Consider the following 72,089-nt stretch of genomic DNA (forward strand, 5'->3'; position numbering starts at 1 on the left):
CATGTGGGGCCTTAGCGGGCTGGGCTTGGGGTGGGACGGTGGTCCGGCCTCCTGCTCCCTACTCTCCATCCCAGGGAATAATACTCTCCTCCCAAATGGCTGTATAGGGTCGGATAGGGCTGAAGCCCCTGCACTGTCTACTCCCGTTCCCCAGACGCTGGTTCGCTGGGTTGGGGGGTTGCCCGAGCTCGGCGGTGGGTTGGGTGGTGGGGGGGGGGGGGTGCGGTGGGGGGGGGAGGGGGCGGGGGGGGCGCGGGGGGCGGGGGCGGGGGGTGGTGGTGGGGGGTGGGGGGGGCTGGACTGTGGGGGGGGGCTGGGGGACTGTGGGGGGTGTGTGGGATGGGTGGGGGGTGCTGGGAGGGGGGCGGGTGGTTGGGGGGGGCGTGGTGTTGGGTGCTGGTGGGGCGCCAGGCCGGCCCGCTGTGCCCCGTGCCGCTGCGCTGGCCTAGGTTTCGTCGGCTGTGTCGGTGTAAGTCGCCCCCCGGGCCCTGGACTGGTTCTTCTGCGTGTGGTTCTGGTGGGGCCATGGTGGTCGTTCTTGGGTGGCTGTAGCTGCTTGGGGTGATCTGGGGGCTTATGTCGCCATTGTTGGGTCCGGGATGGCTGCCCCGTTCTTAGGTGGAGGTTTCACGCATGCCAGATCCACCACTCCAGCACCTATTAAAACTCGTTTAGAGAGTCAACCCCGCACACAGATCTCTGAGTTAGTGGAGGTTGCTGGGTCAGTGCTTGTGGCTCTCACTATGCTCTCTCTCTTTTTCCTCAGATCTGAGAACTTGGTGATCCATACTTTCCTCTAGAGACGAATGTGAACCTGGTCTATTGGGACAACTCTTGGTGATGATTGGATGGAAGGGGTAGAATTAAGGGGCACAAATAAATCCATTGCACTTTCTTCTCAGAACACTGTGTATTTGTCACTTTTTGTTTGTTCATGTTGTATGTTCACTGCGGTGTGCACAGCCCTCTACGGTGGTAAACAGGTAATAAAATCAATAAAATAGGAATAGGCTAGGCTGCCAAGAGGGCAGGTGACGGTCACAATCACTATAAGAATAAAAATTGCATAGAACTCCTGCAGTGACTGACGTTATGTCCGTCACTGTGGAGCACGAATGCAGACAAGGTAATAAAAAGAAAAAAAAAAAATAAAAAAAAAAAAAAAAAAAAAAAAAAAATACATAATATTCTGTCGGTCTTGAAATACAGGGGAAACCGCTGGTACTGAGCGATTGGCTGAGCTGACAACGGCTGGTACTGAATGAGTTAAATAAAAAAAAGATACAAGTTTATTTCATCACTTAGTCCTGGTATTTGTTGTAAATATATATATATATATATATTTGCCAAGACTGAGGCTGACAACCTCTAGTATGAGCATCTCCAGGCGGTGGCGCTGGTTGACAGCCATTGGGCTCAGTGCTGACCAACACGCAGTTTGACTTTCTGTTTGTAAAAATGTAATTACCCCAATAACCCAAAAGCAGCTGCGGTAACTCAAGCCTCTCACAAGCCGGTCCAGATGAACATGCGTTGGTATTATTTCTGGTTTATCTGTCTTTATTCCCAACCGTGTTCCGAGCCTGTTGCTTCTGCGCTTTGTCCTCCTGGACAGCAAGACCAATTAGGATTTAATCCGTGGCACGGTCCCCGCTGGGTCCAGTGTTCCCTGTGCTGGAGGAGCTGGAGGAGCGGCCCATCAGAGATATATTCATCCAGTACACATTTGTGTTTAGACTCTGGGATCTGATAAATGCACCCTTCTGCTCCAAGTGGATTTTTTTTTTTATATCCCAGTGTCTCATCCTTTCACAAAGGTTGTGCAAATATATAAAATCTTTGTGTAATGCTGCTAGCAAAGCAAACAAAGAAATAAAAGAACTGCAATAAGATCACACAGCAAGCAATGTTACATGTGCGTAGCACCGCGGGGGGTAAGTACTCCCACAGGAATACTGGGAGGTAAGAGGAACATCTTTTCATGAATGGAAAACAGCAACGCGTTTGACGGGTGAGCATATATTCTGGAAAAGGGTTTAATGTCCTCTTTTGTGGCACCTTTGGGGCAGTCCTCATAAAACATGGCGCTACCGGCTGCAGCGCCATCGTGTGGTCACGGATATATTTCACGAACACGCCACTGCACAAACAGAAGTTCTGATCCAAATCAGCTTTAATTGAACAGTTTATACAAATTCTATAAATTTCAAATATTATAAAATAAACATTCTCTTCAAATTATAACAACAATACTCATTATAGACTGTCTTGCAGTGGAGGTGTGTTTGTGGCCATAAAAACATTTTTGTTCACTGTGTGTGTGTGTGTGTGTGTGTGTCCATTAGTGTTTAGGTTCCTCCTCATCTTTGTCCTTGCAAATGGGAAATTCAAGCGATGTCCTGAACCGGATGGGCACCTGGCACTCTTCAGTGATTGGCTGTTTGGCCACGGGGGCTTGGATTCGCAGCTGTCCGTCATCCATCAGCGAGCAGGAGAGGCCGGACAGGTCGATGTGATCAGGCAGGTCAATTTTCTGTGCGAATCCCATCCGGGATGAGGCCGAGGAGCAGGAGGAGGCGCAGGAGGAGGAGGAGGAGCAGGACTGGGTCTCCTCTGCTCCGGCCTGCTTCACGGCCACCACGGCCAGGCTCCGCCCATCCAGTTTCACTGTGATGTCATTGGGTGCGTAACCGCGAGCATCTAGGGTCACCAGGAGGTCGCCGCTGCTTTCCGCTTCCTGCTGAGCGTCCTTGTGCAGTTGCATGCTGGGAGTCTGTTTCCGCTGCTCTTCAGCATCACACGACCTGGAACAGATCCAGCAGCTGGATCAACATTTGATTCTTCATTTGCATGAAATCCAATTGACAGATTTCTATTAAACTTAAACTGATGGGTTGGATACATTTTTTTTTTGTGTGTGTTCATTTTTAAAAAAAGTTTTTCTATCATTCTTATCAATTCCACATTGACCCGCTTGGCAGATAGACGCCATTTCTTTTTTAAATCACAGAATACATTATTTTATTGTGCATCAATTTTCAAGAATCATTTCACATAATGTCATTTATTCCTTTTATGATCTAAATTAGCATTTTCAATATATTTTAATAAATGTACATTTTGATCCCTGTGTTATCTTAATTCACAGCCTAATCCGATTAGCAACCATCAATGCTGCTTGACAGGTTTCTGCTACACATAAAGTGGCTATCAGCTAGTTAGGATTTAAACTGGTCGTGTTCCCTCCACTGACGATATGGATCTGGATCTGGATCTGGATCCGGATCCGGATCTGTGAATCACAACCATCTAGAGGGCAAACTACAAGTTAGATTTCGTGGATGACAGAATAAAACAACTTGGTTGAACTATTTCTACTTCCACCCGTGCATTTTATGAACTACACGCTCTCGCAAGAATTAATGTGATGGGTTTTGATCCATCTGGAGACAGACATTTATTGATTTGGACACGAGGAACCCCTCAACCAATCAATTCCAATATAAGGATACCATAGAAACTGGACATACCTCGCCAATGGTGGGGCAACAAGGGGCAACCGGTGAAGTTTGAGCAGGCGGGGCCCATCATGGAACTCCCTCAGGAGGCTGTTGACCAGTTTGGACCTCTGGTTGAAGAAGTCTTGCTGCAGGGATCCGAGGGCCTCACGCCGGAGGGGCCAAAGCAGCCGCTCCTGGCTGAAGAAGGGGTCGTCCCCAAACAGGCTGTTAAAGGCTGACCGCTGGGACATCATGTCAGCGTCTGAAGACGGGTCAGAGTTCAACCTGGATTGTGTCGCTGCTCCTTCCTTTCTTGTTTAAACTCTCAGTAAAGATTGAGATGGTTCAGTGTTTCTTCTTCCTGTTCCTCTTCTGTCGGTACGTTTGGGACTTGAAAAATGATTCTCTCCTTTATATACCCCAGCCGTCCTGGTCCGTCCCTCCCTCTGTGCTATTTACACCCCCATGAGGTCACTGCTATTTGTTAGTGTGTAAAAAGGAGGTCAGGAATACCCCGCAGCTCATCCCCAGGCTAAAGACACCGCATGGTCTTATCCTGTTTGTGTTTTTGTCTACGTTGCAGTCCTATTCCTGATTTTCATTTAAATTCCCATTTAAATTTCTATGTGAGCATAAATGACGGCACACCAAGAGTGTTTTAACGCCTCTCTTTTCATACTGACTTGTTGAAACAGTTCGGACAGTTTCATGAAACTTTATTTTTTAACTTTACATTAATATTAAAGTCATTAATTTCATTATTGGTTAAGATAAATTATTATTTTTTACTTATTATTTTCTACTTTTCTTTTTTTCTTCCCAGTAGCAGAATTTCAAAGATCACAACAGTAATTCATCATGTTAACAATAATTCATCTTAGTGTTGTCTTAGAATTCTTCACCAAGAGTATTTTTTATTTTGCCCACTAACATCTTTAACCAGATTTGTATTTAATTTTTCATTTTGGATGTTGGAACAAAGTCCCACCTGAACCATGAACTACGCACACAGACCATGTGTTAATTATTGAGCCTTAGAGATACTCATACGTGGATTTTAGTTACATTTAAACAAAACAGTTCTCGTTTTTTCCTCATTATTTACTAAGCTAACTGGTACTGGCCGCACACTGTGTATAACAGAGAAATAAGTAGCCTTGTCTGACTCCTGCACACATAACTTCTCCCTCACGCTGCATCTCATTAGATCAGTGTGTCAAACTCAAGGCCCGGGGGCCAAATGTTGCCCTCCAAGTCATTTTTTGTGCCCCCCCGGTAGCTGTGTGCAGACATTTGTTTTTGTAAAATGCTGCATCACACATGTTCTTAACAGCCCACATGTGTTGGTTGTTCTGCAGTTCTGCCCCTCTCAACTGTGACAAAAGAGTTTTGAACAAAGTTAATGCCATAACTTGTGTTGGATGATATTTTTCTTTATTTATTATTTAATATTATTTACTTGAATAAGTTTGATTATTGATCGATGGAGTAGTGTGGTTTTCTTAACCTGATCAATTGAAAGGATTGATTTTATAATAACAGCAATAATCTATCCATATATTTTTACAACTATATAATTGAATATGCAATGTTTGTAAATTAAGTAGTGAACTGATCAATAATCTGCTGGAGGTGACTATTGAAAGTTATTTGAACTTTTGTTTTTACAGCATGTGGTGACATGTTGACCCCGGCTACATATGGATCAGGATCAGCACTGGACAGCTCCATATGTAGTCGGCTACATATGGATCAGGATCAGCACTGGACAGCTCCATAGGTAGCCGGCTACATATGGATCAGGATCAGCACTGGACAGCTCCATAGGTAGCCGGCTACATATGGATCAGGATCAGCACTGGACAGCTCCATAGGTAGCCGGCTACATATGGATCAGGATCAGCACTGGACAGCTCCATAGGTAGCCGGCTACATATGGATCAGGATCAGCACTGGACAGATCCATAGGTAGCCGGCTACATATGGATCAGGATCAGCACTGGACAGCTCCATAGGTAGCCGGCTACATATGGATCAGGATCAGCACTGGACAGCTCCATAGGTAGCCGGCTACATATGGATCAGGATCAGCACTGGACAGCTCCATAGGTAGTCGGCTACATATGGATCAGGATCAGCACTGGACAGCTCCATAGGTAGTCGGCTACATATGGATCAGGATCAGCACTGGACAGCTCCATAGGTAGCCGGCTATATATGGAGCTGTCCAGTGCTGATCCTGAAAGTGACGTCTTTTCCGTGGCATTGACTCGGGGAATGTTCTTTATCTTCCCCACTTTGGTTGTTTTTTTGGTTTCTGCATGTCCGTGACAAGACAAGGTGGTGGCTTTTTGGTTTTGCTTTGATTTTGTATCGATTATCTTTGTTCCTGCGTGATGATTGCATTTGAATGGAACTTTTCCACATTATTAGATGTTAATTTATTCCCATCACAAACTTTGGTTCATACTTATCATTTTTCTCATTTACAGTTTGGCTTTATCTCTAACAATGTTTAAGATACAACCTTTTAAAAAAGTGACATCAAAACGGAATATTTTATTGTAATTAGTGGCGGCTAAAGAGTTAAATAAAAAAATAAATAGTTATTTAACAGCATGTTAAGGAGTAGTTGCATTTATTTTACATTAGATTACATTACATTTAGTTACATTTTTTACTGGTTTACGGTTTACATTTGGCCTTTGGAGGGCAAACATAATGAGAAAATTAAAATGAGGTTGACACCCCTGCATGAGATGATCTGAGCAAACTGAGAGAGTCTGGACCAGACGGTGCCGCAGCTTCGTGACTTTCACCCAGGAGACAAAGTCTGTGTCCGTGTGAAGCTAAGAAATGTCAACAAGACTTTTCTAAACCAAACCATGATATTTCCTTTAAATTCCCAAACATAACAAAGGGCCTTTCCCTGTCACAATGTTGGGCAGGTTCTGTGACAGGCAGGCTTTGAGTGTTTGCCACAGAGGTGCAGCTGTGACGGCATTCAATGAGCTGGGATGAGAATAAAAAAAAAGTCAAATGCTTATAGTAGAAAAGGATTCAGGACAAAGAATGGCCTTTATAAGAGGAAACGATTCACTTTAAAATGATGTACTGACCAGGACGTGTCATAAAGGCCTCCATAGTCTATCCCCCAAAAATATAGCAGTCCTTTTAAGTCCTCTAACATGCCATCCTTGGACTGCATAAACCGAAATACTTTGTGTACATCGTAGTGATACTCTGGACCTAGAGCAGCAAAGCAAAGCTGTAAATGTTAATCAGCTTTAATACTTTTGGCTCAACTGAGTCTGAAATGAGAAACGCTTCCTTCCTCCACGACATCGTTATCATTATTCTTACAGCTAATTTTTGTTATTATTCCTTTATTTTATTTTGAAAGGTGCTGCATAAAGAATCTTTGCTAATGTATCCTGATGGCTTAGGCCTACATTCAGCTATTTCTTTTCCTGAACTGATGCGGTTTAATTGCATGGCATGACTCAAACGCCAGCAGCTGTTCAGGAGTTCCCGGCAGAGAGGAGGAAGTGCATCGCATCTCGGATTACCAGGCTTCTTCCAGGGATGAGCTCAGCGCGTTAGCATCTTCGAGAATGTGTCTGCATGTGTGCGTGAAGCCAACGTGCTAGCATTACAAGGAGCCTGGGACTGTGTCACGTCTATTTGTGGTTGGCTGGGTTGTCACGCAGTAAAACCGCCTTCGTATCATTGGCTGTTATTTGTGATTTCACTCCGAGTCTTTTTAACTGTGTGCAGAGACAAAACACAGAAAATAGTCTCGACCTAAACCGCAGATTATTGTTGAGCAATGTATTTCTTCTTTTTTAAACAGTTTTTTTTATTATTATATTGATGAATATAATATATTAACAAGTATTTGATACAAGTCTCACAGAGCTGTTGATAATACTTGTATGGCGTTTTTTTTAAGTTGATTTGGGTGCACATATTTGAATATATATTTAAAAAAAACCGAGTCAGATTTGAGCCACCAGGAAGGCAACTGAAAAAATAAAGTAGTGTGCCAGTGACCCAGAGGACCCAGGGACAGAAATAGACAGGGGGACGTCCTAAAGATGACTTCTGGTTCCTCAGGTCTATTATTATACCAACTAGTCACATCTGGTTATTTCTTATGGTTGAAGATTTTCCCGGTTTAGGTGGTGGTCTAATTTGGATATGTCTCTGTAATGCAAAATTAAAATAAAATAATTTATGTGTTACAGTTTCAGAAAGTTATTAAATTGTACATTTTTCCATGTGTTTGAATCTGATGTATCCAGACAGCTGAGTGAAGGCGCAGAGCATCTCCACAATAATATTTGTCATTTTTTTGCTGAATATTTAGAAGTGTGTCTCGTATTTGAATGCCTTTGTCACGTCACCCAGGCTCGAACCGCTCTAGACCATCAAAGAAGATTTCTGAAGGGTTGCTGCTGACCGAAGTACAAATCAGGCACTGAGCTTTTTGTGTTAATTATAGTATTGTAGGTTCACTAAATGCACTAGACTACATTGATGGTGAACAACATTGCTCCAGACACACACAAGTTATATCGGTCCTTGTGTCCTTGGGCTCAGGGTTAGCTCTTCTTCCTCTGTCAGAGATGGAGGTGGTTTTAGACATACACTCTCTCTCTCTCTCTCTCTCTCCCTCTCGCTATATATATTTTTTGTTGTTGTTGAATATTTACTTAAATATATCAAATACATGAAATCAATTTAGGGTGACTGAAGAGCCTACAGGACGGACACGGACATGTCTTCCTGTTTGAACTCGATTTTATTTCATGTTCAGCTGCTTCAATCGAAATAAAACAAAATAAAATTCAATCAATAATATTCCACTACCTTTTCGGTAAGAATAATACAAGTTCGAGATACATAAAAAATTCTTCGTCACTCACGCAGCATTGTTGTTTTTATACATCCGTTCTCTCCTTCGCTGCTGAAGCCGTGTTTTGAATTAGTTACTCACTGCAGAGTAATCCTCGTGTTGAGGCTGATAACATTGTACCGCAAGGGCTTTTTAGAAATTCTCCTCTTAAACAGGGTGTTTGACTGTACTTGTACTGCGTTTACATTCTATCTAATAGATATATTCTCTCCTCAATCTGAGAAACGTGCTGCAGTAATCAGAGCGGGCACTAGGGGCCGCCGCAGAACCGCTGTAAAATAGCGGATGCGCTGCACGACACTCAAACAGGATGTTTTCAGGAGCAGCAATGACGTCACATCTACTACATATTTTGTAGGATTTTTGGTCCATTATTTTTGGTCCTGGCTCAGAATGTTGTGACGCTGCTGGAGATCAATCAAACACTAAATAAATGTTGGAAGCCATCGTTCCTCATCTTCCAGATGCGTCCATGTACGTAGAAATGTAAAGGCGTTGAGACCTGGAGGGGTGTGATTGGGAGGAATGGCCCCCCTGATCGGAACCCGAGTGGTGTTTTGTTATTGGACTTCTGTGCTCGTCACAGATTGTCCATAACAAACACCATGTTCAAGCATAAGGGTGTCCATATGTGCACTTGGCACCAGGACACCCTAGGCCGCAGTTCGATGATCGACTTTGCAGTCGTCTCACCGGACTTGCGGCCGCATGTCTTGGACACTCGGGTGAAGAGAGGGGCGGAGCTGTCAACTGATCATTACCTGGTGGTGAGTCAACTCCGATGGTGGGGGAGGATGCCGGACAGACCTGGCAGGCCCAAACGTATTGTGAGGGTCTGTTGGGAACGTCTGGCAGAATCTCCTGTCAGAAGGAGTTTTAACTCCCACCTCCGGGAGAACTTCGACCATGTACCGGGGGAGGCAGGGGACATTGAGTCTGAGTGGACTATGTCTCGTGCCTCCATTGTTGAAGCGGCCGAGCGGTACTGTGGCCGTAAGGTGGTCGGTGCCTGTCGTGGCGGCAATCCCAAGACCTCTTGGTGGACACCGGTGGTGAGGGATGCCGTCAAGCTGAAGAAGGAGTCCTATCAGGCCTTTTTGGCCTGTGGGACTCCGGAGGCAGCTGACAGGTACCGACAGACCAAGCGGAGTGCAGCTACTGCGGTTGCTGAGGCAAAAACCCGGGCATGGGAGGAGTTCGGTGAGGCCATGGAAAATGACTTCCGGACGGCTTCGAAGAGGTTCTGGACCACCATCCGGTGTCTCAGGAGGGGGAAGCAGTGCACAGTCAACACTGTGTATGGTGGGGATGGTGCGCTGCTGACGTCGACTCGAGACGTCGTCGATCGGAGGAGGGACTACTTCAAAGACCTCCTCAATCCCACCGACATGCCTTCCAGTGAGGAAGCAGGGCCTGAGGACTCGTGGGTGAGCTCCTCTATCTCTGGGGCCGAGGTTGCTGAGGTAGTTAAAAAGCTCCTCGGTGGCAAGGCCCCGGGGGTGGATGAGATCCGCCCAGAGTCCCTTAAGGCTCTGGGTGTTGTAGGGCTGTCATGGTTGACACGACTCTGCAACATCGCATGGACATCGGGGGCAGTGCCTATGGATTGACAGACCGGGGTGGTGGTCCCTCTTTATAAGAAGGGGGACCGGAGGGTGACTTCCAACTATAGGGATCACACTCCTCAGCCTCCCCGGTAAGGTCTATTCAGGGGTACTAGAGAGGAGGGTCCGCCAGATAGTCGAACTTCGGATTCAGGAGGAGCAATGTGGTTTTCGTCCTGGCCGTGGAACTGTGGACCAGCTCTACACCCTCGGCAGGGTCCTTGAGGGTGCATGGGAGTTTGCCCAACCAGTCCACATGTGTTTTGTGGATTTGGAGAAGGCATTCGACCGTGTCCCTCGGGGAGTCCTGTGGGGTGTGCTCCGGGAGTGCGGCGTGTCGGACCCCCTCATACGGGGTGTCCGCTCCCTATATGACCGGTGCCAGAGCTTGGTCCGCGTTGCTGGCAATAAGTCGGACCTTTTTTTTTTTTTTTTCCTTTTTTTTCTCTTTACCTTGTCTGCATTCGTGCTCCACAGTGACGGACATAACGTCAGTCACTGCCGGAGTTCTATGCAATTTTTATTCTTATAGTGATTGTGACCGTCACCTGCCCTCTTGGCAGCCTAGCCTATTCCTATTTTATTTGTTTTATTACCTGCTTACCGCCGTAGAGGGCTGTGCACACCGCAGTGAACATACAACATGAACAAACAAAAAGTGACAAATACACAGTGTTCTGAGAAGAAAGTGCAATGGATTTATTTGTGCCCCTTAATTCTACCCCTTCCATCCAATCATCACCAAGAGTTGTCCCAATACACCAGGTTCACATTCGTCTCTAGAGGAAAGTATGGATCACCAAGTTCTCAGATCTGAAAAAAGAGAGAGAGCATAGTGAGAGCCACAAGCACTAACCCAGCAACCTCCACTAACTCAGAGATCTGTGTGCGGGGTTGACTCTCTAGACGAGTTTTAATAGGTGCTGGAGTGGTGGATCTGGCATGCGTGAAACCTCCACCTAAGAACGGGGCAGCCATCCCGGACCCAACAATGGCGACATAAGCCCCCAGATCACCCCAAGCAGCCTCAGCAACCCAAGAACGACCACCATGGCCCCACCAGAGCCACACGCAGAAGAACCAGTCCAGGGCCCGGGGGCGACTTACACCAACACAGCCGACGAAACCTAGGCCAGCGCAGCGGCACGGGGCACAGCGGGCCGGCCTGGCGCCCCACCAGCACCCAACAACACGCCCCCCCCAACCACCCGCCCCCCTCCCAGCACCCTCCACCCATCCCACACACCCCCCAGTCCCCCAGCCCCCCCCACGGCCCAGCCCCCCCCCCACCCCCACCCCCCCACCACCGCCCCCCACCCCCACCCCCCGCGCCCCCCCGCCCCCCCCCCCCACCGCCCAACCCACCGCCGAGCTCGGGCAACCCCCCAACCCAGCGAACCAGCGTCTGGGGAACGGGAGTAGACAGTGCAGGGGCTTCAGCCCTATCCGACCCTATACAGCCATTTGGGAGGAGAGTATTATTCCCTGGGATGGAGAGTAGGGAGCAGGAGGCCGGACCACCGTCCCACCCCAAGCCCAGCCCGCTAAGGCCCCACATGCCGCGCCCCACATGCCGCGCCAAGGCCAAAATAAACCCCCCCCCATACCCTGTCTATATGGCTCCCCAGATCCCAGACTGGGGAACCCTCCCAACACCGTGAATGTGTGGACACCCAGGTGCTATATACACATGTATGTAGTGCGTTAAAATTTGGGGCAGGAGGGGCCAGACGGGGGATGCGGAGGAGGGCAACGGCGCACTCCTGCCCTGCGCCCTCCCCCTTATCTCCCCGCCTAGCACCCGCGTAACCCCATGTGGTGCATTAAAATGGGGGGGGGGGGGGTTGCAGAGGGACGTTCGGTGAACGCCCCCCATCACCAGGCCCCCCAGGTGCATGTACCCTATGTGTATATTTACAAATGTGTTGTGCTAAGGTGGTGAGTTAAGAGGCGCAGCACATGAGGCCCCAGCCAACCAGGCGGGGGGAGGAGGGAGCCCGACCATAGTCCCCAGCCTCACCCATCCCACCCACATGTGTCAGAGGGCCCAACCATGCACAGGGCCTGGATCGAGCGCCGCCCCCGACGCATCCCACCCATCCCCCATAATCAAGCCCCCAGGAAGGAGGGAGCCGCGAGGCCCCGGCGGGAGGCAGGATGCCGGAAGAGGAGATGCGGGGAGAGAGGGGAAGGGGGAGACCACGAGGGGAGAGGAAGGGAGGCGAAGGAGAGGGGAGAGGGGCAAGGGGGAGGCAGGACAGGAGACGAGACCAAGGAGAAGAGGGCGAGCAGGGGACGGGGAGGGTGGAGGAGAGAGGTCAGGGAGGAGGGAGGGGAGGTGAGGGGGCCATGGCCACGCCAGGTCACCAGCAGGACCCCGGCCGCTACTACCAGCAGAGGAGTGACAGACTGCGCCAGCTCAGTGCCATCCCAAACGCATAGGCCAGCACCCCCGCATGGCAGCCTAGCGGAACACCGGCGGCCGCCCGAGAAGCATGCGCCACCCAGGAGAGACCCGAGGAGCCGGGTTGCACATATCAAGCCACGGGGACAGCCCCTGAAGAGTTAGCCCAGCATGCCAACAGCCCCGGAGATCAACCATCCTTGTGTGAAGAACATTGAGGTGGAGACTGGAGCTGAAACATAGAAAGTTAGAATGGCTGGGCGGCGATGTATTTCTGAGATCCACTCGGTCCTGGATACAGAAAACAGAAACAAGCAGCATTACCATTTACATCGTTGTGGTGGCTTTCGCTAGCAGGCAGAATCAGGTTGTAATATTTATATTTAATGATTTAATAAAAGGAGACCAACTTTCTGTAAAATATTTCAAATGTTTTTTATTTATTTTTTTGGAAGCAGAGATTTTCTCCATTGATATGTGTTCTATGAGGAGATTCAACCAATGATTGATGTTTAAAGACTGTTTATTTTTCCAGTTAACGAGGATTGTTTTCTTGGCGATGGCGAGGGCTGCGAGTGTGGGGTGCGTATGTTTCTTTGAAATAATGATTTCTGCCAAGTCACCGAGTAGACAAGTGATCGGAGATAAAGGGAACGTACAATCTAAGATGGACGACAGTCTATGTGATACTGCGACCCAGAAATCCTGGACGGGTGAGCACAACCATAGAGCATGGAAATAAGTGTCAGCAGTATTTTGGGAGCATTGAGAGCAGATGTCAGATTCAGAAAAGCCCATTTTCTTCATCATATATTGAGTAATGTGTGTTCTATGAAGGATCTTATACTGGATGAGTTGAAGATTTCTGTGTTTTGTCATTTTAAATACATTTTCACAGATTTGTGTCCAAAAGTCATGATCTAGGGTTAGTGACAGATCCGTCTCCCATTTTGAGATGGGAAGAAGTAACGTATCTGTGCTTGAGAGGAGTTTATAAATCTTAGAAAGGGTCTTTTTAACTGTCGGGGAAATCTTTGTGACTTCCATAACAAATACAGGTGGCTGAGGCGGGCCCCGGAGCGTTGGAATTCTTTTCTTAATTGTATTCATTACCTGAAGATAGTAAAGGAAATTTCCGCTTCCGAGTTCATATTTTTGGAACAATTTTGTAGATGACATAAACGTATTGTCACGAAAGAGATGATGGAGTTGAGAGATTCCCTTCTGTTCCCACATACCTACATGGAAAGGTTGATTGCTAGCCTGAAAGTCAGGGTTATTCCAGATTGGAGAGAACACGCAGGGTTCCAGTTTAGAATTTGTAACTTCTAACGCTTTCCACCAGGCGGACAAGGTGGAAGAAATCATCGGGTTTTTAAAACAGTTATGCCGTTTAATGGTTGTTGTGATGAAGGGGAGATCTGCGAGTCTAATATCCTTGCAGTCCTTCTGTTCCAATTCTAACCAGTAATTAGAGTCTCTATTCGGGTGCATCCATAGTACAAGATATTGTAGCTGGTTAGCCAAGTAATAATTCATAAAATTTGGGGCTTCCAGGCCTCCTTTAGATTTACTCCTCTGAAGGGTAGATAGACTAATTCTTGCTTTTTTATTTTTCCAGTAGAATTTGGTGATGGCTGAATCCAACGACTGGAAGCAGTTGGAAGTTGGTTTAAACGGAATCATTGAAAATAAATAATTTATTTGTGGTAAAATTTTCATTTTGATGGTGGCTATTCTTCCCAAAAGGGATATCGGGAGGTTATTCCAACGCTTCAGATCACTGCTGATTTTATCCAGAAGTGGGGTGAAGTTTAATCGGGTTAACTCAGACAGTTTAGGTGAAATATTAATGCCCAAGTACTTTAAATTGCCCGTAGGAAAGGAGTAGTTTGGGTCCTGGTCTGCAGGGTTCCATGACTTTTCTGTAATGGGAAGTAATGTTGATTTTGTCCAATTGATGGAATAGTCTGAAAGTTGTGAAAATTTAGCTATCAACTTGAATACTTCCTGCAGCGAATCCGAGGGTTCTTGTAAATAAAGCAAGATGTCATCAGCATATAAATTGATTTTGTGTTCTGACACCGCAGTGTTGATTCCCTTAATCCTGGTATTTTGCCGCACTGCTGCTGCTAGGGGTTCAATAAATATTGCAAATAATAAAGGAGAGAGTGGGCAGCCCTGCCTGGTACCTCTCTGCAAGGTGAAGCTCTGTGAGGTAATCCCGTTGGTGGTTACGGTCGCTTTGGGAGAGTTATATAATACTGACACCCAGTGAATAAATGACTCTCCAAACCCAAGCTTGTGTAGGACGGCAAAGAGGAAGGACCAGCTAACTTTATCAAAGGCTTTTTCTGCGTCCAGCGATACAACCACTGCCTTTTTTCCAAGTCGCTGCGACATACTGATCAGATTTAGCAGTCTTCTAATATTGTTGGTGGAATGTCTACCTTTAATGAATCCTGTTTGGTCGCTGTGAATTACAGTCGGGATCACTGTCTCCAGCCTGGATGCGAGTGCCTTTGCTATAATTTTGATGTCGGCGTTGATTAATGATAGAGGTCGGTAGCTTGAAGGGAGGGTGGGGTCTTTGTCCGGCTTCAGTAGAAGTTTAATTGCTGCTGTATTCATGTGGGGTCGTATATGACCATTGTTTTTCATTTCTGTCACTGATCTGAAGAATAACGGCGCTAACATAGTCCAGAAATGCTTCATAAATTCAGCCGGGAAGCCGTCCGGGCCTGGTGCTTTGCCGTTAGGCATACTATCTAGGGCGCTGTGGAGTTCATTTATAGACAGCGGAGCTTCCAGAATGTTCTTATACTCTGTTGATAGTTGAGGCATATTCAGATTACTGAGAAATGCCTCAATATCCTCCGGGTTGGGTTTATTAGCTGCTGAATACAAGTTGTGGTAAAACGTGTAAAATATCTGATTGATTTCTTCTGGTGATTGCGTGCACTCACCATTTAACCCTTTAATTGCTGTTATGAGAGATCTTTCTCTGTTACGTTGGAGTTGATTCGCCAGAAACTTGCCTGATTTGTTATTATATTCAAAGTCGTTGTATCTCAATTGTTGTAATATGAACTCTGTTTTCTTTGATAATATATCATCTAGTTTTAGTTTTGTGTTTTGTAGTTCAGTCCACATTTGATTGCTTGAGTTCACTGCGTAAGCATCGGTTAATAGTTTAATTTTCTCCTCTAATTCCTTTTCCATTTTCTGTTCCTGTTTTTTTTTGTAAGAGGCATATGATATAATTTTACCTCTGATTACAGCTTTCCCTGCTTCCCAGAGTAAAGACGGAGATGAGTTTGGAGAGTCATTTGTTTCCAGATAGTCTGCCCACTCTCTTCTTATGACCCTATCAAATTCTGCATCTTTAAGCAAAGAGGTGTTAAAGCGCCACGTCGACGGGGGTTTAAAGGTCGCTGCGATTTGTAAGGTAAGCGTGACCGGAGCATGATCGCTGATAATTATTGGATTAATTTTAGTAGAAATATTCTCAATCACAGAATTATTTGTGAGAAAATAATCAATTCTTGAAAACGAACGGTGCACAGAAGAAAAGAACGTGTATTCCCTCTTCGTTGGATTTTTTAATCTCCAGCCGTCGCCAAGGCCAAAATCATCCATATATTCCAGTAGTACTTTGGCTGATTGTGAACGCCTCGTGTGTACTGTAGTACTGGAGCGATCTACTGATGGATTTAGAACTGTGTTGAAGTCTCCGCCGATGATGATAGTTGATTCTGCTGTTAGCTCGAGTAGCTGGGAGAACAATGTGTGGAAGAAGGCCGAATCATCACTATTAGGAGCGTACAGATTCACAATTGTGTATAATTTATTGAATACGGTTGCCTGAATAATAATGTATCGGCCCTCTGGATCCGTTACAGTGTTGTTTAACGTGAAGAGTAGTCTCTTGTGTATTAATATAGAGACTCCTCTTTGTCTGCTGTTATAGCAGGCAGAAAAAACTTGACTGAAATTTGTGTCTGTGAGTAATTTCTCTTCTGACTTTTGTAAATGGGTTTCTTGTAGGAGACAAATGTCTGCTTTTAATTTTGAGAGATGGTCTAAGATGTTGATTCTTTTTGCCTGAGAGCGAGCGCCACACACATTCCAAGATACCAAAATTAACTTAGACATACCGATGGTGAGCAGTCAGGTCTAACTGTGTGTATCTCTGTAAGCTGCTTACTATTCTCTACATGTGATAAGTTAAAGTCAAGGTGTTGGATGTTTGGATAGCTGAGAGGGATATAAAGAGTCTTAAATGCGTGCACAGTAGAATCAAGAACACTGATACATAAACAAGTATAACAAACAAGTGATAGACATAGAGGGTGTGTGTGTGGGAAGAGGGGAGGGGTGAGTGAAAGGGAGGGGGAGCAGTGAGGGGGGGGAGTGGATCTGAGGGGAGAGTTGGGACAAGAGGAATACATTAATTCCTAATAGCCCAGTGAGTTTTGGATCATTTGTTTCTCTATTTCACATATATATATATATATATATATACGGACATACACATATATAAATACATATACATACATACATAACCATCTACATATACACCAAAACATAACTACACCTACACATATTGACGAGCATTATGTTAAAGCATAATCCTCATCCACATGAAAATGCCTCTAATTCTTAGCTGAATGGAATAATTACAGGTGTTTCTGACTCAGAATAGCCAGGGGGTGGTGGCAGGGTCTCGGTACAGCTGGTTGTCGATATATAGTTTATCCACAACCAGCGTAGCTCGTTTGCCCTTCTGCCTATTCTGCTTCATGATCGGATACAGTACCTTTCGCCGCTCGTTGATCTCTCTCGGGAACTGGTCATTCATCCCGAAAGAGGTTCCTTTAAGCTCCCGTCCTTTGCTCTTTAGCAGCACTTTATGTTTAAAGTGTTCAAATTTAGCGATAATAGGACGGGGCCTATCGCCTCTACGGGCTCCGAGGCGGTGGACGCGGTGAAAGGAGATTGTACTTACCGTCTCCGGGGGAATTTTCAGTGACGTCGTCATAAAGTTTTTAATTAAGGACTCTGGGTTGTCCGCGGCGCTCTCTGAGATGCCTGAGAATATTAAATTGTCTTGCATACTGCGCGACTGAATGTCCAGGACTGTCTCTTTGAGCGTCTTATTTTCTGTTTTAATCTTCTCCATTTCGACTGACACAGTCGCAACGGAGGAGCGTAGCTCGATGTTCTCGCGCTGAAGCTCAGCCATCATACCATACGCGAGCTCCAAGCTAGCCTTCAAATCTTTAACGTCGGCGTGAAGCACGCCGAGGACGTCCAGTTTTTTATTAATGGAGTCCAGTACGCTAGTCGGAGCATCTTCGTTGCCGAGATCTTCCGTATCAGTAGCCGAGTCGGCCTTTCTTTTCTTGGAGGGATTATCGCCCGACGCGGATTCCTCCATGACGCAGCAGCTGGAATAATACTCGTCGATAAATACCTCGAGGTCCTCCACGCTGAGCGATAATCCAATCCGTCGATTAATGAAAGTAATCGAAAGGGGCGAATTATGCGATGGTGATATCTAATATTATATTAGTAGCAAAAAGCCGTCATATATCTCATCCAAAAATCACACGGGAGGTCTCGCGCGATCACATCCGGTCCGACCGCGTCACATCCGGATCTACTCCTACAGAGTTTTTACATTTTTAAAGCCAACATCTGAATTCTATTCCTGAATGTGATTCTGCGATTGACCTGAAACACGTTCTACAAGCTTATGAAACATAGTTAATGACCTATAAAGCCATTTATAGCTCAATAAAGTTGAGGGGAACTGGTCTTACGATGCTGATACAAGCAGAGCTGCACAATAGGTTTTACATTTGGCTGGTTGTTGCTTCTAAATTCTTCATTTAGATGCACCAACTAATAGGCGTGAACTATTCCCGTTTTATCAGGTCCCACGCACTTGGATGATTATTTAAGATATAATTTAAATGTTTGTAAATAGGTTTAACGGTGCAGAGAAATGTCTTATTTGTTTAGATAAAATAAAGTGGTGCGGTGTTAGAATAAATAACCTAAATTAAACTCGAACAAGCCTGGCATTGTCAGGTCACAGACAGGAGAAGGGAATCCAGAAACACAACTTTAATGTTCCAGCACAGGTGGTCAGTCCAAACCAGCAGAAAAATCAGGATAGGGGCGGGCAAAATGGCAAGTTCCAGGAAATGGGCAGCATTCACAAACCAGGTAATCAGACCAATCAGGCAGACAAATCCAGAGGAGCAGGCATACAGACAAAATTCCAAAAACAAGCAGGGCAGGTACACACGAATTAGAATCAGGATCAGAGCAGAAGACTGAGGAGACTATAAATGCAGTGGTGCTGATGACGAGGTGAGCAGCAGGTGTGCAGAGCAGCACAGGTGATGTGGATGAGCTGATGACGGGTGTGGCAGGCAGTGGAACGAGAGTCGAGCAGGAGGCTCAGGCATGTTCAATAACGTTTAATGAAAGACAGATAATAAGAAAATAGTAATATATGTTGCCCCTGTAATTCTTATTCACTACAACTTTAGTCAATGCATACATAAATGCATTCATGGAAAATATGAAACAGTTTTTGAGTTATGGTCCTAAAAGGAAACATAATTGGCAGACAGATGTATGCTAGTCCTTTATCTCCAACCTTACTTTGCTCTTGATGAGGATAAAAACACAATTATTTGTGGATCTGCTTTGTTTTAATGCAGAACTTGACTATCGCACTAACCCATCCAGAGGCATCAGCATCAGAAGAGCTGGGGAGGTTGAATAAGGTGACAGCTGTACTGCTGTGCATTAGTGATGATTGTGGGCAATTTAGGCTCTATGATGTGATTTAATCTCTTCATCATGAAACAGATCTGACAGCTAGCACTAAATCTGCATTGTAGAAGGTGCTGCAGAGAAATGAGGAGCCGGCACAGACAGATGTCTGTTGATACAACTTCTGATGTCAGCGTCACGCTACACATTTTTTCACTTGTTTGCTCTGGTTCCCCCCCAATTATTCCAGCGTCACCATTACTTGCGTGCAAAGGTGCAGAACGGAATAGTTCCAGAATGTGGAATCCTGAAAAATGATCTCACTCATTGACTGTGAGAAAGACTTTATCATATGAATGAACTGCTCAGGATGCTCAGGGACGAGAGGTGGCTGTTTCGTTTATAGAGAGGTGAGTGAAGGTCAGGGCAGAAGCATGAAGACACACTCAGACAAAGCAGTAAAAGTGCAACGTTGACAGTGTTCAAACCCTGAATGGCTCTTAAATGGTTGCCTCCATTTCATTTGTTGTTGCAATATGTTTTGCTCTGTTTTATTCCAAATGCTGTCCCATGTTTATTGATCCATTTGCTTGTTACCAGTTGTGTGAACCTTTGAAGATCCTGGTGAATAACAGCTACACTTTATTGGAACAACGCTATATTCAAATTCATTGTGTTCACTAGTGTACAGCCAGGAATGTAGCGTGGGAGTGTGTGAAATGACTTTGATCAGTCCAGTGAATCGTTTCTGAAGATAATGAAGCTGACGAGGGATCATATGAGTGAATGTGGAAAAGCTGGCATAAGAGAAGGCTTGGCTTCAAGCAGACAAGGTTACAATATAAAAGTGCTTCAGGATGTTTAACCTTCATCGCAGCGGAATGAAAAGGATGGCGTCTGACAGCAGCCATTACTTTTCCTCCACGAGAGGAGCCTGCTGGTTCAGGGAGCTGGGCCTCGGTTCCACACACCTTACTACTGTACTGTAGGACAGCATGCGGTAAATAGAGCATATATCCGGATGGTTCCTATGAATATTTAATATTTGCAACTGCCTGTTTATCCATAGATTACTCCTAGAATGATAATAAAGCATATTGTATTATTCAAAATTTCTCCCTATTTCCAAACAGCAGCTGCCAAAAAAAATGGGCACCCATCTAAACTCGGATATGTTCTCCTCATCACTGTTCAATTCAAGAGGTTAACATCTTTGAAAGACTATCTGCTGTGCTTAATGCATTTACAAATAGGAGAAGAATCACAGTTGCAGTGATGAAGTAGCTGCAGACATCTTTTGAAATTCAACAAATTGACATACACGACACACAAACACAACAATGATAGCGATGCGCCCAATGTTTAGGTAATAGTTCATTAAAGGGGATACGTTTGAGAAAAACATGGCGGTTTGCAAGATGAAAGTGAAATTCCAAAGAGGAAGATAATTATCTCATCGCCATGGGGAGATCTTAATGAATAAAGTTGTAGCATTGATAACATCTTCAGCTTTACAGGATCATTGACTCTTGGATTTCCAGATTTTATCTAGACACTTGGAGCCGAGATACATAAAACACTTCATTAAATTAACACCACGTATGTATGATGATGCCAGCCTAGAAGTTGCTGTTGAGATGATTTAAATTTTTCATTTTTTTATTATCTTGTTCATTAACTTAATTTCAAATGCAATTCAAGAATGTTTTTTCGATGATTTATTTTAATTTTTGGCATTTTTTTCTTTACACTTAAACATATGCAATCTGAGCACAGGATTAAAAAATATTTTAAATTCAGTACAACCCTAATATAACATAACATAGAAAAAATAGTGAGATTTTCATCACACAATCCAGGAATGGACAGGATATTTGATGGGGTTTTTTTTTTGGTAAACTTTATTGACCTTTTCCAGAAAATGTGTTCACTGCATCGACCCATCCCTGAGGAGCAGCGGGCAGCCTTTATGGGATCTGGGGAGCAGGCTCGGGTTGAGCATGCTGCTCCAGGATACATCAGCATTTAGACTGGGAAAACTGGGGCTTGAATCACCAGCCTTCTGATAAGTTAATAATACACTTAAGAACAGCAGTCGACTCAGTATTAACAGTTAGCTTTCCATCTCACAGCATCTTTGTCTAGTAATAATAAAAAGCCAACCCCCAATCAAGGAGCCTGCTGCAGATGCAGCCCGTCTCCCTGATGAACACCTCAAGCATGAATCAGATCGTAAAGTAAAAATGTCTGCCAAATTTGTTGATAATATTTTGAGTAATCCTGTCACAAAAATGGATATAATAAAATTGTAGAAATTACTCTTCCTGCAAAAAAAACCTACACTTGGGACTTTTACACTGTGCACTGTGTTCTTCATTAGTATTTGCAATGGATCAATAAAATGAGAAGCAGGTGAGCATTAGAGAGACAGAAACACTCCACATGCAACCTCCTCGGGGGGTCAGTTGCATTCAGGGCTAAGTATGGAGGCTAAATAAGAGTCAAGTCTCCTTTGGAGGAAGTACAGTCTTACATTTCCCAACAAGGTCTCTAGGAAAAGCAAAATCTCAAAGGTTCATCTCTACATACGTCATAAATAATTGAATCAAGCATGTTGTGACTTTTCCTAATGAGCTAAAAGACATCAAGACTCTATAAAATCTCCATTACCTTGACAAAATGATTGAAACGAAATTAAGATAGCATCTCAGATGTCGCTGCATAGCTGGAGACTTTTAACACAAGGAACACTTTGAGAGTCGGCTCAACGCCGAAGCTCCGAAATATCTCCATTTCTCTCCCCCTCTCTGTCTCTCCCTCTCTTGACAGCCCCCATACAGGCAAATATGCAAATACACAAACTGTTTCGCAATAATTAGTTCATTCATTTTCATCTATTATGATGACTCGTGTGCTGTAAGACTTCAGGGGAGCCTTACATGCATAATCAGGAAAGGAATCAATGCAGTTTCTCAACTACACTCTTTCACAGATGTCTCAGGACTGAGAGAAACGTTTTTCACATCTCCCAGACAAAACAATCAGCCTGTTAGTGGCCATCATTGAAACGCTTTCCAGTCAAACGCTCCAAGCTAATTCGCACCAGATTTTCATGGTGTTTTAGTCGTTATCTATTCGCCTTCCGGAGGTTGATACGGAATCCTGAAATTGGAAAGCACTATTGTTGCATTAAAATGCTGCACAGAAAATTGGACAGCCATCAATTTCAAGCAGCAGATGAATTCACGTCGGTCTCTGTGAGTGTGTGGGTGTGTGTTAGCTGATGCCTTCACTCAGTTACTCACTTTGGGAGGCCATGCGGCAGCTGTCGCTGTTTGACTACGCATGACCTTCCAGTGGGACAAAACCTCTATCGATCTGCAGCCCACGGGCTCCATTACAGCCACTGCGTGTTTGGAAATGTCTTCAAAGTAAGTGACAAAGCTGATGTGCTGTCATTCCTAGACTTCTCTCCTCCACTCACTCTGCTGCCCTTGTGTAATCCCATAATCCGTGAACCCACTTTGCCTACAAAGGCAGAGAGCAATCATGAGAGAAGCAGTAAATGTTTAAAACTCATTAGATTACGTCTACAGATAAGCACAATGCCATAATGTTCCTGACAGCTGAAAAAGCTGCTTGTATTTCCTTAAGTCAGTGCTAATTACATTTAATGTAATGCAAAAAAAAAGTACTTTAATAAGACTTAAATGCCCAGACAAGATGTAGCTTTAAAACACATTAAAACTAAACAAATACAGATACTTGAGACAAGACTAAGATTAAGGTTAAATTTAGATATCCATCCATCCATCCATTTTCTTGCCGCTTTTCCGCTTTGCATGTCACGGGTGTCGCTGGAGTCTAGCCCAGCTTGATGAAGGTACATGGTGGCAAAAAAGAAGGGGACATGGATGATACGAGCATCGTGAGTTTTCCTTTTGTGTCCGATGATGTGTTTAGAAGGATTTGCAGTTCTTGATATTATGTGTCCTACATGTTGACCAAAGGAGTCGTCTGATGTGTTTCAACTTTGTAGCTCCATCAGTGCAGACGCATGGAGCTTCACGTAGATTCAAGACCATGTTCGGCCTAGAACCTAAGCCCACAATATCCGCATGCCAACTCCTATGGAATAAATTGATTTGGCTGCAGTGCTCCCTCAACTATCCAATAAAAATGAAGCCCAGTGAAGTGGATTATTGAGCCATAAAATGAAGCTATCCCATACTCCCACCATATCTTTCTCCTGACAGATCTTGGACAACACCTTTTAAAGAAGGAAACTTGGCAGAAATGCCATCCATCACTAAGCAGAGCCATCACTTCCACATAATTACGCAGGAAGAATGAAATTAGCTTCTAACAAGATAATTCACCGACTGTCTTATCCTGCCTCGGCCTCCTCTCACCCACAGATAAGACAGCAGAATGTGGGTGCGTCCGATAATAAGTTATAGTGAAAGGCGGAATAATTTACTGAGAAAAGCTTGTCTGTTTTGTGTACGTGTTTATTTACGTGCTTTTGAACATGCACCTTGCATTTTTGCATGATGGCCTTCTAACAAGCTTCGTCTTTTCATGCTGTCGGTGTACAGAAAGGTGAAAGAATTTGGATTGCGGAAAGACGGGAAGCAATCACTTCACCCTTTGTTTGACTGACACGACCCTCAGAGTTGCTTCCTACAGAATTGAAAGAGTGAAAGTGCAGTGAGAGCCCAATTTGCTGAAGAGTTCAGTGAAAAGGCAAACTTTCAAAAGCTTCACATTCCAGCTGTTTAATTCCAAGTTGCCAGATTGCTGTCTAAAGTCAATCGTCGGAAGCCTTGTCCTTATCTACGATCAATAATATTTGCTTCAAGATAAAATGTCTTTGGCAAGGCCATATTATTTGAGCCTTCCCTTCTTAAATGCACGATATGTAATCTGAAAGCCAGTAAGAGATTGAACACCCCACCTCTGGAGACAAGATCTCATGTTTCAACAGTTTTTTTTTTTATACACAAAGAGACTAAGCAAGAAGCTAAAAATAAAATCAAACAGCTTAAAATCTATTCAAGAGCATTTTGTTTTTTTTGCACATTTTCCTTCCTTCTCACAAACGCTGCTCCCAAACTACAGCATGTCGGGTATCTCATCAACCTTTAACACGCCTGTAATTTGGTTCATCTTTCATCCTGAATCCACCACTAGATCAAAGGTCAATGCTCAGACATTGCCTTGAATGTGAGTCATGGACTGTTGCTAAAGGCAGATGTCAGCCTGTTTGCACAGTGTCAAGCAGTTTGGCCTCGAGTCACTAATGGATAGCTCAGTAAAAGCTAACCTTGTACTGGCAGTAAGAGTGTGTGATAGATGTTAGCATTTTGCTGTTGAGTGATACATCTTCAAACATTACCAAATGCACTTTCATCTTGTCGCCATAACATTATCTTATTCTGGATTAATTCCAGGAGCAGATTTAAAGCCAGGTGGAAAAGCTATCGCTTTTTTAATGAAGTAGTTTTAGTGACACGATTGGTTGGAAAAAAAAAGTTTCAGTCATCCACCAACAAGTTATAGCTTACCCCCTGTGAGAAATAAAATGCTGCAATCCCCAGAGGCCAGAAACAGCAGAGCATGGAGAAGATGGCCAGGCCCAGGTGATCCCTCGGAGGGACGACTATGAAGTTGTCCTCGCTCTCGCTGTCGCTGGAACAGTCCGTCTGCAGGGGGAATAGCAAATCCCGTTAAAACATGGGCATGGCTAGGATGAATAAATAAAGAAATAAAAATCTGTACAAGTATATGACATTGACATTTTTGCAAGGAGTAAGTGAGGTCAATGCCAAAAGAGCCTTAGATATTTTTCAACTCACTCGCAGTTTAATTCATGAGGTTTAATCCAAAAATGTAATCAGTGTCAAATTATCTCGATAGCTTTTCCTCCCCGCTTCCAGGCATTGTGCAAAGTTATGCTAACTGGCTGCTGGGAAAAGCTTCATGCTAAGGGCACTTCTCATCTTCACAAGAACATGGATGAGCAGGTTTTCCAAAACCTTGAAAACACTACACAATACTTCTTATTGCCTCATCTTCATAGCCTGGCAATGGAAGTTTCAATATACTCTCCAGCCCTGATGTGCTTATAGACTCAAAATATGTGCAGGGTCTTCTTTAGGGATCGGGCGCTTCTGGCAGGTTTCTCTACAAATGTGAGAGAAAAAGGTTTTCTGTTGTGCTGCAATCAGGTGGAGGTGAGTTTCAAGTTGACTTGGCAAAGAAAGTATCTGCATTCATTATAAAAAAAAAGGCATTTATGTAATGGAAAAGAAATCAGAGGAGCCACTGCATGCAGGATAATTTTCTTGCACGTAATGTCACTGCTCACATTCATGGACTTTTTGGGACGGCTCATTACTTTCTCATTAGTTCTAAGATATGCAGAGTTCTACATTTTGCCACCTAAACAACAGATGGCATAAAAAGAGATATGGTTGAGTGCATTTCATTTTCAGATGTAAAATACTTATGAGTGGAACACACCTCTTCCCTCAAGCTTCATGAAACTATTTCACGGTCCATGCAACATTCCTCACAGAGAGCAGAAACGCCTTTCAGAGGGAGAGACAAGAGACGCTCATACGTTAGGAGAGAGCGTTTCCCAGGGCTGATGCGCAGCAGGAACCATCGTTTTAAAGTTTGGCTTGTTATAAATACATGTGCGCATCAAAACAAAAGTCACCACACACATACTGGATATCTGTGCATCTCCCACAACAAAGAAAAAACTGAGAAGAGATTTGTTTTCCACAGTGGCCATGCTGTAATGAAAATAAATTAAGTTGCATCCGTCACGCATCATCCTGTTAAACGGATGATCCTGCACGAGGAGGGAACATGAAAAACAAATAAAAGAAACCAAGGCGAGCAAATTATTTTTATTTTCAGAAAAAAAAGGAGCTTAATGTTAATGTTGAATATTTCATTCTGGAGGAGAAATCAGGCAAAAAAAACATGTTCAGTGGTTGAGCTGCTCTCAAAAGTCAAATCATCATCTAAGCTGATGATCTAAAAAAAGAAAAGCCTTCCTTTCATTTTGACTGATCTGCTCCACTATATAATCCTTATATTGTATGTATTTTCTGTTGGGTTTAATCTCTTAATCTCTGCATGTGTTTTTGGGGGTGGACTGTTCTTTAAACCACTAAGATGAAACCGTTCTCCTCTCGACCACAGACCGATATCCACAGGTAGTAATAGACAGGATTTACAGCACAAAGCTGCAGCCTATCCTGATCTGTCAGACCAGGATGAGGATTGCCTACTGCCTTTATGCTGAGAGGGTTACTAGGTTGTCTATGTGCATCTAAACACAATAGAATAAATAAAGACACTTTTAAAAACCTGTAATATCGCTGTGTCTATGGTTTGTTTTTGTTTCAATGAGCAAGAGTGCGGTAGAGGGTTGTTTGCTTTGTATTAAAAATTTAAATTAGCGCAACGAGGTGAGTACTGGGAATGCATTTGCTTTGAGGAAACATTTTTCAATCCGTTTTAATAACATGCAGCTACGTGATTGATGAGGAGGATTAGTCGTCGGCAGGTTCATTAATGGTAGGGGAACCAAAAATGTTATCAACAATAGGTTGAAACAAGTATATTAAAGTCACTTCTTATGGATATGGTAAAGCTGTGAGCACAGGGGTGATCGATGCTCTTTCATTCTCTTCATAATGCAGTGCTGCTGGGGAAAAGGTTATAACACACACAAATAATGCAGCCAACACTTTGCACAATGTCGTTCTATCTTCATGGCCCTAAGCAAGCAATGAGGTGCAATCCATGCAGAGCCAGCTCTGCTCTGTGCCTTCGAGTACTCTGACAATATCTGCTCAGCCCTTTGGCTGCCTGGAGACTGAAAACACACATCAAGTAGGAGCGCTTCTTCTTCGTCATCAGGGAGGAGGAAGAGGGAACTCATTTGTCGGAGCCCAGAATGAGGCCGGCTGCAGTCGGGTAGCCAGAGAGTGTCATCGTACAATTATCTTCTCCTCTTTCACAAACCTGTACCACCCATGAATCCAAATAGCGTCCTGCACTGAGCTGCATTTGATTTAAAGTAAACAGAATTGTGTTTACCGATATTCTACCTGACTTTTAATGAGCAGGTGTGTGTGTGTGTGTGTGTGTGTGTGTTGTCGCCACCACTATTTTTGTAATAATTATGCATGCCGGCGCTGCTAGCTGTTCTCAGATATGTCTTGTAAATCCTGTCAACTTTAGGCAACAAGCTGACAGATAACGAAGAGCTAATGGATGGCTTCACCAGTCTGCCATGGCAGCATAACCAGAAGGAGAGCTTGTGTAATTTCTTTATTCCCAAACTGCCTCCACCACAACATACAGAAAATGGAGCTATGTCCACTATATTTCACCAGCAGCTCTCTGATCCCCCGGAATATTGTCTTTGTGTTTGTACATGTAAGTTTAATGTAACTGTCTCACAGATGACACACGCACATTTGCTTTTTATCCGTGCTGCTTAAATGTCTGCAAAATGAAATGAAGCACTTCATTTTTATTGTGTACTCTTCACCTTTTCTCTGCTCCTGTCATACATTTACTTTGAATAAAACAATACAAAATATGCGTGGGAAAACAAAGCTCTCTGTTCTTGATTACATTTTTGAATCGGTCACAGCTTCCTTTATGAGCCTTTGATATGCTTATGATTGCAAATTAATATTATAAGAGCTAGCGTCTTACATCAGATGTCTTGAGTCTATAGGGACAAAGTCAATACATTATTTTCCATTAAGACATGATACAATCCAAATCAAACAGTGTATCTCAAAACATCTGGACACTCACAAAGTCAAAAGGTCGCATGCTGTGAAAAAAGAATCAGAGCAATGGAGGTTATTTCTTAAATGAATAAGAGTTGAACAAAAACACAACAAATGAAAAAGCCATTGATCACACTGAATGAAATTAAAGCACCCACATAAATGAAAGACGTCTTTTCAACCATTTTATAAAGCAAATGCCAGCATTTGTGATTACATCAAGTAAAAGCATGACTGTATGCCGCTACAGCAAGGCCTGGATGAAGGAAAAAACTACTTCACATCCAAAGGGAAATTACTTGGCAGAATGCATAACTAAAGTAAGTGAGCAAATGTGATTAAAGATGCAATTAGGATACTGCTCCCTCTTGAATTGATATGGGTACTGGTGCGATACCTGGGACTCAGTAGCAGAACTCAGACGTGCTTTTTTCACTACTTTCGTCTCTGTAACAACTAAAAAGTAATTTCAGCTATAAAAACGTATCTCCAAATTTGTTGCAACGCCAGCATTGCTTCAAAGGAGGAAGTCGGGGTAGCTGGAGTAGCTGCTCATGCTGGACATCTGGACTAAAATGTTCTGAAAATACCCATAATCATACTTGCACGAATGTTGTATGTACGTAGTAGTGCTCGTCTTTATTTTACTTTTAAGTACCGAGAACAATTTTACAAAATGCAATACACAATATCAAATTTCCAAAATATTTGCAACGCCAGAATACAATAACCTTCATGTGAATCTGCAAAAAAACAATGTATCATGTGATCTTATGAATGCTTTTGCATCAGTATTCTGCTTCCCTGAAGAAAAATGATATTTAAAGGGAGCAGACAGAATTGATTAGGATCAGATCCCTCTTAATAGTCCTCTCTCATTTAATTATATATCTATAAAACGTCCTCTCTGCCGAGGAGTCATCTGCAGGTTAAACGTCCTTCCTGTCTGTCATAGGGAGGACATGGAGTCACACTCTGCATGCTAATACAGCATCAGCACAACTTTCTGCATCCATGCTTTTTCATTTGTACCATGAAAACAAAAGAAAACAAAAAAATATTACTGACATAAAAAACATTTCAAATTGTCACTTGTCTCAAATTGCTCTCATATGGCTCCATATCGGAGCATCAGCGCATGACTGGTCAGTGGAGACGACAACTTCTGCTTACACACAACATGCAGGTGACTTGTGCAGCCAGCATTCAACTGCAGCACACAATCTGATGTGTGTGTGTGTGTGTGTGTGTGTACGTGGGTGAGTTGTCTGTTAGAGCGGTGCAGAGTGTATGATTTCACCGCATCTCAGACCGGAGTGACTTTTTTGCATCGTTTTTTAAAGAGGAAGATGAAGGAAGGTTGAGAAACGCTACATTGTTGTCTCGGGGGGGATTTTAATTAAGCATTATTATGCTACAGGGAGGGAAGCAAAAACAAGTTTTACAGCACAGTTAATGAGGTCCAGTGATTTACAAAGTGTCTGGGGTCAGCAGCCGTATGAGGTCCACCACACTCAGGAACGTCAGAGGGGATGCTCAGCCAGTGTGTGATCGCAATGATAAGAGTCTCGTCATAGTGGCATCCTCTCAAACATCTATTGCATCCGCTGTGTGGATGTACTACAGTTCCTGCTGGGACTTAATGAGCAATATATTTGTTGTTGTTTTTTTTTCCTTTTCATTACCCCAGTGGCCTCTTTGTTGACAGGTGTGCAAATTAGGATTGTGTAATGAGGCTACAACACGATAAGCTATGCTTAGTATTTGCATCGTGCTCAGTAAACAGGCTGAGATTCAAAACAAAGACTGCGTTGTGCAGCAGAGACAATGGTGATTAAACCAGACAAGATAACAATCCATTATTTTCCAATGAAACTAAATTTCCTTTTTTAGATTTCATGCAATTAAAGAAAGTGACTGGTGGCTTCACCGTGCCTGGAGTCCATTCTAACTTCCCATCCATTGAGTGTTTCTTATAAACGCATTACGGCTAAGAAATATAGGTTATTTGAAAGGTTTAACATTAATTATTAATATATTAACTCATAGATCAGGCAGAAACATGAAAAACAAAAACAAATATACAAATCACAAAATATTATGAATCATTAAGTATAGTTACAAAAATATAAATGATTCCCTCAATCAAATGACTCCTATTGCCTGGAGCGACTGAGTGCCTACAGAGATATAGACACAGCAGTATGGAGGAGCACAAAATCCGTCTGCATTAAATGAATGGAAGAACTACAACGAGAGAAACGCGACAGTAACAGAGCGCTGCAGATGCACACATTCGTGATGTTCTCTTTCCACATATCAAAAACTACGTCCAAGGAGTTTTATTACAGGATAACTCTCCATCAATTGCTGCTTGAGGGCAGTCGTTCATGTGAACCTTGAAGTTAGACTTTATTTGTTGATTATCATTAAGAGATCCAAAGTAACAAATGTTCCCCTCCTCTCGCTCGTACAGAGCTGGGATGGGCTCCAGCAACACCCGTGACCCGCAGGGCGGATAAAGCTGACATGAAAATGAATAAAAAACTTTATATTTGCATACGCACATGCCATTCATTCTGTACATACAGTATGTACTCACTCACAACAGCCAGTACATCGTAACAAGATTCCTTGTCGCTAAAAACATGACTTTTAAATAACGAGTACGCCGTTAAGTGAGGACCACCTGTACTTCGAGCCCCGGGATCCACGTGGATTCATGTAAAACGCTTTCACACATCACAGCAGTGACTTGGGTTCTGTCTGGAGTCGGTAATAATGGAAGCCTCTAAATTAGTGATGACCTGCTTTGGAAGCTCCTCACGTGCAGGTGAACCAAGGCTAATGACTCCATGCGTCTCTCCAGCTGTGCATGACCTCCACAGGCCTGCAGGACCAATCAGCACGGACATCCACTGCTACTCAGGTACGAGTAAACAAACATAATGTCTAATGAGAAAAAGCATTCTGGTTCCCTTTAAGTGTAAACCTAATAATGTAAAGATGCGTAGATTTACATTTCTACTTGCCACAAATGCCAATATGAAATTCCATCTACAATCAGGATTTCAATAATCTCCAGATGAAGAACTGTAAAAAAAAAAAAAACTCATTACGTACAATTTGGGGGAATAATTGGAATTCATTTCCTTATGACAGCATGATGAAATTGTAAAATCGGCACTCTGCTTCATCTTGAGCATTCTCTTAATTATAGGGAGAAGATTTCCATTATTTCTCAAGCTGGTCAACCTCTGATAAATGTTCAGGGTCACTGCTTTGTGTGGATTAATGACTGAAATATGCGCACATGCATTCTTTCCATCAGATTTATAACTCTGCCTTTATGCCTGATTGTCTTATATGAATCCCAGTCACCTTTGAAACAGGTGAATTCACCCAAGTCTTGATTTCCAATCGATCACAACTGGACGGATAAATGCTGTTTGCTCATGGATGCTTGTGTTCACGCCACCAACTATTAAACCTCTAAATGAGAGACGGCACAATGCGCTTCATCAGTGAAGTCCTCCAACATCATTAACCGCTGTCATTACACACGCCCATTAGGAAAGCCTGCGACCATTTATTGCGTCTGGAAATCGTGTATGTTTCTGCTTTGCACAATAGGCCTCTGGCATTTACTGCGTGTTTTTCTTTTACTGGATGACTATCTAGTATTATGTTATTGATTACTACTACAACGCAAGCCAAGTGTTAATAAAGTTTAAACAGATTTTGCTGTTGAAGAATGAGCTCAAACAAATCAATTTACATTGGATTAGCACAGGCTGAACAATTAAACAAGACAGCATTTCCTAAACTGCCATTTTTCATTACACACTAAATAAATGTTCCACTCTGCCTAAGAATGCAGCTGAACTGGAGAGAAGCAGCAGGAATCTATTATTTAGCAGGCAATCGATTAGCTTGTGTCTATAGCTTTTTAATATATGACATGACAAGGCTGTATTACATATTCTGACCCACTAGAAATGTGACCAGCCAGACTAATGGATTGCCGCAGAGTGGGTGTAAGGCAGGCGAGTCCCGAGAAATTGTAACCACCTAAAGATTATATTGTATATAAATCACAATAAGAGCCTTTCCTCCATTTAGCTTGTTTCTGAAGAAAATAATCTAAATCCATCTGACGCCAACAGACTGGTCAACACTTGACTGTTCCCAAAAGCATTGCTCCGATTTGTAACACTGACTCATCCCTGAAAGGCTGATATGACTCAAAACTGAAATCTGTCTCGCTTCTCACTTTTTCATATTTGCCATTCAGGCAATGATTAAATAAACACCAGTGAAATATGGCAGTGTGCTACTTTGTTTCTTTTTCAGGAACTTTATTAAAAAGAAAGAATTCATTTAATATCCGAATAGCTATATGACTATGCGCAGTATTCTGGAATATGAAGTGGTTGGATCTTTAGCCGCTCATTGAAACATTTATTTGATGTGTTGATGTGGCTGCAGTGGATAAAGTCAAAATGAGACAAATAAAAAAAGACAAACTGACAATCGGCAGGGGTTGCTGGTTTCAAAGTCGAGACATCGCCGCAGCAGCACCTTCTTGCCACGTTTAACCTGGCACCAGAATGAATTTGGGATTTGTGCCTCACCTACACAGAAATCCCTCTGTTTGTGTTCGGTGAGGTGTGCCCGGGGCGCTTTTACTGTATAAATACATGCAATGCTGCCATAAAAGACTTGGCAGATAAGGTCTACCACTTCCAAGAAGATAGACACATGGACAGGATATGCATGAGGGCTCTCCTTCCCTTGCCAAATAAGAGGAAGTACAAAGATGATGCCAAGCACCTCGGGCCTCTGAAAAAACACTGGCAAAAAACTGTGATTCTATGGTAGAGTTGGCCTTGCTGCCTTGGAGCTGCAGAAATGATGGGTCTGGAAAATAAAATGGGTTTTGCAGGGTCTCAGGGACCTGAATACATCCCCGAGTCCATGTGAGTGTTTGTGCCAAGTATGATGAGATTCTCTCCAGGCTTTCCTCAGATATTGTGTACAAGAATATGGGATCAATATAAAGTATAAGGTGTTATGGCCATATGCAACATAAAGTCACTGTGATCTTTGACCCCCAGTATCTAGTCACATCTGATTTTTTTTGAAGCCTTGTAACTAATCTAGAGAACAGAATGGACAGTCCAAAATCATGCTATTCTCTAGCTATTTGTTGCAAATCACAGCAATGTTGATTCAGTACTACGTAATAGTCTGTCCTGGTGGCTGTACAGCTGGGACAGCAGCTTTTACATTGGTAAAGCACCAGAGTATCAACAAGCTGGCTGGATCTGTGTAATCTATTTACCTCTTGGCAGAATGGATGGATTTTAATGAAAGTTGGTGGGAGGGTTGGAAATTGCATTTTGGATCTGGATGAAGGTGCAGATTTAATGATGTTGTTTGTTTTTTTTTACCTTTATTTAAAAATATTTTATATGGCTGCTTTAATTTAAATTTATGTCTGTTATGCAAATAAATGTGACTGATTTTGTTGAGACGTTGTGGATGTCTGTGGTAAAACCAAGGTCTCTGCAGCGCTGGGCTGAAAATGTTCGCTTTTGAATTTAGAGGATGTTATTCTCACCAATAAGTATAAAAATCCTTGAAAATATAAGTTTGGACAATAACAAGGCTTGAATGAATGCGGCATGTCTATTGTTCAAAGGATGAGGGTGATAATTGGGATTTCAAAGACAGCAAACCCCTTAATTTCTTCAAAGAACAGTGTCTATTTGTGCTTGAAAATTGTGTCTTGAAACATTTTCAGATTTTTAGGAATTAAATTGTATTCTATAACGTTAGAAATTCAACTTTTCTCAAACCATAATGCATCTCAAGACTCCTATAGCTTAGAAAAATGCATCAAACCATGGGATACTAAATGCCGTTAAGGAGCAGAGAGCAGCAAGCTTTAAAATCTACCAAAATGATCCGCTTACAGCTGACTTGAAATGATCCAAGAGATTGGCTTGCCGTTTACTGCTAAATGGAAAATGGGATAACTCAGAGAGATTTCACAAGAGTATATGACAGAGGCACATTTTGGGTGCCGGACCCTTCAAGATAGGAACAGAATGTGAGCACCGAACTGCTGCATGAGATTTAATGAAGACATAAGCGCTCATGTACCGTCAAATTCACTGGGAATGGTTAACCTCCTCCTATCAAACCTGGACAAATTTAAAATGCTTCAGAAAACAGCCAAAAGTACTCACTTTAACAGTAATCGCTATATTGATTTCACACAATACATGTGCTGGGAAAAAAAAGAATCAGATGAGCTGAGAGCAAATCATTTTGATTGAAATGCTGCATGGGGGCACGACTACCACATGCTCAAATTCTTATTTGAATATCAAATGCATTGATAAATGCTAATGTCATGCACTGGAGATGGTGAACCAGATGGGAGACAAATAGAAATGACGGCTCTTATTGCAGCACAAGGGCTCTTTATGCAGGGTGCAAATGCATGAAAATGTTCAAGGACTGCATGCATGGGGCCATGCAGACTACAGAGCATTTTCCTGAATGCAATCTGAAGCTGCAAAAGCATACATGATCCAACATTTGACAACAGTTGGAGTAGATTACGTCACATTTGTTTTATGGTCATTAAGAGAAATACATTTGAGGAATGGATTGCATTTTTGAGGAGATACAAGAGTGGAAGTGGATTCTAGATCACATTGCAAGTAAAGCCGTGTCACCATGGCGACATCATAGTCGTGTATGCCTTGGGTTTAATGATGCTAAAAATGATGATGCCCTCACACTGACACAAAACAGAATACACATATTGAATACATTGTCAAGGCCTGAATGCCCAAATCAGTGGCGTAATGTGCTCTTAAACAAAATATATATATAAGCACCAGAGACAAAAACATACTGCTGTAAGTCATTCACTTCGTAGGTGTATATACTAATATGAAATATACTACATAGAGCATACTTAGGGAAGTGAAAAAGGAAGAGTAAGTTTGTCTGACTGGTAAGGCTAAAGACTTGACCTCCGGCTCAGCTAATATTCAGTATCCTGAATCAACACCCAAACTTCCCAATGGCACCACATCTATCTGCCCATCTGTCACTCCGTTTTGCTGTTACTCTGGTTTACACGGACATAGTTGAAGTTATTCACTTGAGGCAGTGACTGCCAGGAGGAGCAATCAACCCACAACTCAACTTTGTCCTCTCCTGTTCAAGCTCCCAGTTCTTCATGGAAATTCAGTATATTCTACTGTTAGATGTAAGAACTTTGCTCAGGGTGTAAAGACAATATAGAATACAGAATCAAGTAGCAGGATTCGGGACAGAAACACAGTTTGCTTTCTTATTAACTCGCAGAGGACAGTCTATGTGTCTAAAAACATCCACTTAAAGCAGATATCTCTAATTATACTGCAGTGCTAATGTCGTCTGGACTATAAAGTTATCTGTCAGAACTGACAAACCAAACAGGAAAAAATATCATTCATTCATCCTTGTTTTCGCTAAGAATTCCTCATCACCCCTTTCTCTCCATGATCATTTATGCCGAGGAGCTACGAACATAATTTCGTTGCTGCTGCTGCTGTTAACATTTTTCTTATTCTGTTGTCAGACAACTGACTATTAAGTAAATCAGTAATTAATTCGTGGCTCGTAACCGCTTCCCATTATTTCGACACTGCAGCCCTGACAGCATCGATCAAATCAGCATTTCATGCCTGAGCAATCTACAGACAGCATAATAAAAACAGTTTGCAGCATTAGCATTGGCATTCAGGACTATGAATGATTGGCACGAATGTGAGAAGGCGCACAGTATCTCTGCATCTCTGCCCCGTGGCTTTTGGGGTGTGGATGGAAAGCCAAAATAGAGAGACTTTTTCCAATTGCAGCTTGCTGAGCATGGACACGATCTCAGCTGTCAGTGAGCAGTCAGAACAGCAGGGTGGTGAAGACAGACGGGGGTCCATTTGGCAGATCTCTACTGCTTTCTGTGTATATTTGTGAGGCCTCTAACATGTGTTCGGGCAGAGTGCTGTCAGAACGTCAGTGTCTCTTGTAAAGGGCACTTCAAGAGGGTGACTTTATTATCTTGAATCCCCTATCACTTATTTATAAGATGTTCTTCTTGCAACTGCTTACATCAAAATATAAAATGAAGGAGGGGGTGTTACTTTAAAATATATATACACAACCTTAAATCCAACCTTAAATTTAAGAGTAATCCAACAAGAAAAAGTGATATTTGGGCGAAAGGTTTGTTGTCCATGCTGAACTGAAGCGTAAACAGCCTGCCGTGTCTCATTTGCGTAATGTAATTTATATCTATTCATATCGATGAAATGTCTCTTCCATTTGCTGATCCTCTTCAAAGGTGTTCTTCAATTTACTTTTTACTACACCCTTTGAAAACTGGATAACTAATGCTCTAAATTGGGGGGAATATATATATTATTTTATTTTATTGCAGCATTTTCTCCATTTTTATTTTCTGAAATGAGTTCTAAAAACTCCAATATCTATAAGTTAATGGGAAAATAACATGAGCACACCCTGCGCCGCCTGGAGTTAATGACCTTTTATGAATTGGTGAGGATTTAAAGCATCTTATTTTACACTGTTTCCCTGGTTCTAACACCCAGTCAGACGTAGCAGTCATGCATAACAATTTGTACTTCTACAAAGCCTAAGAAATAGCCTCATGCAGCTGAAGCAACCTCTGACTGACGTTTTACCAATTAAGAAAAGTTTTCCAATCTAAAACAAACCACAGAAATTACTCAGCTGTCAGACACTGGCCCCGTTTCCATCTCATTTAGTTCAAAAGAGTCGATAAATACTTTTCAGATATGTGCATTATGGATTTAGAATGCCTTCATCATTCCACATCATAGGATTGAGATGATTATGGATCAGGCATCAAAAAAGACAAGATGAGTTTCTTGCAAAACACAACTTTTGGAGACACAAAACTCTTGTTCTTGCTGAAGTAGCAAACAACTTTAAAGGTGCAATCCTCCTGTTCATTTTGTGATACACCGACGTTAAAGCTAGCTGTGAAATGTTGTTTCTATTCTCCCTGGTTGATCTCCCTATCTGTCTTTTATGTTGACTCACATTCATGTTGGGAATTCTCTGTCTTCCTATTGTCAGTCATGCTTTGTGTCCTCTACGTACAGTATATGCTGTCATCGAACTGAAAGCACATTAATTCAGATTTTATTTAAGTGCTACTTAAATAAAACCCCTGCTGGAATACTGTATTCGAGGATGAGCTCCCTAAATTCTACATCCAGCTCGCTCGACCAAAGCTTTGTGACACCTGAAGAAATCCAGAGTTTTGATCTTACCAGGAAATTGCCTCAATATTAAGCTTTCATGTTCCATTCTTTTGTGACACACTTGTTCCAAACCTCCTCACTAACTCAGTCTTCATCCCCCAAGCCTCAGAAAGAAAGAAAAATATTTGAGAGTTTAACAGAACTGAAGGATCCGCATTTATGACTTTAGGTTTTTAGCATACAAATGATTTTTCTAAACTGCTACATGTCTACTGATATGGTACAGCTGTAATATATGTTAATATGTTAACACACACACACACGCACTCACATTAAACACAACATTGAAACCATTTCACGCTGTATTATTTTACACAGCTGTGATAGCATCTCTTAACCACACAGTTATGACAAACCCTATTTGGTCAACAACAACAACAGCAATGTATCCATTAGTTGTTGTTTTATTATTAATATTATTATTATGCATGCACGAGTATGCTGACAACACAAGAGACATTACGGCTTCTGCCAACAGTTGGCAGAAATGAGGCGATGAGCCCACTAAGGATTACAAAAGTAGTAGAGAACTCAATAAAGCTTCCTAATTGATTAATGTGGAAGGAAGTTAAGAATCCCAACACAAAACATTTATAACTTTGGCTTTATTTATTTTTAAACAAAACCCCAGATGACGATAGGACATTTAATGCTGTGAAATTCTACATTTTGTCCTTAAATTGTTCGGCACAATGCCTTAGAGAGAAAGTCCAAACTCCAGTAGATAAATAATGACTAATAAAACGGTCGGTTAAGATCAGCTGCTGTATCATTGGTCTACTGCCCAGGCATTATGTAATATGTGCTCCATCCTTTCCCCTTTCTATCTCTAAACTGGATGCTGGGCCTGATGATGCTTTTATTTTTTTTTCCATTTGTGAATAGGAAAATATAAACAATACAGCAATGTGTTCACTTAAACTTTGAACTAGTAGTTCTAGTACACAGGAAGGAAAGTAATCTCTTTGGCATATGCACTTCAACTGCTTTCCTATCTCGGTCTTTGAGTGAAGTCACTGAACCATGTCCTTTTGCTTTTCTTCAGCTTGAATAACCATTTTCCTTTTGGTTTATTTAAAAAGTGAAATACGCTGCCTCTCTCCGCTGAGCGAGCGCTTCAGTCGTGTGTAACCCCGTCACGTTGCATTCCAGAGACTGCATGTTCATCACAGCAATCCAGGTTAATTCTAATAGACTCCGGGGCATTTGGAAGTCAGTTCATTAGCTCTTACAGGACACTGGTCAAACTCAACACTCTGTTCCGCCTGTCCAATCCCCTGAATCCTTTGGAGTGCTCTGAGCTTTGGGCTGTGATCAGTTGAGAACTAAAAAGCTGTAGCTAATGCTGTAATACTGGAGCACCTAATATCCCAGGGTGAGGCAGGCATGGGTGATTTATTATTATCTAATGAGGAATTTCAGAAGTGGGAATTGAGGCCAAGGTCAGTGGATCAAATGGGATTTGTGGTCAGTAAAATACCAGCGTGATCCCGGCATCACTTCCAGCATTTGATGACACAAGTGTCCAAACACCCCTGGGATACAGCAAACACTCTCACTCTCTCGCTCTCTCTCTCCTTCCACACAAGCACGGCACATGTATCCAGGCACGAGCTTTCCATTTCACTCCAGTTCCTCCCTGACCCAAAAACAAGAATCCACCTCACTTGCCTAAAAATCTCCTCTCCCTTCAGAGAGTTCTGAGCATCCTTCAAGCTTCATTGACACTTTTCACAACCACAAAACTCACATGGCACCAAATATACAAATACACAAAACAAAACTGGGCAATCATTGCTGAAAAACACAAAGTCGGGTCAAAGTCAAGCTTGTGTTGTTCCTTCTTACCTCATACTCCACATACTCTTCCTCCTCAACGTCATAGGAGACAGTTTGGATCTTGATGTGTTCTCCGTCTTCCAGCAGCTTCACTTGGGGATCCTCCGTGTTGGGGGTGTCCGCCCCCGTCATGTTGGATGCCTCTTTTGCCTTCTTCTCTGTGAAGGTGGTCTCGCAGCACTCGCTTTTGTATTCCTTGGCCTTGATGCTGCCGTTGTCCTCCTTGTACAGGATGAAGTTGGGCCTGTAGAAGGCTTCTACTGCCAGATGCAGCGAGGTGGCATCCAAAAGCTGCTGAGCTTTCACCTTGCCGTTGGAATTGTAGCAACCCCCACCCACTACATTATTCACCTTACCCCCTCCACCTCCCTCACCTCCTCCAGCAAAGTAATTCATAATGTTTTCTTGGTACTGGTTATTTGGGAAGTCGCCCCCATAACCGTTCACCGTGTGCTTGCTGTTTTTGTCCAACAGTGGGTTTTGGAGCTCACTCAGGTTCTCCATAGCAAAAAAAAACAAAAAAAATGATCCAGAGGTGACCGTGAAGCTTTTCAGTGATGCTTGCTTTTATAAGAAAATGGAAAACTGATTAAATAAGACGAGATGCGTTCCTCAGCGGTGCACGTTGATGTCATTCACATTCGGTTCAAGGGAATCTGCAAGAAGAAAACAAACAACAGAAGAAAAGAGAAGATTCAGTGTGAAATGTGGAATGACAATGCTGTCGGTAATCTAGCAGCAGGTAACAGTTTACCAAACACTTCAGATCAGATCAAAGTTCAGCAACAACCTTGACATCATCCTACTTGTCAACAGCGTCACCCTGCAGAATGTTCAGTTCTGTTACACACACACGCACGCCAATGACTGTTGCAATGTGATTTCTATATTGCTTATCCATGTTTTCGGTCTAATCAGCCTCACTTCCTCATTTGCATTAGTTGAGTCGTTGCACAGCAGGGAGCTGTAATCTTCACTATCTATCTACATTTAGGGCTGACACTTATCCTGAGTTAGTTTTACAATGGTTAAAAATTCAATTTCAAGGCCATTTATTAAAATAGAAAAATGGTAATATGATTAAAAAAAGAGGTTGAAACTGAGGATGAAAATCATGATCAATCATGATAAGCAGTTTGTTACGAAGGCTACGTTTGCAGCATTTCTAAACCATTGATTTACATTTTTAGACATTGTCTTGCTAATCTTTATAGATAGATAGATAGATAGATACTGTGTGTGCGTCCTTCGACTCAAAACGTCTATAAAAATGTACTAACTACTTGAATTTTAACCGATTTTCTGTCCAAGAAATATGCATTACCAATCGAGCTTTTGGAATTTCACAACTTGCAATGGATACATATAAATGTATACCAGCCATTCACAGCCATAGAAATACAAGCTCACAGTCTTCAGAACTCATTCACCACCAGCAAATCATTTTATTCATAATTCTAATGGCAGCTGCACAGCAGAATGCTAATATGTGGTTTGGGTATAACTTTCATTCAGAGAAGCCTGTGAACAAACATCAGTCCCTCACAGTTTAATAGTTCTCTGCGTCACCGTTTTCACCTGCGACCTTTGTTTGATTAATCGCTGTTTATTATAGAAAAGAGAAAGCAATTTATTTCACAGGATCCTGACCCCAATCATGCACACCTGGTTTTTTGAAATGTTTCTAAATGCTTAAAGGTATTTGCAATTGAAGACAACAAGATAATAGACGGTACAAAATAGCACTGTGGTGATGGGATATGGATAATAGCTTGTTGGCGTACAGTTAAATATCTGTTTATTAACGTCCTCATCGACGAGTCGTGGATTTTCTTGATCCTTCGGTTAAATCAGATTCGTATTCAGCATGTAAAATGCATATCTTTATTTACGCTCCATGTGTTACACTCATACAGAGAGAACAGCCATCCACTATGCATGGCCTCCCACAAAGAGATTCAAGAAGTTGAAAAAATATAAATGACCTCTCCTCCTTATTTCCAGAATTACAACTTTTATACTTCATGTTATATAATGCTGTGGAACTATACTCACCTTATCAGTCCTTCAACAGTGTCATCACAACTTGCCTTACAGCCCCTCTCACATGTTATGATGCAGTTACTTTAAATTTTCTAAATCTCTTTCTTTTCCTCAACATAGCCTTTTATTTACTGTACTTTTCATGTTTCTGCCCTATGAATAAAATAGAAGCCTCTCGCTCCCAGGCTTCCTGAGCCTCAGTAGCAACCGGACAGCCAACAAAGTTTTCATGGTTCCTCCCCCGTTGGACCTTCTACGCCTAAATGTGCTGACATTGTTGTTCCACATGAGTGCGGTCCACGTACAGCGCCGGGGGGTTCACACACTCGAGTCAGTACTTACGAATTCTCATAAAAATCTAAAGATGAGCAGGTGCCGAGGTTTCTGTCTTCTTAGGACGCTGCTGCTGCTGCATCGCACTGTTGTTTTCCGGGGTAGGATGCTTTCTATCATCCATGTAGCTAAACTGTCCTTAAATATTGCCTCTGACCCCTGGATGGATTTGATAAATAACCAAAATATTAAATGCATTCATTTATTGGTTACAACTTGGTAACAATGAGAACTTTTACATAACCCCGACTTGTGTGCCGAGGTTTTAGAAATGTCAGGAAAAAAAGGTACACTTGAGCTCAAGAAGCCGCAAAAGCATTTTAACATCAATAAATCACCAACCGCATTAATACTGAAGTGCAGCTGCAATTAGCATAATCATGTGAGACAGTTTGCGAGAGAAAGAGCCATTTCCGCTGCTTCTGAAGCAGAGTTTTGATTTGATGGGGAATCTTGCAGCTCAGAGATAGTGCATCGACAACACAAAACAGGATGTTGCTTTTCCACAGCAGCAGATGGTGGAGCCTCAGACAAATGTTCCCATTTCGCTTTTTTCCCCTTCACGATGGTTTTACCACCCTGCCAGTGTAAACAAACCGATGATGATGATGATGATGATGATGATGATGAGCTCATGGGATGTGTGTGGCTAAATCTGTTAGAGCATTCGCATTAATGTTTGGACGCTTTTGCCACCTCCAAAGGTTGGTGAAGGTCACAGGTACGAGCACTCATACTGTGGGAGGAGAATACTTTTGGAGCACCTGTGGTTTAAGAAACCAGGCGCAGAGGCTGTCATATGGATAACCATAATAAATATTCTCCCAAGTGCTTCCCCATCTCTGCCACTGTAACACTCATAGTCTGTTCAAATGCCACAAGCTGACAGCAGATTTATTTTCAAAGAAGTCTTTGGTGTTGTCAAACTTTCAAATACATTGTTGCTGGGTTGTAGGTGCAGCAGGCCCTTATTCAGTAATGGGAATTTAAGTGTGAATAAGCCATTTCAGCGCACATCTCTGAATCAGTGGAGATGAATGTCTTAGAAATAATAGCCACCCTGTGTGTTTGTGTTGTGTGCATGTACAACTGTGAATAAATAGGCGTATTTGTGAGTGTGTCTGTGTGGGTGTGTGAGTGAGAGTGGGTGGATGTGCTTGTGAGAGCAACAAAGAGACAGAGAGAGGACAGGAAAGAAAAAGAGAGATCATATGCAATTCGCACGGCTGAGTGCATTTGGGCTTGTTGGTAAGACCGAGGCGGCTGGGCGGTACAGATGAAAGCAAATGAGGTACAGCAAACACCGTTGTGAGGGAAAAACATTCAGCACGACAGAGGTGGAGCAAGCACTGACCCTGTGTGCTGCAGTGGCGCCGTGTAGAGGAGCACACAGGTGTGTGACAAGGGGCTAACAGGTTAGTGGACAACCTGGAAGCAGCCAGACACTGCGGAGGAAGCGGCAGGCTGTGGCATTGCAAACATGCCAGCCTTGCTGATATGACCGTGCAGTTCAACCCCATTAGATTCCAGTCAGCACACTCTATTTCCCTGTGTCAGCCCAATGCCAATCAGCGCTGGACCTCTGACCCTGAAGTGGAGAGCGGGTTTCATCAGACAGGCGTCATGGCCGGTGTGGCGAGATGGAGCTGAATACCAATGTATCTTGTTTGTCAACCATTTCTTCCAACTAGTGTCTCCCACAGCTCTTCAACAACAACTTCATCTTCCTCTAATGTCATTGTGGAAGCAGTGGCTGGCACGCAATATGCATAATGGGGTACCACCGGGTAGTTATTGATGATCGCAGATCAGGATGATGCATGAGCTCTCCCAACACAAAATGCGAACCTGCATGGGAACATTTTTCAGTTAACCTGGCTCTGTGGCCTCAGCACTGACAGAATGAGCAACAGAATAGGGTGAAGTGACTTCAGCTCAAAACCATGCTGGCCGCTCCTTTCATCTCCATCAAACGAGGCGATGCAGAATGTCTTAATCCGCTTTAAATGAATATGAATCCTTCTCCTGCGTCTGTGGCCTTGATGATAGTTAGTCCCCTCTGTCAACATGTTTATCTGTGGGACCGATCAAACATCAAACCCTCCACTCGCCTGCTCTCTTCTCTGGACCCTTGTCCGCTTTCAGCCTCATATGTTCCTAATCTCCTCTTCCTAATCTCGTTGTATATCCACTACGCAATGACAATAAAGGCTTTCTATTCTATTCTATGTTGAAATAGTTCCATATGATGTTGGCTGTCAATAGCAGCCATTTACACTGGAGAGAGAGAGAGAGAGAGAGAGAGAGAGATTTTCAGGAGGACTGCAGTTCAATCAGCAGTCAGACCTGATCACCTGTTCCATTCCAACGCTTTCAGGCATTGAAATCCGAGTAAAAATGTGGGGATTTTTGTCTCCTTGGCTGAAACAGTTATCCCTGCTTTGCCTTAAACAGTGATATTTGACATATAAAAAAAACCCAAATGAGATCACACAGCATCATTAAATAACCTGAAGCAAACCCTTTTTGAGCTGTCAACGCTTTTATGGGTTTTCTTTGTTCAGAAACGCACTTACGCTGTGGACAAGCCGAGCCATACAGAAAAAAGGCACTATTGCTGCACAGAAGCCACTTGATGGCTTCACGTCTCTGTGAAACCCACAAAGACAAGGGGACAAGATTGATGCTCCAACAATGGCAGGTTGGAACTGTGAGGGATGCTGTGTCTCCAACATCCTCACTGACAACAGACACAGTGCGACACTTGCTGCTTTGTGACGCCGCCGCGCACACATGTGCGTAAATGTAAAATAAATAAATAAATAAATTGCGTAAAGAGAGTTTACTCGCGTCATTAGACATTTATGGTGTCATGTTTTACGCACTTGAAATAAAACATAGCGCGCACCGAAACAGAGGACAAAAGAAACCTTTAATAATGAATGAAGGATTCCTTACCACGGGGATCTGGACAATTTAGTTTGGAAGGTACAAACAGCGGCGGGTGTCCGGCTGCACAATATGACTGGGCTGCTGAAGGTGTCGCCCAGGAAAGAAGACATCTCTCAGACTTTGTCGTTTGAAGAAACCGTCAATCACTTCGGGAGAACAGGTCTCCGCTCGCAAAACACCGGCGACTTACTCTCCTCTGGAAATATGAAGGTTTCCCCTTCAAAGTAAACCGTTCACTTTGACTCCCGACTGGAATGTCGGAAACTTGAGAAAGAAACATAAGCGACGCTGCGCGGAGGTTCAGAGAAAGAAGCGGGGATGGAGAGAGAGAGAGGAGGAGGAGGAGAGCCGTCCGATACGCCGAGCGATGCGCGCACAGGGAGAAGACAGCGTCCACCCTCCCTTCATGCGCGCGTTTACGCTCGCTGACTCCACATCTTATGGAAAAAAAACAGGTTAATCTCTGAGAGCCGTTCCTGGAGTAAATTACAAAGACTTCCCAAAACACATGACACCTTATTTAAATCGCGTGTTATAAATAAAAATAAAAAATAAACTTCTGCAGGAGCAATTTGGAAGCAAACCCGCATGCAGGCTATAAATATGTCCCACAAGTGTGTGAAAGCAAACACCACGTAGGTGCCAAAGTGAACAGTGTGAGGATCGGAGGCTGGACTGTCATCTCTCATGAGTTTCTATCAGGGCAAAAAAAGCAGTATAATAATAATACTATTATTATATAATAGCAGCCAGTATAATTTCTGAGTCGACTGGCTATTGTGAGCCAGCTGATTAGGTTAGGGCAAACCAGTGACAATAATGTTAGATAAAGCACTGGCCTAATATTTGTGTGGCACTCAAAGTATAATCACGTTAAGTTTCTTCAGTTTTCAAATAGACCTGACAGACCATGCAGAATAATGGATGGCAGACTTTACAGGCCCTGAAAAGCTATTTCATTCTCCATGACGATAAATATTCTGCCAAGTAAAAGATAATAAAAGATAACAAAATCCAGTTTGACCCAGCAGTGCAAGGGAAGGGCCAGTAGCGACATGATATGTGTACTGAAGAACAAAAAACTATGTACTGGAGAATAAAAATAAGATATATAAGAGCAAATGGAATGCAAATTAGTGTCAACAGTCATTTGATGAGTGCGTATAGACGTGCAACGCTCTTATAAGAACACTTGTGCAATGTTCAGAGCGCTATTTACAACAGCTTTGTTGACTATGCTTGGCAGATTTCTGTATTTGTGTTTCATGTCTGATGCTGCACACTATGATTGCTTATATTGGAAAGCACACGCCAGTCAGCTTGGATAAAGTACACCAACACAGTCTTAATACATATTTGCTGATTTTCAAGTGTTCGATTACAAAAGAAATGTAATCAATAATGATTTATTTTACAAACATTTACTTTGGTTGTTATTTAATTGGTCCTAAATATTAAATTCATGAAATAAACCCTCAAAATTGAAGTTATGAAGCCAACTGGAGACCCGAAGCATTTCTGTGTTTGGATGATTTCTCCTGTTCCCTTCAGATCCTGCAGTCCAAAAACTTGCATCGTAGGTGAGATGAGCTCCATCCCTCAAAAGGTTTTCTAGTATAAACAATCATTATTTTCAGATAAATGCAAATGATGCCAAAACAAACTATACAAAATAAGTGAAATGTGGTTATTGGATAGACAAATATCTATATTGTAAACCGTTGATCTTACACCACAGGAAAATAAATGTTAATCAGACAAATAAATATTATATGTGCTCATATTTACATTTTTGTGCACAAGGTGCTTTTAATTTTGTCCAAATAAGTCAAGAAATTATTACCCAACAGCTGGAAGATAATAAAGTTCCGCCGATACCTCCAAAGGAATTCAGGCTGTCAGGGAATTCTAATAATGCTGTATGGAAATGAGGATTGCAGCAGTACAGCTGCATGGTTCCTGCTGTTATATGCTCCATTAATGTAACGTCATTAATACTGGTGCAGTCGTACCGATGTTTTTATACTGGATACAGGTGGGAGATTTGAAGACAGGCCAGACATCCCTGTAACATTTTGATTTAATGCAAATTTCTTGGTTTTGTAACAATCTTGAACGCTAATGCATACAGAAATAGAAATGCTTTCCAACTGGTAAATAGGTGTGTATTATATTTCCTGTCATTATTTAAAGTTCAGGACAGACTTTGAAGGGTTAAAGCCTCGTTCAAGTAGCTCATTTAAGCGAATGAACTTCAAAGGCATCAGGTCTGAAATCCCATATCATTATCTGAGCTCTAAATCGTCTTTAGCAGCACATAAGTGCAGTCCTGACCACAATCTTGTCAGTTTGATCTTTCAAGAAAAAAGCTTCTACGTTCGCAGCAAGGGATTTACGGTATTGACAATTCTTTCCTTTCATGTACAATATATTGTCCGTTTGGCATTTAAGCATGTGCATCACAGAGGAGGGAAAAAAGGTCACCAAAATACCCAGAAAGTGTGAGCATCGGAAAAAGTCCTGTAGCTGCATTGATCATTGCTGAGGATGACCAGAGAAGGAACAGCGGAGGGGATGGATAAAAGAGGGCACGCGCAAAGGGGGGTGACTCTGACAAGCTGTGTAATAGAGTATTTTCAAACACTGATCACACCTTCATTCCAACATTTTACCGAAACCACACTCTTTCCTTTCCCTGCAGCGCTTTTTTTATTTCACATTCTTGCTCTGTCTCTTTTTATATTCTCATCTATAGTCTTCCGTTTCCCCCCAAAGTCACAAAGTCTAAACTCTAAAGGTGCGATCACATGAGACAAGTAGTTCCAGCTCCACAGGTCAGCTGTACTGAGGCTCCTCATCAGAAATCCATCAATAAAACACATTCTCCCTTTATTTCCTGAAGCGACTTTGACCACTGAACCGCTGTCTCGCTGAAGACTTTCTACATTTCCTGCTCTGCTTGTTTGAGTCGGTCATTCGGCTTGCTAAAACACTCACGGGCTTGCCTTGCGTTACAGATGGGCTGCGAGATTTAATTTGTTGGTGTTGGGATGACTCCCGTTTCCTTTGCCACAGAACATTAGTGCTGCAAATTAAGATCCCTCGGCGCAGCAGCTCACGGGTCTGTTTTAAGTTAGGAGACAGGCTCATTCGGATAATACCGGGCCTGACGTGCCCTTGTTCTCATCCTTCGCTTTCTTTGTTACTTTTCTGTCATGGATTCCATCTGTCACCCGCAGAGACCTTTTCTAAAGAAAGTATAGAAGGTAGCGGGCTCATCACCCTGCTCCGTTTTGAGAGAGAAGACAGGCTCACTGAGATAATGGCCGATACATGCGGTGAATTCTTTAAGATTTGAGGCACCGTTGTCTTCCCCTCCCTTTTTGGTCGCTTTTTCTCTCATAGTTTCATCCATCACCTGCAGAGAGCTTCGCCCAAATAAGTATAAAAGATAGAGGGCTTGTCTGCAGTGTTATGTTCAGAGTTATAACAGCTAGAGTCCCTCTTACCTTTTAGTAGACACATACAGGGGGGAGCTGAATGGAATACAAATGAGCACCAGTGTGAAAGTAAAGTTCTATACAGCTCAGTGGGATGGAAGCTGAAAGGTAATACCAGTATACAAAAACAGTCATTACAATGGATATACAGTGACAAACTGTATATCTACCCACACATGCAAAGAAATCAAACCTTAAAATGGATTTACTGAGAAACATTTTGACATAATTGTACCCACTGTATGTTGTGTCTACATAGTAGCTCTGGTGGAGAGGGCTTCAAGGCATATGGCCTCTCAATGGGGGGGTGTCTGAGGCTGAAGCAGTCCCATTGGTCATCATTTATAGGTGAGCAGTGGAAGAGATGCAGTGACGCTCAGGGCTGATGTTAGACCCCTGCTGTGCCACGGTACCTGCAATTGGTCCTGGACTCTCTGCAGCACAGCTCTTCTGAGTCCCTCAAGTGCAGGAGCGTAAAGCAGCTCATGCATTTGGAGGCACCCAGAGAACGCTGGTTTCAATAACACTTGTCCGTCTTTCCTCGTGTTTGTGCTAGTGTTTCTTTACTTTGCATTTTAGTTTTTGATTCCCGTTTTTTTTTTGATGAGCTGATTTGGATTTTGGACCGCCGTTGCATCAAACCTACTCACTGGATTTGTCTCTGCCTATTGATGTCTTTGGAGAACTATATACCCATGCAGAAAAAAAATACAATGCCTCCAACCCCAACCCTACACCAGAATGCACCTTTACCATCTCAGCCTCGTACCTGCAGGTGGGAACTCTTCTCTGATCTGCTGCATGGCTGTAAAAGGTTTTTTTTTTTTGGTTTAACCTCCAGCCAGAGTCAAACTAGCAATTTTGAGTTTCAGGTTTCGAGCTAAGATTACTGCCTGCAAATATGCAGCTGGCTGTAGCTGCATATTTGTTGGAAAGAAGCAAGAGTGAGATCTGTCTTGTGACTCAACAATAAAGCGATTAGACACAGTACAAAAGAAGCAGCAATTACAATATCAATTTATAATGTAGAACAAATGTAATGTCTCTGTGAATTAGCCACGCTGCAATAAAAGCATTGCATTTTCAAATAATGTGAATAATGATGGAGGGGGGGGGGGGGGGGGTTTCATTCTTTTGAAAATAATGGTACTTTCCTCCAGAATATATGTAGAACCTTCAGGCTAGAGCGGTTTCTCCTGCTAATAGCTACAAGGTGGGTGGAGCCAGACTAACTTTTGTTTCCTGTGTTTAATGTGGCTAGTGGAAAAAAACTGAAGCTATTTTTGCAGCATCCTGAAGATGTACAAAAATATATGTTTTGTGTGGCACATATCCTGTTCAGTCCGACGCTGAAGGTAAGATCAGTAGGTAAGCTCATCAGTCATGCATACTCAACGGCAGCACAGTCTGCACAGCATTGCTGCAGCTTTTAAAGGAATTCCAGGCATTGAAGAAAGACATGCCATCAACAAACCTTTGTCATTCCTTTGAACTGAGAAGACAGAGAAAGCCAGTCTTGATTTAACTGTGTTCTCTTTCCACTGTGAGTCTGTGTTGATGGAAATCGCTTGCCTTGTAATTTGAATTAGAGTCCCACTCAATCTTTGATGCTGTTCCAGCTTTGTTTATCCATTTGTGGGGGTTTTTTTACAAAGAGAATAAGAGTGGATCTCAATGGCTTTTCAAAGCTTTGTGCTTGTTGTACTAAAGGAAATAGAGAATCAAAAAGGTCTGGGGGGGGATGGGGGATTAAGCTAGTACCCATCCATATTCCTGAATGCATGCCGTTCTACATGGACTTTGAAGGTTCATGAACACGAATGTAGTCAGAATAGATTACTGTGCAAAGCACATAGACTGTTAAAGTGAAATGTCTCTCAACATACTGTATCTCTCCACTCCAGCGTTGTCTTCAATGTCTATTCACGGCTCTGGATTTAAACGCAAGCCTACATAATTTCTCTCTCGCCCACCCCCATGTCAGTGATGTCATACATGAATAGTTTATACGCTCATGAGCACCCTCCTTACAGTGGTTGGCCTTTTTATGATAAGATCAATTCACATCAAGCCTCTCTTTTTAATAGTTTGTCTGTCCCTTGTGGAGATTGACATTTTGCCCACTTGCTGCCTTTAGAAGCCGTGTAGTGGCATTTCATTCCTCATCAAAGATACATTTGGTGCATTAGAAGCAGAAAACCATTTCCTGTGTTATGACTCAAGTGCAGCATCACAGCATTCAGCACTCATCCTCATAAAAGAGCATGGAAGACTCACTTGTGTATTTGGAAAGTAATTGTTAATTTGTATTGTTAACAGCTAATTACTAGTTGCCTGTGTGACCATGGATTGCCACTAAAGATCGCTAACTGTTAATTGCTGTTTTCATATGGCATGTTCATTTTCCCTTCTAAAAGTGCCCCCATGTGGACAAGATAGTTCATCTATTATATCTATTATTAGCTCATAGAGTTGTATAAAAAAGAACAAAAAAGGGACACAGATGGGAGATGACAGGAAAAACACAGTTTGTCCTGATTTAGCTCAACCATAACTTCTGTCATAGTCGAATAATATAAATTCAGCTTCAAATTTGCCCAAAAATGCAAAATTGAGCTGATAAAGAGACCAGTAAAGAGATACATTGATGCATACATGGATAGGCCATGCCGTAGGTACATGTAGACAGAAACAGGTAAGCCCATTTTGCCCCTTCAGCAAGCGAAGTATGGTATTCAGTTTCAGATGTCTCTTTCAAAACTCTGCAGATCACAGAATTCTGCTACAAAGTTGACTCGCGTTCATTCAGGCATAGAGATAGAGATCAATCCTTAAATGCAAAGTCACTCATCAGAGCAGAGTGAACACGGTTTAGTCAGTTCAGGTGTGCACCGTAATCTTTCACTCTGTGGTCTTCAAATGAATACTTTTCAAGAACTAAAGTAGAAGAGAGAATTAAGTAATTTATTGAATTGTTCCGGCACAATGAAGTGTGTGACACGCTCAACAGGTTTTCGGTGTTGTGACGGAAGGCTTCTGCCTTCAGCTGCTGAGGAAGACGAATGTAGAGCTGAGTTTTGGCATCAAGTAAATCCCTTTAATGACTGTTTAAAAGGAACGTACGATGGTGATGGTCTGCAGGTGAGGCCAAAGCATCGATCAAAGTCTGTAAACTTGTCCTCTAGAGCGATGAACTGATTGCTCTTCTAAAATCATCAGCCTGAAGGGCATTTGGACAGCATGTTGGATTCCATCAAGGTAATATGACATCACTTTGGGGACTGTATTCAATTCCTCATCACTGCCAACTCTCTCTCTCTCTCTCTCAATACTTGTTTCAGCCAAGATAACCCCTAAAGACTAATTTGCAATCACGCAAGACACCCACAAGTGAATATCAGGCAACAATCGGAGCCAGTAATGGTTTTAAAAGGATCTCACCAACAATAACAAACTGTGACCAATTAGAAATCTTAATTATGTAAATTGTATCTTATATTCCTGATGTAGTTATCCAGCTGGGTAGGATATACTTTTTTTTTAAATTAATTTATATAAAAGTATGTGATTTACAAATTTGGTACAGAATCTATGCTCCACAGAAAAACATAAGTGGTAAATATTGACCTTGACTACTTTCAGGGGGAAATAATATTTCTTCAGGGTGTGAGAGAGAATATGTAAGAAACGAAATGCAACTCAGACCCACACAGTTTGGCATTACTCAGATAGCATGCTATGGTATCATGAGATACTATTTCCTGTCAGAATACCAGGCCTAATTCTAGCACGCCTCAGCGCTTAGCCAAGCCTCCTGTGGGCGTCTGTGGATGTCCGTTGACTTGATCCTGGAAATGTGATTGCCAACTGTTTAATGGCAGCCTGTGTACCTCTGATTGGCCCCACTAATGAACAGCATGTGAGTTTTACCCGGTTAGCAGAGAATACAGCCCGTTGTAATCAGTAGAAGAGTGCTTTCCAAATGCCAGTCAAAGGACACTGTTGATCTTTCATGCAGCTCACAGTGGAAATCATCAAGACAAACTTTTAGATACTATCTAATCTTCTCAGTGGGAGATGCTGGAGCATACGGTCTGCTGTGATCACACAATTATTCAAATCTGGGAGGTGTAAGGTTCATAAAGCGACTTAAGATATTATGACAATGAATATATTTATTAGATAGAATGTTAGAGTACAGTCAAATATCCTGTCTAAGAGGAGCATTTAAAAAAAAAAACCCTTGCGGTCTTGTTTCCGTTGAAAGTCCTTGGTACTAGCAAGTAAATCAGAGCGACACTAATAAGATGAGAACTCCCACCAATGAGAGACGGATGACAGTGATTACTGAAGCACTTTATCTACATAAGAGCTGCATTATTCAATGCAGCTCATTATTCATTATTAATTAATTGATCTTAAATAAATAATTAATTAATATGCAAGCTCTGCAGCAGGTAACGTAAAGCGATGTTATTTGTGCAGAGAGGTGCTGCTGGAGTCACCTTCATTGTGGGCAGACATCTGAAGGAATGTTAAATGAGTTAGAATACAGAGAATCCGCAGGAGGAATATTCACAGCTGAGTGCTGAAGGAAGCACGAGAATCTGATCACCAGTCAAGGTACAACACACGCTCTCACACACACACACACACACACACACACACACCTACACACATGTGTTATTTAGCACAGAGTCTGTCACAGTATCTGAACTGGTAGTCCTCTGGTCTCTACCTGAAAATGGTTCCATCAGGGAGAGCTTTTATTTATTAATAGAAGATTCATATGTCTTAAAAAGAAAAGAAAAGAAAATACAAATATTTCTTACAAATCACAATATTCAATAAATGTCTGGAATTGGAATTATTTATGAGTGCAACACTGCTTATTATGATTCTAATGATGTTGAATAGATCAAAACTATGACAGCTATTAGTTCTCCATCTTTTTTCCACTGTTGCCTTCATTTATAGTGACTTTTTTAATAATTTAACTGCTCTCTGTGAAAACCACTTTGATATGTATCATTGAGCATATAATCCTTATTTTTTATTAAATATGGGAATGTACAGCGGCACTTTCACTTCTCTTCAATTGACTAGAATTTTGCGATCCATAAAGCGGCCACAGTTACACCGGCACGTACTCAAAAGTGCCCAAAATCAAATAGGACATGGACATGTGTTTCTTGTTAGTGTCCCAATTAAATTAAATGTCTCACCTCTCTGCTGAAAACTAAAGGCAGAAATGGATGGAGCAATAACTCCCCCCTCACTCTGCAGAGAGGGAGAGATGACACCCTCCAGCTACTGAGATTATGACTGAATAACTCAGCCAGAGGCTTAGTTTGGAAATAAAACTTAGCTTGGAGTCACTGACTATGCTGTGCTCAGAGAATCCAGCTGTCATGGCCTTTTCTCTGTAAATTCAATTAAAATGTCTTCTGTTGGTCCGTGCATAGCAGTGTGTTGTATATTTTCAGAGACGGAGGGTTCGTGTGAGCGGGTGGGAAGGTTAGATATCTAAATAAATAACTCCTTCTTATAAAACAACTTGTCTGACGTTCCTCTGAGAAATGAAACAGCGGGCAAAGAAGGTGAATAAAAGGTTAATTTACTTTTCACTGTATGCTGGATTTTTCTTTGGTAAGGTGTAGTCAGGGTGGATATAATTCCATTATAATATGCTTGAACTTCAATACAATAAGAGAAGGCGTCTGTCTGTTGGGTACAAATCCAAGTCACAGGTATTTTGTTTTTATATTATGTTCGGGTCAGTGGACAGAAAACAAAAGCCCAAAGCTCTCTCAGTAAATATCATTAATCTGACATTTCTCCCAGATGAAGATTGATTAATGCAGCTGCCAAACCATTTTTCCTGTCACACAGGGACTTATTTGTCTGTGTTGTTTGTTTTTGTTTTTCCTGTCAGAGCTTACACGTTTTCTAGAAAGACTTTATGTCGGCGTCGATTTTTCCATCTCAGAAATGTCATTTTGCTGTCATAATATTTGGAGGGTATATAGACTGTGAAAAATGGACCTAATATTTACTTGGTGTTGAAATAAATCTTGAGTCATAATCTCAGCTCACTGCAATGAATCGAGTTCATCTTGGGGTGGGGCAGCAGCGGCACTCACACGGCAAACACGAGTCTTCAGTGAGCTGAATAGTTTCTGACTTTACGAAGTCTCGGCATTAGAGTGAAAGGAAATTCTCTCTATGCTCAAGAGTAGACTGAAGACTTTCATTTTTAACCAAGCCGATAGTTAATCCTTATCAATGGGCCAAGACTGCTGGCAGGATCTCCTATGACACACTGAGCTCCTCCCTCCCTTTGTTTGTATCAACACCATCCAGTTCTGCTCCTTCCTTCCTTCCTTCCAAAATTATCATCTCCAAGCCGGCTTTTTTTTTTTTTTTGCTCTATTATGCTGTGAAAAGCTGAACAGGCTAAATGAACAAGCTCAGAGCAAGCCAAGCTATTTAAATGGTTTTTTTGTATGACTATTTTTAAAACAGCCTGAAATTGTCCACCAAATTGATGGTTTAAATCAGCTTTTCGTCTCCCGCTGTTTCTCTCCACTGTCTGTATAGGCAGCAAAAATACACAACAGAGCATAAGAGTATAAATGCTGTGTTTTCTCACACTGTCTGCAGTAGCTAAAAGGGACATGAATGCAGAGTTATCCGAGTGACTGACAGAGAATGACAACATCTGCTTGAATCTGGTGAGAACAGGATGTTTTGAGAGGCAGCAATCTTGGCATCAGGATTTGACGTATTTTGTTTTTGTGTCCATCCCTCCCGTCTGGGTCTTTGTGTCTTTGCAGAGGCTGTCTTTTCTTTCTAAGATGTTTTTCATTATACACAGACATTTCTCAGAGGAACTGCTACTGATGCAAGATATTCACCTGACAGCAGTGTCACATGTTTTCTTTGTTTTTGCCTTGTTCTCTCATTTAATCTGCATCCGTCTGTGGGCATTGTGCACACACATTTTTGGATTGCGTTGCGGATAAATGAATAGGGTAATCAATTACCCCAATTCAGCATACTGCAACACTAACAGTGCATATTAAATATTGAACAATACCTATTTGCATAATGCTTGTGTTCATTACTATTCCAGCAATACATCAAAAGATAATTGCATGAATTAATCTCTATTTCTCTGCAGACACTTTGCAGTTGTCAAAAGACTCAGAATTGATGGTTGGTTGTTTTTAATCTGTCATGTTAAATGAAACACAATTAATTTCAGTTACTGCTGTTATTTTCTATTTAAACATACAGCCTTTTTATTTGACCGCCATTCAAGGGGACGGCTCTCACTAGAGATTGTTATGGATTCATTCATTTTCATGATGCTAACAGATGTGCATTCGCTCTCCAAACCATGCAATTTCCTGTTAAGTTGTTTAAAGACCAGCTGGATGCAAAAACAAACAAGAAAGCTTTAAAATAAAAACTATGTCCATCCAGCAAGTCTCTGATTTAAAAAAAAAAAAAAAGATGGCATTTCTGCATTACCTTTTCTTTTGCTTGGCATTTCCGCTAAGTCATCAGGGACATGTTATGTAAACTGACAGACTTCTCCAGGTAAGACTGAGCCTCCAGTTGTTCTGCGTCTGAGCAAGAGGTGGAAGTCTTTGTTGACTGTAGCCATGGCTACTGCGTTTAACCATGAATCTAGCAGCACTTCGTCTGAATGAATTGTGCCTGGAATTACTGCAGGCAGCAACAACTCAAACAGGCTTGCTTGGTAATCTGCCAGTTAAATCTGGCCAGACACCAGAATAGCAGAGATCAACTCCAGAGATCAGACTAGAAGGTGAGCAGTTTGACATGTCACTGAGTAAAAATGGCACGTGGAGGCAGAATGCTTTCACTTTTTGAGTCAAGTATTTAACTCAAAAACACTGTTTTGGTGAGTTTAATTTTGCTTATGCCCAATTTTAATTAAATGTGTGATAAAGAAACACAAATGATGAAAATACACTGCAAAACCAAACCCTGATAGTAGAACGATTGCTTTCAGGCTGAGACCAACTGTAAGAAGGACCCAAATGCATGTTAGAGGCAAAGGTTAAATAAAGCTATAGTAATAGCTAAGTAAAAAGTCTGTAATCAAAAACAGAGTAATACAAATCTGACAAAATAAAAGCATGACTTTGGCATATCATGGACAAGTTGTTTATTGGAGGGTCAGTTAATCAATGGAAACTAAGAAGCCAAGTAGAAAATACACAAAATTGACTGTTTAAATCAAATGCTAAAAAAAAACAGTTGGAAATATGTTCTGTTAGGAGTTGTTTTTATACCAACATTCTGACCAGTTTAATGGAATACTAGACAGGAATGTGGCAGCATTCCTGGAAGATATCACTGGAATGACAAATGATTTGGCCACATAGGTTTTCTTGGGTTATTTACCACGAGGGCTTGAACAACACATAAACAATTTGTTTAGAAATGAAGGGCCAAAGGCCAATGGATGCAGGACGAACATTTTTTTTTTTTTTATTCCTGTCTGTAGGCACTCCAGGTTTTCAAATCATGGACATGCAGGGTTATATTGGAACTGATTATAGCTCATTGATGCTCTTCTATCTGTTTGTCCATCTTTAGGCATCCAATTTATCAGACCTCTGCATCTGTAATATACCCAAAGGCACTGCATGTCTGCAAAGGAAGATATGGGAAAATCCGACCACCAAGCGCACAGATCATTTTTAATAAATTGTTTTTTCTTTTCATCCGAACCTCTCCCTTTTACCGCCTTGACTTCGTCAAGCTGTCCATATACGGTTCCATTTCTATTTCTAAGTCTGCCCCAACCGACCCCTCCATCACCATCATCTGATATGAGAGGCAAACAAGCAGCCAGCACAAGTGTGGTATTTGTTTTCTGATACTGAGCAAATTATAAAGGCCGCACACGCTCTGGAATGCTGCAAAAGTTTATTCAATAGATTGATTTAATTTGCCTCTGAGACAGTTCACAGTATTGCTGGCATAATAATGCCAAGCCTCTGGCTGGCTCTTATTACACTGTCTTGGAGCTACAAGTATGCAGCCACCCTTTAATGTCTTCGCACAAATGTTCATTGCGGTGTGTGAAAGGATAACAAATCAACACAGACAAGAGGAAGAGAAGAATAACTCGGTGATGGTGGTGTTGATGTCTGGCATACAACAAGTGAGTAAAGCCGTTTAGAATAATTTCATATAATTTACTCCAAAATCCTAGAAGCGGGAGAGTTGGACAACAATATATCACACGCAGCGAATGTAGTGACAGATGCAGGGTGCGCTCGCAATAACCCAAAAAGCCACAAACAAAAGGTATCAAAAGTACATCCTATGTATCCTCCACCACTTCAATCAAGTACACACAGTACATGCTCATCACCATTTTCCCATGCGGGGAATGTAAGATGTTTTTTTTTGTTCGAGACAATTGTAATATCTCGTGCTATAAATAAAACATTGGTGCCATCAGAATTGCACCATTGTGCTTTTTCTTGGATTTTGTCATCCTAACTTTTGGCCTGTTTTAATCAGGCATGCAGAAGGAAACTGCACTCTGTTTCCCTCCCCTAATGAGTGTGTGGTCGACTGGATGCCACACCAATACGCCATTAAAGAGAATGATCATCAGCGGTTCACACTTCATTTACCTCCTCATTTCTCTTGCTTATATTCTCTTTCCTCCCTCTAGCCCTCACTCGCCCTCCGTGTCACTCCCTCCCTCCACTCCCTTCCCTCTCACGGGGAGTCGACCTTACTGCGGCTGCATTAGGACCACTATAATCTGTGTGGCAGAGTGGAATGGGATGTTCAATGTCTTTTTCTCGTTTCTTGGCTGAGAGAGCCGTGTAATGTGCTAATGGCCTCTGCAGCTGCTGGCTATAACCCTCATGGTAGAATCGGGGCTCACAACTGTGACCACCCCCCCTCCCCGCCCTCGCTGCCAAACAAGCGTAGCTTCACTAAAATCCTTTTTTTAGTGCCAGAGAGACTGGACAGCCACTTCAGTGGTTATAAGAGCCTCCCAGGTGAGGGATGTGAACTCTCCTGGCTACATGTCTGTGTGCTGCACCACTAATAGGTTTAGATAGACTTGCGCTCCAAACCAAACTGTCTAGTACCAGTGTATTATCAGCAACTACAACTCTATTGCATAATTTTGTTCTAAAATGTTATTTAAGAAATTGAATATTCAACTTTTCTTGCGAATGATTTCTTGTTATAATGGATAACACTTAAAATTTGATTACAAAACTACGCAGGATTGACCGGATGGTTTAATTTAGCAGTTTTTGGGTTGGTAATGACCCGAAACCACCAAATATTTGTGTAGAAACATGGGAATTCTTTCATTTTTTCTTAATGTCCCCTTTAAACTCGTGGACTGTTAATACCAGAATTTAGGAATAATCTGCATGTCCTGCATTTGAAATGGTACTATAGCTTTACTGACTGTACAGTATACCGAGTGTCAGAATAGGCAGCATAACAGTGTTATTATTATTAATGATGCAGTAACAAGCTGCAATCAAATGATTTAGAGGACAGCAAAGTGACATTGATGCATCACTATTTAGTTTATCAAAAGGATCTGAAGATGATGCTCCATATTTTCCTACAATTTCTGCATTTTATTATACATTATACAATACATGCATTAAACAAGCACACACTGATGTGTGATAATTATTAATGCATCCAAACACATTTCAGAAAATTATCCCTGCATGTCAACCATCTTATTTAACTCTCTGATTAACATCCTCACTTTCAGAAAATAGCTTAATACTGCTGACAAAGATGCACTTTCTTTTGGCTGCACGACTGCCTTGCTCTCCTCCATAAATTCTCCATACTCTATGATAACCTCCATAATCGCCTCAAGAATAAAATCCACTAAGAAGATGCTGACATTGTTTTGCTTGGATACTAGCAGTATGCTTGAGCAAATTACTATGATATATTTGAAGTATATGCATATTGCATCTTAGTCAGAAAAAATTAAAAAATGTACATATTTTTGTAGCTTTTCATCAGTTATTAGATATTTTTTATTGACTTTGAATTAAGATTTAGATATAATCTTGTAATTTTCCCTATCCCATAAAAAAAATAGCCTGAATCAGATGATAATCCTCATCATCACCAAAACCCTGGACCGTGGTCTCCAAAATATTTGATCAGAATCTGTTCACAATCTTTGGAGTAAGCCTGGTAAGAAACAGACAAACAAGCCAATGCTGACAAAAACAGAACTTCCAAGGCTGCAGCTCAAACCTAAAAAAAAAAAGCTGCTGGCAACACGGCTGTAGACTAGGAAGTGTCTGCAATGAAGAAATAAATGAATTAGAAGCTTATAATGAAAACAAGCACAAACTGTTGAAGCGCATTAGCTTGTATGTCTATAATGCACATCTGTGATTGCAATAATAAAGATTAAATTAGCGTATTATTTACCTACAGCAGATAATTAGCTATCGAGACATGCAAACCACTACGGCGTGATGATATTCAGTGGATTGGAAACGCCAACTTGATTATATTCTATTATTTCAATTCAGTCTGCAGTCATTGACCTCCTCCTCCTCCTAAACAGCAAATAGCTAAATAAAGACCTCCTCCTTGGCAGCCATTCAGCAATAACAGGAAATAACACTGACCTCTTTTACAGCGCCATGTGCCTCTGTGGTTTCATCTTTGATCTGAACAGAAAGTAAACCTGAATGATCACAGTTACCAGGAGACTGTTAGCATTTCATTGCTGTGATAAGGCTTGCAACTGTTTTACCTTTTAATGTCCTCATCACCCTTGAAGAGCTTCGGCAATCATTTCAGAGGTGGATTTCTGGCTGACTCTGTGTAACCTTGGAAGATTATATCAAAGGGCTTAAAAGCACCGGTGCCATGACTCAGAGTGATAACACATTCTGACTGCTCTGAAAAGTGTCCACTCTATCTTAGTGTCTCCCAGAAGTCACAAATTGGACACTGGCTCACAGGCTGGTATGTGTGTGTGTGTGTGTGGTGTGTGTGTGTCTGTGTGTTTGTTTTTGACCAAAGCATGCCCGCTGAATCACAGGAAATCTGAACACGAATTCTAATAATAATATAGTAGTGATATTACGCCCAATATCCCTGTCATATACTCTCGATACTGCAAAATACTTCAAATACCTCTAAAATATGTCAGCTTTACATGTTTCATATGTATCATATAACATTTCTACAGCCCGTGTCAAACCATGTCCAACTTGAATATGGGCAGCTTTGGCTACAATAGTAGTTTTACCACCACCAAGAATGGAGTGAATGAATAATGCACAATGTAAAGCGTCTTTGAGTGTCCAGAAAAGCGCTATATAAAACCAACGCATTATTATTATTATTATTATTATTATTATTATTATTTTATCAATTGTGGAGGTGTTAACTGGTCTTTTAGACGAGGAGATAACGTAGTTCACACAAAGCAGCTGACATTTAAATCCTCTGATGGTCTGGCCTGGCACTTTTAGATGAACTGGCAACCAGAGGAAGGATTTAGAATTAGATATAAGTAGATGTATGTAACATTTACACAAGTTTTCATACAGTAATATGAGGGTATATATTTCATTATGCACTTTATCATCTGGTAATTTGTCCTACAAATTTTCATCCACACAAAAACAAGCATTTTAATGTCTAATGAACACAGACCTTTACGCTTTTCATCAACATGTGTGGATGCAAATGGCAAACTCTCCTCATTAGTCCTTTGACCTTCTCAAGGTTTGTTGGGGATGTGAACAAAAGGAATGAACATGGAAAAAAAACACAACCGCATTTATGTTTGTTTGTTCTTGCCTCGTGCAGTCATTCTCATGCATACAGTGAAATAATTTGCTGAATTGAAATACAACAGACGTTTCTCATTTGCCCAAACAATTTTCATTATCAAATGAAATGCACTTTATAGTCCTTGCGTTTGGTGGTGAGTGTTTTTAGTCCATTAATGCTGTCTGGTTTGTAAGTGATAAGGTACGCACTGACACCGCTGCAAGGCCATGTCAAAAGGAGGTGTCCTTAGAGGAATATAAAGTCATTGAGCCGCTTTGACCGGTTAGATCTACTAGGAAACATGTGGAATGAAATGTCTGATATTTTAAAAGGACTAATCCTTTAACACCACCTCTGGATTCTCTTTACTGTATTTATTTTTATTATACTTCAAAGTGCAAAGCTGATTTCCAGGAAAGCTTCTGGGTGGGCAGACATTTTGCTCAGCACCCTTGATTTTTGTGTTTTTTGGAGGAAATTCATCCCCTAAAAATACTCTCCGTGTTGACTAATGATGATTCTGAGCGGGTTTCTCTCTTTTTGAAAGATTGGACATGTTTCTTATTCACTTTTCATTCTTCTTTTGAAGCTTTTTCTGTAACTGATTTTTCTTTTCTTTTTTTTAACCATGCTAAATTCTATGGATGATGAACTTAATGAATGAATCCTTCACCTGCTCGCTTCAACCATTGTGATGCCAGGATCCAACTTTAGTCCAACCAAGAGACATCTTGATTTTTTTATGTTCTTTAAATGAGGTCCTTTGTAAACTTTGATGAGGCAAAAACTGTAGTGTGACCTGCTAGAGTCTTCATATGGCACTATAGCTCATGATGAAGCACATTTCTATGCAGCTTATGAAACAATAAACACACTGGTTGAGATGAAATAGAGGCAAAGTTAAAATAAAACCGTGATCATATTTGTCATGTTAGAGACAGAAATGAATGCTTGAGGGAGAGTGATCAATGCCAGCTTGATCAACTCTGAGAAGGATGCAAATGAGACGCTACAGTTTGTCCCATGAGCATTTAATGGCAGCTTCAGGCAGCTTCTGCCGTTAGCCGTCTCTCAACCTCTCCATCTTCGAGGTTTTAATTAACCCCAGACTTCCTCCCATGACTCTCCACTAAGTTGCCGACAGCTCAACTGAAAGCTTGCTCTATATTTCCGTCTTTGCTGAGGGTCCGTGATGTCCTTCCATTCACCAGCTGGTTATTTCAATTGTTCTCATCTCTCATTCATAGCTGTTCTTCTTTCCCCCCCATGGAACCCACTTTATTGTCTGATGTCATTTTATCCCTGCAGAATTTATCTTTTCTGCTGTCTGCACAAAGAAAAGGGATCCATGTTTTTCAAGCTGTTTGTTGAAATAAGTGTGTTTACACCGAGTAAAAGCATCATATGAAACACAGATAATCAGATTACTAGAAATGGAGTCTCTCATACATGCATACTTAATTTATTTTTTTTACTAGTCGTGATAGAAAGAAAGAGGAAAAAAATAAATGGTCATGTAGGTATTTACATAAATGGGTGGAGCATGTTGCTACAGGGTTTCCTCACAATAAGAAAGTCTTGGTTCAGCCTGAGGACTTTCTGTGTGGAGTTTGCATGTTCTCCACCAGTTCATTTTGGGCTCTTTGGTTTCCACCAAACATTTCCCATAAAGGTGAATTGGTGACTCTGTTAACTGTAGGCACGAGTGTGAGTTGAATTGCTTGTTTGTCTTTCTACGTGATAAACTGGCAACTTGGGCAGCATGGTGGCACAGTGGGTAGCGCTGTTGCCTCACAGCAAGAAGGTCACAGCTTCAAATTCAACTTGGGGCCTTTCTGTGAGGAGTCTGCATGTCCTCCCCGTGTCTGCGTGGGTTCTCTCCGGGTTCTCCAGCTTCCTCCCACCAACAAAAAACATGCAACTCAGGCGAATTGGTTACGCTAAATCGTCTGTAGGTGTGAGTGTGTTTGTGTGAAAGATTGTCTGTCTATATGTGGCCCTGTGATGAACTGGCGGCATGTCCAAGGCGTACCCCGCCTCTCGCCCGTTGACTGCTTTTTTCCCTTCCAACATGGCATCTGGAAACAAGCGACATTTAGAAGGAACAACAAATTGGACATGCAGGCTGTCTGATCAGACCACCCTTTGAGAAGCCGACAAGTGGCTGTAATGGCTACCTGTCGCGATTTGTCCAAATTTAGACACAGACAGACACCTGCAGAGTGCCTCAACACCCACGGCTCTCGAGTCAGCAGGCACCAGATGGACACCAATGACGGGAAAGAAAGTGTAAATTCCAACCATGCATGAAACAACATGAGAGAGGAATTCTTTTTGATGGATCTGGCACCAGAGCAGAGCACTGATGTACTTACCGGAGCTAATATGCAGTTTACCACATGCTTAGCATATCTAATAAGATAAATAAAGTTTAGTATATCCATTATACCCAAGCTGTGAAAGGAGTTTAGGGCATTCTCAGCAGAGATAGTTGGACTTTGAGCTAAGAGCTCAAGGCAACGCTTAAGAAGCTGACCCATCATACAAGATTCCATGCTTATGCTATGTTCTTCATGATAGTCACTATAAGAACCGTGACTCTGTTTCTGCACAGAAGTATGGAGGAAATCTGGTAAAGGGGAAGCATAGCAAGCAATTTATCACTCCCAATGTGACAGGATGCTGTTAATCCACAATAGATTGAATCGTTAAAGGAACATGATGGAGAGAGGCAGATGGACATGCTTGTTTTTTGACAAATTGTGTGAAACTTGCTTGCTTAATGGCACCAGAGCACAAATGAATGCAGCATCACGACAGAAAGCAAAATAATGCGAACTGATATGAACGAGATGAATAAATTCAGCTTCAAGAAGAAGACATCAAATGTTTTTTGTATATACTGAATTCTGTTGCTCCATGCACCGTCTATCTAATCTCTTTAATCTTAAAAGATTATAACCACATGTAAACAGATATTCTCCCTGGAGCTAAATGGATTATTGAACACCAAGACCGATCATTCGTAAGCACTGAAAGCAAATGCAGAAAAAAAAAAATCTTATCAAACCGCAGCTGCATTCTTTCTTTCCTTTATTTGAAAGTATTACTAACATGTTCAACGAATAATTTCTAATTTGCTCATATTTTGCAGCCGCAGATGTTGAAGGTAAACAGGACAGCGCTGACATTAACAAAGCCCCCCCTTAGTCTGACAATAAAGACAAATAATTTGCTGCAGAAAAGTGATCACTCTCTGTCCTTTCAGTCACATCACACATGTGGTGACTCTTGTCCATGTGGGTGGTTAAAATTAAGTTACTAAATAAAGAGAATGCATGTCCTTCAAATATAAAGCTGCACACAGTAAATATCGACTTAAGTGGGATGATGGCTGGCTGGAGCATTACAATTCAAGCCGTTCCATCGACTGGGACATTGATTTAAAATTCCTATTGTACTTTCATATTGTTCTGACTATGCCTATGCACCTGTGAAGCATTTGAGTGTGACATGACCGCTCTGCAGAGATCAATTTAATCATCTCGCAATCAAAACGAAATGCATCAAATTTTTACATTGAACATTTCCATTCTGTTAAAATCAATCAAATAAGCAGGTTTGGTATGAGCATAAATCAGCATAAAGGTTAGACTCCATTCACTCAGCGTGCTGTAACACAATGACGTCAGAGTGATGATGCAGTTGCCTAGCAACAGAACATATTCAAAACTCCTCGTTGTTTTCCATTTTTTTTTTTTTTTTTTTACTTAATGGGAGCCGATGACTGGAAGACCAGCATCAAACCAGCCTCTGATTAAAATCAGTTTCTAATCTACACTGCACTTCAGTCAAAGAAGAGAAAACAACAAGCATGTTATGTGTTCCCAACTAAAAATAGATCCAATGTGAAGTTTGTCTCCAACACAGCCACCACCACTCCCCTGACAGTCTGCCATCACATTTGGGCATGAATTCAAACTTCTGAAGTCTCAAAATCCTGAAAGGCCATGTGTATCAAATATGATACGTTTGGCAATAAAGGGTTAACAGGGAAGGCTGACCTACAGTTTAAAGATGGCACTATGCTTTCCAACATATTAGCTCTACTGAGGAAAAGAGTGAGGACAGCCCCTGGTCCCCAATTCATCAGACTGTCCAAATACAATTGCACGACCAGCCCCACATCAAGCACACCATTTATTAACTCGAATCACGTGATGTCAAGCGCAGCACCTCATTCATCCTGCCGCTGTGCTGATCCCATGGGCCTTTCGCTCCGAGACAAGTAGATAGATCCTCCTGTTCATGACCTGTGTGCGTCCGGCACTTGTGTAAATAAATTACAAAAGTATTTTGGTTGGGATGTAAATGAGACCTCCTTACTTCTGCTTAGGTAAGCAGAGCCATTGACCTTTTCATCCGTTTGCAGCCATGGTAAGATTATTAAAGGGTGGAAGAAAAAACAATGATCTTAAGTCGTAAAGACAAAATACATCTCTTTGTGTGACCATATTTTGTTCAGTGTGCAAAAGCAGTTTGGATGTGGGTTTTATGAAATAAGGCATTGCATCAGTGTTTTTATTAGTTCAGTAAAAACAACATTTTTCCTTTGGAATTTAATTTTCAACAGGAAATAGAAGTTAAATTGATGCATCATAAGCATTAGTTTTCTTTGAAAAAATACCTCTGCGGATGCGCTTGTAAAGTGTATCTCCATACGTTTTCCTATTTGAAAAGGTTTTGGGTCATGGGAACAATTGTTTCATTATCTGGGGTCTATATCACATTATATATAGAATATGAATTATGTTATTTATTCATTAGACGTACAACGGATGTTCTAACTTTATGTTATTTTTATTCATTTTTATGCAGTCATAGAGACACAATATACAGTTCAGTATGAACCTTAAAGATTAAGCCAATGTTTCACAGACTCAGGAAACAGAGCAGACAAGCCCAGTAGTGCAGATGCAATGCTGCTGTTGAGTTTATGCAGTATACTGTAGGTTTTTCATGCAAATTAACTTTTACTTGTAAAAAAAAAAATCTTTACTGGTACATTCTTTGTATAGATATGCAGTATTATCTTTAACATTCACATGCTCAATTTTTTAGCACATAAGAGAAAGCAATAAGTGTTCAGAATTCTTGTTTTCTACTTTGTCACGTTACACGGTTACCTAAACACACCACATCCTTGGGGCTGTGCTTTTGTTCTGTAAATGGACTGTGACCATCACTTATCTTCAGCGAGCAGTGTTGCTGCTGCAGCGTCTCAGATGCATCTATGACAGTAAGCTTTGTCGTCTCCGTTGCCAATGCATAACGGATGAGACGTTTTGGCAACTGTGTGCGACTGTGATTGGACGAAAGACTGCCTGCCAACATATGTCCCTCTGATGAAAGTTTGCAGTTGTCTGTGTACTATACTGCTGGCAGGTTGGAAACAGTGGCATATCTTGCACTTTTAAGCCAGAAGAAGACTGTATGTTGCCGTGGCGCTGCTTCATGTATTCCCTCTGCTTGAACAAGGACATTTTGTGTCTTTTACAATGTTGAAAAGTTTTAATGAAGAGGAATTGCTCATGTCGACTTCCATTCAGCCAAACACTGTAAAATGCAGACTGGAGGTAAGAGGTAATTATTAATACAGTATATAATTTAATTGTGTGTACAGAGCATTCTTACTAAAGCAAATAAGTGCTTTTAGTTCCACAAACCTTTTGAGACCATGACTTCTACCTACATATTCTGAGGTTTTATAAATAAATACATGTGAAAGCATATAAGCTAATTGTGCTTATGATGTGCTTTTATGTTTAAACCAGATTGGGAGGTAAAATCTCCACTCTGGTGGATGCGTGAACACAACTGTGCTTTCAGTCAGACGCGGTTCGAGACCTATTGCTTTGGAATCCTCAGAAAAGGCAAGTCTGAGCTGGGAAAACAAGGACTAGAAAAATATCTATCATGGTCATTTCTTTATGTATTTTACAAAAAAAATGCAGACACTCAAGGGTAGAAGAACTAATAACAGGCCGGTACCATTGCTCGCAAAAAAAATATTTGAGTCCCCTTTAGAAGAGAAACGTGATTGAAAGACCAATTATTTCAAGATGTAGGCTTTTTGTCCGTGTGAGCAGCAATGGAAGAATAGCTACAGTAAAGTTAAAGAAAATATATCGGCAGGCGGCAGCCTTGTCTTGCGTTAACTCCCGCTCACGTACCGGTACATTATGTTCTCGTGAGGGACTCTCTTTTCTCATTGGTTGTTTTTATTTTTTTGTTTTCATTTCTCTGGAGAGGAAATGTCCCATCAGTGTTTCCACAGGTGAAAATGAAATCACATGCACCCTGGATAACGCCAGGGGCTCCTTACCTTTCTGGGTTTGTCATCATGCACAGATATTACACCATAATGGAATTCCATAGCCAGGAAGAGGTATTACCATTCTGACAAATGAAAGACTGGCTCAACATTGTGTGCCTCCTCAGGATAGATAATGTGTCTGGCTCCTTTACATTAAGTTAACGTATGGGCTTTTTATCTGCTTCGATTGTATCTGGATTCTTTCCGCTGGTATACTTTTAAAATGAGCATAATTATTTTTACTCTCTCATTCATCCTCATCCTAAATTAAAACAAATCTCGCGTCACTTAGAGATTTTATTTGGCAATATATTAATGAGAACTACATCCAATATCGCTGCAAGTTGCATAAAATTTTACTACAGCTAGTTAATGGTCCGACATGATGTTAAAAGATTTATTTAAACATTCTTTGCTTTGTGCAATTTGTTAAGGGAGAGGAAACTCATTAGCTTGAACATTTAATACTTTATTGTGGATTTTACCTTTAAAACTCCAGAGCTATCAAATGAAAACAATGAATTGTACTTTCATTTAACTTTATTTCATTGTGTTCATCCTGACCAATTTCTCTATGGGTCGTCTTGTTTAAATTTATGCAGGTGACATAATCTCTTATTGCTTTTAGAGGATCATGTTTCCAGTTCCTGGAAAACACTGCCAAAAGAAGACACACAATCTTAATGTTGAGGAAGAGAAGGCAAAACTCGCTCAAGAAAAGCACATAAGTTATGGAGGAACGCAAGTTGCCAATTGGGGCAGAAGCATCAGCAGGCCCGTGTCTATATAGCAAACAATCCGAAATGGCAAATTAATGAAAATTTTTGAGCAGTACAGCATACTGTGGAAATTACTACGGGGAAATCTGTAAATACGGGAAAATAAAAAATAATAATACCAGTCCAAAATGATAAACAAAGCCGTGGAAGGAAAAGCTAGCGAGTCTACTCGCAGTTAGCAGACGGACTTCTCACTTTACACTTCCGTTGTGGTCGGCGACACATGCGCAAAAGTATTTCTGCCACTTTGTAACTGCGATTCAATGCCCCCCCCCCAAACATACGTGGACCAGTTAATTTGTACGGCTTTAAAGGGTCCTGAGCACGGCTGGCAGTGAAAAGGGGTTGACAGGTTCCAGTAATATTCATGTAGGTGAAATGTACAGCACTTCTGCAACACTGATCCAAATCAACGTTATTTTCTGCCTTGCCTCTCTCTCACCACCTGAAATACTCGTGGTGCTTCTTTTTTATGTCATTCCATCCCTGAACACGTGAAAACAGATACCTCTGTCGTTGGTGCTTCATGAAAACATTTCTATTTCTTGTCTTTGCATCTATGTCGGCTGATGTGGCAAAGTCTCAGCAAAGCTAATTGGCACACTTCGGTCTCACTGGATGACACCCCATAACCCCCCCCCCAATGACCCTCATACCTCCGCCACCCTCTGCTCTCTCATTAAGTCCTCCTAATGGATTGCCACATCCCTTGCCTGAGAGATCCCATGACACTGAGTGTTAAAAAGTCAGTGGTTGTGACGAGGTTTGGGATGAGTCAGCTTGTTTCTAAATCCCTCCTACACCAAATTATTTAAAGAATGGGATGATTGCAACATGAGGACAGACTGAAGGAATAATCCTGTAAACACAATGCAGTTGTTACGTCGTCATCCTCGGTCGTGTTCTGACACAATTTCCATGCTACATTTCAAGCTCCAATTGTTACATCAACACTGATTTAATTTTACTGTTGCTGGATTAGCTCGACAGATTGCTCAAAAGTAAATGGAGATGAATTAAAAAAAATAATAGTAATCTGCTTTCAAACAGAATTTAGAAGGGCAGTTGTTTCTACGGAAGGTGCTTGAAAATGCTTCAGTTAAACACGCCCTTCCCTTTATTTATTTATTTTTTGAACCTCATTTCAAGTTTCAGGCACAGAATTATTCCCCGATTTAAGACCTTCAGATAATGTTCGACTTTCTCCCATTTGCCTGGGACATTGAGATCTTCCAGGGAACATGGACTGGAACCAAATCCGAGCATGATTTACAAAGAAGCAAATTTGAAAATTGGTTCTGGAGAAAGCTTTATGTCTCATTAGGAAACAGGCAGAGTGGAAATGTTATATAAAAATGACGTAACGTAACTTAGACTCATAACTTAGATCATAGGTGAGCACATCCATGTTACTGGTTTATGGGGCCACCCTCTCTGGAGCTGACAAAGACTATTGCTTAATTAACTTATGGATTTGATTTCATTTGTTCGATAACCACAAGTGGGCAGGTAAATAATGATATTTTCATCCACCTTTCAATCATTTACTTTTCTGTAGGCTCATTGACCTCTAATCAGATAACACTGGAGGTGTATTCCTTCAGGTAAATCAATCAGATTTCCCCCACAATTTAATCTTATTATTCCCCACTGCTACTACAGGCTTTAATTTCTGATCGCTGTGACTATCTGCTTCCCAATCCACCTTCAATTAATCACATCCAGGGCCCAGGATGAGCTCATTAGAGTCTCTTCCCCATAATCTACATATTTTCTGCCATTCTCTCCATCTTACTGCTCACACCCTCACCTGTCTTCCTTAAATATACATTACTTACCGTACTTAAACTGCATCATCTTTATTACAGCACGTACATGATGAACACAGTTGTTAATATACACTCAGAATAATGTCTCCATTTTGAATTAATGTCATTATTAAGCTTAAATTATTCATATCTCACTATAATTTTGTACATTTGGGCTGGGGATATTAAAACATAATTATAATGTAACAGCATTGGGTAGTTATTTAGACTACAGGCAAAATAATGTAATGAAACATGCATAAATACATTAGCAAATCAATCAACTGCTTTTGAAGACGAAATGCCTTTGAGTTGTCAGCAATTAAAGACAAAATCCCAATCTGGATCTAAATAAAAGTGATAAACTAATCAAGAAATATCAGAGAAAGACCAAAATCCTTGAGTGATTTTGTCTCACGGTGTCTCTCTTGCTTTAAATAAACATAAATTAAACACAAAATGAACTTTTTGTCTGAAAAGTCACCCTCTACACCTAATTGTGACTTTTATTTCATTTTAATATTCTCTCAAGGCTTTCTTTGGGGACTTTCTGAGTCAAGCTGAAGAACATTTTCCAGTTTCATTATCATTTAAATGGGGTCATTAGTGTGTGGCTCTTAAGTGTAAGACAGATGGGTTGTTTCTTTAGCAGAGTCATTTCTCTTATGCTCAGCTCATCTTTGATTAGATCTCACATCTCTATTTTGAATCTGTCTCTCTGAGCTTTTAATTTCTGAGGAAACTTATTTTCTTTCAATTGTTGCTTGAGGGTCAAGGAAGTCTCAAGGCTTCAGGGTTATACAGTATCTAGTTTTTGACTGAAAGGAACCAGTGTGGAGATTTATTATACAATATTCAAGTGCTTGACCATTTTCTGACACGCCCTTCTCCTACAGCCCCCAAGATAAAAGTATCTCCTTTTCTTTTTCTCAAAATATCTGCAGCGACCTCTTTTGTCACAGTGTCTATGCGGGTAAGATCTCAGTCTCAATCTAAGTTGGAGACGGGGCAGGTTGGTGAGAGAGAAGCAAAGCAAAACTACAAAGAAAGAAAGAAAGAAAGATAAAAGTGGTAGAAAGGAAGAAATGGTTTGAGCAGAAGAAACGTGAAGATTGCCGATGTGCATTCTTCAGCTTCAGTGGGTCTATATTGCGAGTGTGTGTATAATTTTCCAGCTGTCTCGGTCTCCTGTCCTTCACAACATATTGCAGAAAGCATTGAAATGCCAATGAGCTGTGAAGTGCTCCATAATTCCATTTCAGAGGTGATTGGAAGCTGCAATCTTCAAGTTCCATATCTGCAACCCTACCTGCAGACACTTAAATGACAAAGGACATTTTCCACTCACTGGTTTGTGGCACTCCAACCCCTCTTCCTTCGCTGAGGGAGCTCTCAGAGTGAGGGGGGAAACAAGTCAGATGTGATGTCTCTGATGTATTCTTACATTTTCTCCTTTGGGGGGGGGGGGCAATAGACAGGATTCAAGTTGTCAAGTCAAATCAAGCAGCAAGTTGCCTTTAACTTTTCAATAGAATAAAATAAAAAGGTTTTTTTTTTTACATTCCCTCCAAAAAAAGAAGAGCATGACAAAGCAAGCATCAAGTTTTCTCTTATCCTTTAAAGGGCCTTAGAGGAGAAGCTGATGAATTTATTGAGTCTTTCAAACCAGAAAATGAACACATAAACTCTATATAATGGTAAAACGGGCCTTTCTTGTGATGTATTGCTTTATTATCCTTTGTTGGATATTGATGAATCCATGCTTTGTCTACTTAAGTGGCAGGGCAGGAACTTCATTTTCTACCTTTACATTACACTTCTGTTTCTAAAAGGGGATGTTAGAGTTTTATCAGAGCTCACCTTGTGCTGGTTTAGACATTCTCCTCGCTGTGAGGAAAAGCCACGGCTGTAAATTGTAATGCGGTAAAGGTCTGAAAAGGAGGAGAACAAAACCCAAAGCTGGGAGAGGGGAAAAACAGGAGAGACAGAGCGAATGGAACATTGAACTCTCACTGGAGCGTATTATGAGTGAAATGGAGGGGTGGCTGTAAATTACAGGTAATTTGTGTCATGAACTGAAGGATTTAAATCACTGGAATCAATGTCAGGGAGAAGAAGAAAGATATTGCACGGAAAGAAGAAAAGGTGGCATTAATAGATGGTGGAAAGGGGGAGTTAAAAGAG

At 41.6% G+C, this 72,089-nt stretch overlaps 2 protein-coding genes across 2 annotated transcripts; both read right to left on the reverse strand.

Annotated features, from left to right (window-relative positions):
- Window positions 1–2,026: 2,026 nt before the first annotated feature.
- On the reverse strand, window positions 2,027–3,878 carry LOC137914718 (heat shock protein beta-11-like). The gene is made up of 2 exons (XM_068758216.1): window positions 3,531–3,878; window positions 2,027–2,804 (listed from the first exon to the last, which is right to left on the reverse strand). The coding sequence occupies exons 1-2, from the start codon at window positions 3,752–3,754 to the stop codon at window positions 2,342–2,344; spliced, it is 687 nt and encodes a 228-aa protein (XP_068614317.1). The 5' UTR covers window positions 3,755–3,878; the 3' UTR covers window positions 2,027–2,341.
- Window positions 3,879–24,755: 20,877 nt separating this feature from the next.
- LOC137914717 (synapse differentiation-inducing gene protein 1-like) lies at window positions 24,756–39,763 on the reverse strand. Its single transcript, XM_068758215.1, has 2 exons — window positions 39,269–39,763; window positions 24,756–24,923 (listed from the first exon to the last, which is right to left on the reverse strand). The coding sequence occupies exons 1-2, from the start codon at window positions 39,761–39,763 to the stop codon at window positions 24,756–24,758; spliced, it is 663 nt and encodes a 220-aa protein (XP_068614316.1).
- Between the last annotated feature and the right edge of the window lie 32,326 nt (window positions 39,764–72,089).

The sequence above is a fragment of the Brachionichthys hirsutus genome, unplaced genomic scaffold, assembly GCF_040956055.1.
Source record: "Brachionichthys hirsutus isolate HB-005 unplaced genomic scaffold, CSIRO-AGI_Bhir_v1 contig_944, whole genome shotgun sequence".
NCBI classification, from domain to species: Eukaryota; Metazoa; Chordata; class Actinopteri; order Lophiiformes; family Brachionichthyidae; genus Brachionichthys; species Brachionichthys hirsutus.

What these genes read in the sequence shown, in the direction of transcription:
- LOC137914718 (XM_068758216.1), bottom strand. Translation starts at nt 3,754, where the DNA reads ATGATGTCCCAGCGGTCAGCCTTTAACAGCCTGTTTGGGGACGACCCC. An exon ending in GTTGCCCCACCATTGGCGAG is followed by an intron (nt 2,805 to 3,530) that starts GTATGTCCAGTT and finishes GATCTGTTCCAG; the next exon opens with GTCGTGTGATGCTGAAGAGC.
- LOC137914717 (XM_068758215.1), bottom strand. Translation starts at nt 39,763, where the DNA reads ATGGAGAACCTGAGTGAGCTCCAAAACCCACTGTTGGACAAAAACAGC. An exon ending in AAGAGTATGTGGAGTATGAG is followed by an intron (nt 24,924 to 39,268) that starts GTAAGAAGGAAC and finishes TTCCCCCTGCAG; the next exon opens with ACGGACTGTTCCAGCGACAG.